The sequence below is a fragment of the Ooceraea biroi genome, chromosome 3 (assembly GCF_003672135.1).
Source record: "Ooceraea biroi isolate clonal line C1 chromosome 3, Obir_v5.4, whole genome shotgun sequence".
In the NCBI taxonomy this organism is placed as follows: Eukaryota; Metazoa; Arthropoda; class Insecta; order Hymenoptera; family Formicidae; genus Ooceraea; species Ooceraea biroi.
In genome coordinates this window covers 7,758,545-7,830,080 of record NC_039508.1, presented here as the reverse complement: position 1 = coordinate 7,830,080, position 71,536 = coordinate 7,758,545, and the positions used below count along the sequence as shown (strand labels likewise).

General features: G+C 40.0%; 7 protein-coding genes, 1 non-coding gene and 1 pseudogene across 14 annotated transcripts in view; 6 read left to right on the top strand and 3 right to left on the bottom strand.

The window, feature by feature from the left end:
* Window positions 1–11,494: 11,494 nt before the first annotated feature.
* Window positions 11,495–12,961, top strand: LOC113561700 (nascent polypeptide-associated complex subunit alpha, muscle-specific form-like). The gene has a single exon (XM_026968532.1). The coding sequence runs from the start codon at window positions 11,495–11,497 to the stop codon at window positions 12,959–12,961; it is 1,467 nt and encodes a 488-aa protein (XP_026824333.1).
* A 205-nt stretch (window positions 12,962–13,166) lies between these two features.
* On the top strand, window positions 13,167–13,835 carry LOC113561699. Its single transcript, XM_026968524.1, has one exon. The coding sequence runs from the start codon at window positions 13,167–13,169 to the stop codon at window positions 13,833–13,835; it is 669 nt and encodes a 222-aa protein (XP_026824325.1).
* A 14,557-nt stretch (window positions 13,836–28,392) lies between these two features.
* LOC105278606 (putative nuclease HARBI1) lies at window positions 28,393–31,042 on the top strand. Its single transcript, XM_020031389.2, has 5 exons — window positions 28,393–28,566; window positions 28,847–29,102; window positions 29,332–29,525; window positions 29,776–29,908; window positions 30,197–31,042. Exons 2-5 carry the CDS (start codon window positions 29,001–29,003, stop codon window positions 30,308–30,310), a joined length of 543 nt encoding a protein of 180 aa, XP_019886948.1. The 5' UTR covers window positions 28,393–28,566; window positions 28,847–29,000; the 3' UTR covers window positions 30,311–31,042.
* LOC105278607 lies at window positions 29,546–33,952 on the bottom strand. Its single transcript, XM_020031390.2, has 5 exons — window positions 33,535–33,952; window positions 32,827–33,018; window positions 32,471–32,650; window positions 31,262–31,377; window positions 29,546–29,721 (listed from the first exon to the last, which is right to left on the bottom strand). Exons 1-4 carry the CDS (start codon window positions 33,544–33,546, stop codon window positions 31,348–31,350), a joined length of 414 nt encoding a protein of 137 aa, XP_019886949.1. The 5' UTR covers window positions 33,547–33,952; the 3' UTR covers window positions 29,546–29,721; window positions 31,262–31,347.
* A 1,767-nt stretch (window positions 33,953–35,719) lies between these two features.
* LOC113561697 lies at window positions 35,720–36,332 on the top strand. The gene is made up of 2 exons (XM_026968523.1): window positions 35,720–36,162; window positions 36,223–36,332. Exons 1-2 carry the CDS (start codon window positions 35,913–35,915, stop codon window positions 36,330–36,332), a joined length of 360 nt encoding a protein of 119 aa, XP_026824324.1. The 5' UTR covers window positions 35,720–35,912.
* A 4,665-nt stretch (window positions 36,333–40,997) lies between these two features.
* Window positions 40,998–41,071, top strand: Trnat-ggu. The gene has a single exon. It is a non-coding gene; the product is annotated as a tRNA-Thr (tRNA).
* Window positions 41,072–57,087: 16,016 nt separating this feature from the next.
* Window positions 57,088–57,603, top strand: LOC105278605 (GIGYF family protein CG11148-like). The gene is made up of 2 exons (XM_011337812.2): window positions 57,088–57,299; window positions 57,373–57,603. The coding sequence occupies exons 1-2, from the start codon at window positions 57,227–57,229 to the stop codon at window positions 57,495–57,497; spliced, it is 198 nt and encodes a 65-aa protein (XP_011336114.2). The 5' UTR covers window positions 57,088–57,226; the 3' UTR covers window positions 57,498–57,603.
* A 1,872-nt stretch (window positions 57,604–59,475) lies between these two features.
* On the bottom strand, window positions 59,476–62,379 carry LOC113561696 (annotated as a pseudogene).
* Window positions 62,057–71,536, bottom strand: part of LOC105281885 — an 11,649-nt gene continuing 2,169 nt past the window's right edge. For 2 of the 7 annotated variants that reach the window (XM_026968651.1, XM_026968652.1), the window contains 5 exons: window positions 69,889–70,260; window positions 68,431–69,745; window positions 62,667–66,436; window positions 62,371–62,576; window positions 62,057–62,168 (listed from right to left, as the gene is read on the bottom strand). In XM_026968651.1, coding sequence (XP_026824452.1) covers window positions 62,414–62,576; window positions 62,667–66,436; window positions 68,431–69,339 — 4,842 coding nt within the window. In that variant the 5' untranslated portion in view covers window positions 69,340–69,745; window positions 69,889–70,260 and the 3' untranslated portion in view covers window positions 62,057–62,168; window positions 62,371–62,413. Of the gene's footprint in view, window positions 62,169–62,370; window positions 62,577–62,666; window positions 66,437–68,430; window positions 69,746–69,888; window positions 70,261–70,435 lie in introns of all 7 variants that reach the window. The other 5 variants (XM_026968653.1, XM_026968654.1, XM_026968656.1 and 2 more) reach the window with 4 other exon arrangements.

Sequence of the window (71,536 nt, the reverse complement as noted above, 5' to 3'; positions counted from 1 at the left end):
CAACTTGATATTGATGGAAAGAACGCACAACGTTTCGACCCCAATTTGGATCCTTATCAAGTGCACCAATAGTTAATTTTCTGTAAAAACATTAAAAACAATTAGAATCAAATAATGCAGAGAAAAATTATACAAATGACACTTACTGGCTGAAAAATAACTAAATGCAATACATGGACGAGTCGCGTAGAGATACATCTCTCGTCAGGAACACAGGACGACTGACACGCACGACAAACATCTAGATTCTGTTCAAAACAGATTCGTAGACAACAGGAAAGCTATCAGTATCCCTTTGTATTTTTAATCGTATTCGAATGTGTTTTAATAAAAAACATTTCTGCAATCTCCCTTTTTCTCCGATGACTTTCGTGATGCAGAACGTAATGCATCGTGTTTTGCCAACCAAAATTGTGATTATTGCAGATTCTGTGTTGACTAACTACCGAGTGACAACTTTCATGTTTTCACAGGTCTAGTTTATGTTCGTTTATGTTTATGTTCGTTTACGCTTTTCTAGATGCCTTTTAGTCTGACCAATATAACAGACATTACAATTCGCGCAGTTGATTCTATAAACTACACCCTGTGACGTGATGTTTTGGCGTCCGTCACAAGGGCGTTGCTCGACCGAGGGGGAACTTTATCGGAGTCGCTCCATCCTCCCGAGGGGGAGCGATCCGCCGCGTTTTGCGTTATAATTTGAGTTTACAGGAAAAAGTTCACAAGCGGAATCGTGTGTGATAAATCCGAGTGAGGTTCCACAGCAGGAAGAGCGTCAGCCACGGAGGAGCGAAGGACGGGGCGAAGAGAAGTCCTGCGAGATGACCGGAGGCGAGCATCGGGAGCCCGGGAGGAGCCGAGTTCTGGCGGACTTTCAGCGACACTGGAGCACCGCTCTAACCTACCGCACCTTCGGCCTACCGAGCAGAGGATCTGCTCGCCAGCTTTATCACTGTCTGCACGCGCTACCCCCGAGTACCGAGGCGGGCCCGCTGGCCAGAGCGGGTGGAGGATCTTTCCGCCTCGTCCCTGTCGGAGTCTGGCCGCTCTGGCAGGGAACTACTGGTAGTAGCAACGGGAATGAGCGGCGCAAGAAGAAGTACGAGAATGGTCACCCGAGGGACTGCGGATGAGCCGAAATAGCGGCAGGATCACCGATCTATCGCCGCCGAATTGCGCAGATCAATGCGCGGACTGATAAGGCTCTCCCGGCACGCTCCGCGATCCGCACTGCAAGCCCGGCTAGCGAATAGTAAGGAACGACTCCGAGGCCCTTTCCAAGATTCGAGGTTGCGACTGGGAAGATCTGGACGACGCGGGACGAGCGCCGAACTGTAAGAGCCTTACTCGGCGACTTCATAATTTCCGTTCCCGGCCAAGACGGCACCTCGAGCCTCAGTAATAATTAAAATATCGAGATAACCTGTCGGAGGCGTGTTATCGAGGCCCGTCGGCTCCGGAAAGAGTATCGCGAAAATAGTATACTCCCGAATGTACCGAGCCACCGCAAGGTGTTGAGTACCGGAGTGATTATATCCTCCCCCTCGGGGTTCGCCGGCTCCAGTCATTTTGTATCGTATCATATTGTATCGCGTATGTTGTATGGCGTATCGTCGTATCGCGTATTTTCCGTATCGTATCGTTTCGTTTATTTGATTGCGAGATCGTCTCGTCATTGACGGTAATTGAATTACGGTAATTATCGTTTGTGTGGAGTGACGCTCCAGTATTATTTTGTATCGCTGGCGTGAAATAGCGCTCTTGTATCGTTGCGTGGAGTAACGCTCGCGTGTCGTGCAAGATTATCGTTTTCGTCTATTTTGAATTATTCTCGTAACGCGAAGTAACTCTCTCGCCAAGACTATCGCGTACCTATCACTGTGTTTCGAGTGTGCTTTCCGGGTATTGTTCATCCTGTCGATATCGTTCGGGATTTAGTGTCACGACCGATCCGCGAGATCTCGACACCGACGCGCTCGTGTCTCCAAAATCGGCGTCGTGTGCGTAATAATTACCGCGATATAAACGGCCTCCTGCGTGGCCACATTCCTTAATATTTGGTTGTCTATTATTTTGCGTTGATCGCATTAATTATACTGGTTACCCTTTACCAAATATATTACTTGTTAATGTTAAATGACTCGTTACTGACTCGCTCCTCTCCAGACTCTCATTATATCCGATCCTCGCCCATATCGTCTCGCGATATCATTTGTGTCGATTTTCCGAGTGGTGCGTTCACGCACCTGGCGCCCAATATTCTAAGTCCCGAGTTGTACCGTGGATCGGTCCTTGCCGGCCGTCCAGTTCGATTCTAATTCACCCGTGACTCCCCACGATCACGGCGGAGCGTGGGCTAGTTACGCGGTTGCGCACGTCGCTCATTTTCGGCGTCGCAGATTTTTGGCGCCCAACGTGGGGCCGCCGCCGAAACAGATCTTAATTTTGGAGCGTAATCTGGAGAGAGAGCAGTCTTGTATGTTTGTGTTATATTGTGTGATCTTATTTGTCTGTATGTTCAAATTTCCTTTCAGCCTGATTTGAATTATTCTATTACGTTGTCTATTACGTGCCTTGGAATTTCGATGCCTCGCGTGTACCGTCTTGTTAACCTTTCGCGCGCGCGACGCGCCGAGTGTCGTGCTGTTATTCGGAGCAGTTCTTGCGTATTTTGGAGTAATATTCGCGCGGTAGGCAGGGAATTAGAGATCGAAATTATATTTGAAGTAGCCGGAATCAGCTGTGTACGTTTCGTGGTCCCACGCTATATCTTACCGCTCCGAACTGTTTACCTAGTGTAAGCGTCCTTGAGACCGATCGACTCGGCAAGTTACTAGCAAAATGAAGGGTAACGGTTCGGACTTAGCGTGGATCGACGAGCTCACGGAAGAGCAGACCCGGCGACATTTAGAGGACCGTGGACTCTCGCTACTAGGGATACTTCCAGTCTTGCGGACGCGGTTACGCCACGAGTTTCATAGTTTCCGCGAACTAGAAGACATCGCTTCCCGGGTGGAACGTAGTTATCTCGCAGAGAAAAACTATCGACCACCATTACCGCCGAAACAGTCCATTTTTCCGGACTTAGCGTATCGTGCGCCGAAGGGAAAGGCGAAGGGTCCCGCGACCGTCGCCGCCGTTAACGCGGCTCCGAAACGGGAGAACGGAAAGAAGGAGCGCGCTCAGCCCGCGGAATCGGTGAACGCCGCCGCTAATAACGCGACCGCTCCGAGTCCCGTGACGTCAGTAACTCCGAATCATAGTAGCACCGTAGCCAGTACCGTTCCCGCCAACATCAAATGTTGGAATTGCGAAAAGACCGGCTATCGAGCTAGGGAATGTACCGAAGCGAAACAGACGTACTGTTATCGCTGTGGCAAACGGGGCTATACGACGAAAAGCTGCCCTACGTGTTCGGGAAACGCGGATCGGAGCCAGTAAGACGGGTTGTTGCGACTCCGAATCCGACAGCAGAGACCCCCACCAATCCCGGAGACCCCTCGAGTACCGCGCATTCGTATGTCACTCTCGAGCCCGAGACCCCACCGTTATTTTACCTTAATATTACGATCCATGGGCATTCCATAGCCGCGTTAGTGGACTCGGGGTCTAATCGAACGTTCCTCAGAAAGGAGGGGGTGAAGATCGTTCGCGCGTTACAAACACCGACTCAGAGGGGGGGACGTCAAATTCGTAACGCTAACGAACAGATTGCTACCATCCGTGAGGAGGTAGTACTTCCGTTACAAGTAGAAGATAGGGTCGAAAATGTGCATGTCGGATTATTCCCGGCTCTCGCTGTCCCGTGTATTCTCGGCATCGATTTCTTGTCGAAATTCGGAATCGGTATAAACTTTGCGAAGGCGGAATGGTATTTTGAGAAAGCGCCGGAAAATCGTAATCGGTTCGTGACTGAGAAGGCTTTTCGCGTGTGCTGCGGTCTTGTCGAATTAACCCGGGAGCAGCAAAAACGTTTAGAAAAATTTTTACGGAAATTACCGAAGCCATCCGACAAATCGGGTGTCACCACGCTTACCGAGCACAAGATAGACGTAGGGTCCCACCCGCCTATAAAACAACGGTGCTATCTCGTTTCCCCGAAAGTGCAGGAAGCTATTCGGGAGGAGGTAGACAAGATGTTACTAACCGGTATAATAGAGCCGTCACATAGCGAATGGTCGAGCCCAATCGTGAGGGTTAAGAAACCGAACGGCAAATACCGATTTTGCATCGATTTCCGGAAAGTTAACAAAATATCCAAAAAGGACGCGTACCCGTTACCGAATATGCACGGTATTCTAGATAAATTGCGTTCCGCACGCTATATTTCCACCATCGATTTGAGTCAGGCGTATTTTCAAATTCCATTAGAAAAACGAAGTCGCAATATTACCGCGTTTAGTATTCCCGGCAAAGGCCTGTACCATTTTATACGAATGCCTTACGGATTGACAGGAGCTCCCGTTATCTTCCAACGGTTGTTAGATAAACTCATAGGGTCGGAAATGGAGCCGTACGTATTCGTATATCTAGACGATATTGTAATCGTAGCGCCAACCTTCGAAGAACATATGAAGTGGCTGAAGATCGTGCTAGATAAAATCGCGGCAGCGGGGCTTACGATCAATCCCGAAAAATGCGAATTCTGTCGGTCTCAGGTTCGGTATTTAGGATTCGTGGTGCAACGCGACGGGTTATCGGTAGCTCCAGAGAAAACGCGACCGGTACTGAAATACCCGGCTCCGAATAATCTGAAACAACTACGCCGATTGTTAGGAATGGCATCGTGGTACCGACGCTTTATACCGGACTTCGCGACTCTTACCGAACCCTGGACCCGCCTTTTAAAGAAAGGCAGGCGCTGGGAATGGGGAGATGATCAGGATCGCGCCCTCCAACAAATTAAAGAGCACCTCACGACCGCACCTACACTCGCGTTCCTGGATTTCAAGCAATCTTTCGTCCTGCAGACCGACGCGAGTTCAGTCGGATTAGGCGCGATGCTCACGCAAAACCTCGAAGGGGAGGAAAGAGTTATTGCGTTCGCCAGTCGTGCACTATCCGACCCCGAGACAAAGTATTCCGTCACTGAGCAAGAGTGTTTAGCGGTCATTTGGGCGATTCAGAAGTTTCGGCCGTACTTAGAGGGGTACCAATTTACCGTCATTACCGATCATAGCAGCCTCCGTTGGTTGCATAATTTGAAGAACCCCACATGTCGACTCGCGAGGTGGGCCTTAGAATTACTCGAATACGACTACACAGTAGAACATTGTAAGGGGGCTCTCCATCACGTACCGGATGCCTTGTCGAGAATATACGAAAGCGAGACCGAACTCGTTACGAACGCCGTGTTGAATTCCGTAGAATGCGATAATACGAAAGACGAGTGGTACCGACGGCGAGTCCGAGAGGTCACGGCCGATCCGAAAAGATTCGCCCATTGGAAAATAGTAGATAGGCAGTTGTATTACCTTCGACCAAAATTGATCGTTTCCGAGATAGTCGACGACCTAAACCGGTGGAAATTAGTACTCCCGTTAGAATCCCGGAAGGACGCGTTGCGCGAATCGCACGACATTCCGCAGGCCGGCCACTTCGGTATCGAGAAGACTTTTCAGCGTCTCGCGGTCTCGTATTTTTGGCCGAACATGTTCCGCGACGTGGCCGGGTATATTAGGACGTGCGACACTTGCCAGCGAACGAAGGTGGAACAAACGAGTCCTGCGGGCCTGATGGGACGTAGAGTAGTCGAGGGGACGTGGACCGCGATAGCCGCCGATATTATGGGCCCGTTGCCCAGGAGTAAAGCCGGATTTCAATATCTATTAGTAATCCAAGACCTTTTTACGAAATGGATAGAGTGCAGGGCTCTCCGGGCAGCAAATGGTCCGAAAATTGCCGACGCTCTACGCGATCTAGTTTTGTCCCGATGGGGCACCCCGAAGGTGTTACTCACGGATAACGGTACTGAATTTATAAATAAGGTTATGCAGAATTTTACGGAGGAAAACGGAATCACGCACACCACCGTACCGCCTTATCACCCGCAGGCTAATCCCGTCGAATGGGTAAATCGAGTCTTAAAAACTATGATTACCGCATTCATAGAAAAGGATCAGAGGGAATGGGATATACATCTCGCAGATTTCCGTTTCGCCTACAATACAGCGTATCACACATCGCTAGGCACCTCTCCCGCGTTTTTGAACTTAGGCCGCGAGCCAGAATCGCCGAATACATTGCGAGCGCGTGCGAAGGACAGTACCGAGGTCGAGCCTGGAAATCCCTCCGAGTGGACTCAGAGGATGAGAGACTTACAATCCATCCGTCTGTGGGTCACCGATAACTTAGATCAGGCTAACCAGGAACAGGCTCACCGATATAATTTGCGGCGACGCGCGCGTAGGTTCCAGATAGGCGATCTCGTATTGAAACGGCAACATGTGTTATCGTCGGCCGCGCAGCATTTCGCAGCGAAATTAGCACCGAAGTTCCAAGGACCCTTCCGAATAAAGCGAGTACTCTTGCCCGTGGTTTACGAGTTGGAGTCATTGGGGGGACCTCCCGCGGGAAAGGTTCATGTGCACGAACTGAAACCATATCATGCTCCTGTTCCCGATTCCTAGATTATTACCGAAGTACCTCGACGCATCTCGACGCATCTCGACGAGGTCCCGTCGAGGATGGGGGAACGAGCGGCGCGGCGGCTGTGGGAGGCTTTTTGGTCCCGCCACCGGCCGATCTGGGATCACCTCTGGGCCTGCATTGAAGAGGAGGACGACGGCTTCTGGCCGGACTTGGAGGACGTCACCCGTCAGATGCGCGAGACGGCCTACCGCCACCCCCGCATACTGGTGCAGGATTGGACCGCGCTCCGCACGGTACAAACCCAGACCGACCGCCGGATAACAGGCGGAACGGAGGATGTCGGAGTCCAGGCGAGCGAGCCCCCGCCTGCTCGGAACCCGCTACCGGCGCCGAAGGAACCACCAACGGGACCCGTCCGGAGGTCGCGGTCGAGGACACGGACGCCCACTCGATCGGGAAATCGTAGATGTTGGAACTGCGACGGTCCGCACCGATATGGCGAGTGCACTCAGGCCCGCGACCGCCAATTTTGTTATGGGTGCGGGGAACAGGGGGTCACCCTGCGTGATTGCTCGCACTGTGGGACCGTGTATAGGAGCGGTGACCCCTACAGCGAGCCCAGGGGCCCACGCACCGGGAGGCGCGGAGCCACCGCGGGACGAGAGGAGTGGTTGAGTCCCCCTCGCTCCCGCTCCGGGGCTCGATAGCTGTCCCGTTTAGTGACCCTCTAATAAGAGTCTGGCCATAAGAGCGATTGGATCAAAATCGTGCGAGAGAGAAAGATGAATTATACTCATCTTTCTATAAGATGAGTTATACTACAAGATGAGTTATACTCAAAATGAGTTATACTCATTGAAATGTAGCGTGGACTATCTGTAGCGCATGCGTGAGCACATGCGTAGCGAATATATATATATATCTTTCTCTCTCGCACGATTTTGACCAAATCGCTTATGGCCAGACTCTTATTAGAGGGTCTCTAGTCTCGTTCCTCTTTTCTTTTCTTTCCTTAGTCCCGCTCCGTTTCGTCTGCACATACCTCCGGGGACCTAACCCGACGAGGGTAATTCAGGACACGCTTTGTTTTTCCCGTTTTCATCGTCTTTTGTTCTCATTGTACGAGTGATGGAATAAAGAGTGAGTGGACCGCCAACTTGTCATTAATTCCTCCTGCCACCGTCGAGATAGCGCGATCGGAGATCCGTTAGCGACTGACCAAGGCAAGCCGCAGAGGGCAATCGCGTATCACGTTCTGTTTTTTTTTCCTCGTCGGTTTTTCTTTCCTCTTTGGTGAATTGTGAAGTCTGGCTATACCAGAGTCGCTAGAGTGAGGGTCGTGAACGCTCGTCCGGGCCCGTGCCTCCTCGGTCCTCCCCTAGGAAGGGGGAGTTGTGACGTGACGTTTTGGCGTCCGTCACAAGGGCGTTGCTCGACCGAGGGGGGACTTTATCGGAGAAAAACTAGACGGGTGTATAGAGAGTTTTGTGCTGAGTTCGTATCTTTATTGTAAATTACTGAGGTAATTTTGTGAAATGTAAGAGCTTGTTTCCGAATAAATTTTGAGTGCTTTATTTCGAAATTTTAGATGTCCGCTACCGCCTGACTGTACTGATCGGTTGCTCGCTACGAAGTGAGAACAATATTTTCCGGGTTCTTGATCATTGTCTTGACGAGATCGCGGACAAGCAATTCGTGGGTTTTCGTGATTGGAGCAAGTTGAGCAAACACCGAGAGCGCGACAATAACACGTCGATATTGCAGATCGAACGGCTGCTTTAAAGAGCGATAGTTTCTTATAGATCTATCGACCTATCGCTAGAAAAACAGAGCGAATATTGAAGCGCGATAGCTTACGACGAATTGTCGGAACAACGGGTAACCATTGTTTGAAAGAATAGACTTTACAGTATTTATATTACCAACATGGAAACTAAGGTCCGATAGTAAAACAGCGCAGTCAACTAAACACGAGATGACACTTATTTTATGATTTATCAGATGGTTAGAAAAATAATTGATGTACCGGCCTGAAAATGTACACGGAAAGAAAAAAGTAGCTGCCATAGCTAAAAACTGCGTGTGATAACTAAATTCAGTCGTAATATATGGACAGCTAAATTTTAGCTGTGACACCTATTTTATTAGATAAGGTTCCTAATTTATTAGCTGCAAGAGCAAACATTTTGCTGTAGTTTAGAAATTTATAGCTACGGCAGCAAACATCTTTTAGCAAATCATGATTAGTTACGGTAGCAAAAATTTTTCTTTCTGTGTAGGTTTGCGAAACCAATTCGTAATTTGTCATTTTCTCTAAAAATAGTGACGTCAAGAAAATTTATGGATTGATTCGATTCAAGCTAGACTTTAATATTCGTATTTTTTTATAGATACGTAGATGACATTTTCACCATTTTACCTTTTGACAAAATTGATTATGTACTTGACTTGTTTAATATTTATCATCCAAGACTTAAATGTACTTGCGAACTTGAATCGAATCAATCCATAAATTTTCTCGACGTCACTATTTTTAGGGAAAATGACAAACTTATTACGAATTGGTTTCGCAAACCTAGATTTTCAGGGCGGTACATCAACTACTTTTCTAACCATCCAATAAATCATAAGATAAGTGTCATTTCGGGTTTAGTTGACCGCGCTATTTTACTATCGGACCCTAGTTTCTATGTTAGTAATATAAATACTGTAAAGTCTATTCTTTCAAACAATGGTTACCCGTCTAGTTTTATTAACAAAGTTATAGACCTAAGGCTCAAAAAACTTTATCAAGGGAGTATTGATGTTAATTTAACAGATGACAAGCAAATAAACAACAATCGTCTAATGATACCATATATAAAAAATCTTAATGTGAATCTAAGGCGAATTTTTAAAAATAGTAATATCGATTGCGTTTACTCTGTTCCGAATAAACTAAACTGCATCATCAGACTTGGAAAAGATGTTCTGACGAAAAATTTAAATATGGGTGTAGTTTATAGAATCAACTGCGCGAATTGTAATGTCTGTTATATTGGTCAGACTAAAAGGCATCTAGAAAAGCGTAAACGAACATAAACATAAACGAACATAAACTAGACCTGTGAAAACATGAAAGTTGTCACTCGGTAGTTAGTCAACACAGAATCTGCAATAATCACAATTTTGGTTGGCAAAACACGATGCATTACGTTCTGCATCACGAAAGTCATCGGAGAAAAAGGGAGATTGCAGAAATGTTTTTTATTAAAACACATTCGAATACGATTAAAAATACAAAGGGATACTGATAGCTTTCCTGTTGTCTACGAATCTGTTTTGAACAGAATCTAGATGTTTGTCGTGCGTGTCAGTCGTCCTGTGTTCCTGACGAGAGATGTATCTCTACGCGACTCGTCCATGTATTGCATTTAGTTATTTTTCAGCCAGTAAGTGTCATTTGTATAATTTTTCTCTGCATTATTTGATTCTAATTGTTTTTAATGTTTTTACAGAAAATTAACTATTGGTGCACTTGATAAGGATCCAAATTGGGGTCGAAACGTTGTGCGTTCTTTCCATCAATATCAAGTTGCCAGTGTTGGTCGCTTATTTATCTGCGTTATTTATTAATAATTTTCTGGCGTCACAAAGTGATTTTTCTATATTAATGAAAAAAATTCATTGTTGATTTGCATTTGATCATGTATCCACTGACAGAATGTAACACGGTTTTCAAAATCCGTATCGTCTAATTCTTGGTGAAGGCAAACATGATACGAATGGAATTTATAATTTCGAAGAATTCGTAATACACTTCTTTGACTAATCCTTCACGTTCACGTTCTATCTGTCGTGAACTAATCTGAGGATTCCTATACACTCTTGCAAGCACATTAATTTCGTTGTTTTCATGACGCACTTTTTTTCGACTTACGTGTAGTAAGGCTGCCGGTTTCTCTTAACTTTTCACACAATCGTTGAAACTTACGGTGTGAAGGATGCGTACGATTTGGATAACGTTCAGCATACAATATTTGTGCTGTTATTGTATTTTGATGAGCTTCTCCATAATAAGGATCATATCTACTTGCTCAGGAAATGAAAATTTCATTTTCACCCTTGTTACCAAACTTATCACCAAAATCACAGAGGTCTAAACTAAATGAACTCTTCGCCGGTAATTATTTAGTTTAACGGAGCAACCTCGGATGACCTTAACCTTGATATATATTATAGAGGTCACCCTCCTGAGTGACCTTCAAAATGTTTTAGCCGTCGCTCATTGTTTATTAAAAAGTTATTAACAAAAGAAGTTTAATGATTTTGCACGAATTTTCAGCTGCCCACGCGAAGCAAGGACTTGAGTTTGACATATATTACAAAAGTCACCTTCCCGATTAACCGGCACTAGGTTTCACTCGTCGCTCGTTGTTTGTTAAATAGTTATTAACAAAAAAGTTTAATGAATAGAGCATAATTTTATGATATCATATACGTTTACGAAGGAGTATATTTGATGGAATTTTACCTTTAAATCAGAAATAGGTTTGGGGTAGGTTATATTTTCCGAAACTGGAGCCCCGGACACATACGTTCGTTTTCAGCCCGCTTCGCGGGAGGGCGGGGGGAGGGGCGAAGCCCCTCCCCCCCGCCGGGGCCGGTGTTACAGATTTCATCGTACAGATTTTGATCACCTGGTGCACGGCACGGATTCCGGCGGGGGAAGGGACGAAGGCCCTCCCCCGCCCTCCCGCGAAGCGGACTGAAAAACGAGCGTATATGTGTCCGGAGCTCCAGTTTCGGAAAGTATAACCTAACCTAACCTAACTAGGTTAGGTTAGGTTAGGTTAGGTTAGGTTAATTCACTTTGGGTCCCGCCTCACAAGGGGGTGGAACACCCAGCCCCCCCAAAACGATGGCGCCCTATCGCCCCCTACCGCCTATAGCCACCGTGGTGGCCGGCGGCAGCGGAACGCGAGCAAACCCCCCCAAGAAGGGGAAGGGAACGTTGGCGAAGGGCAAGCGGGCGGGGACGACCATCCCCCTGCCCCGCACCCCCTCCCCCTCCCCTCGACGACCTGCGCAGCCGGCACTGCCGGACGAGGCTCCTCCCCCGGTAGGGAGGGGAGAGACGTGGTCGCAGGTCGTCGGACGCAAGGTGGCGCAGGTGGCCCGGAAGAAGGCGCGCGCAGCGCCCCAACCGACCTCCACAGGCGGCGGGTCCCAAACACGCCCAAAGGGCACAGGGACCCAGCCGCAGGGGAAAGGGGGCAGAAAAGGGGGAACCCCTCCCCCCTCCCAACCCCCAGCGAAGGCGCCCGCAAAGGCGCCCGCAAAGGCGCCCGCAAGGGCGCCTGCACGGGCGTCCGCAAAGGCGCCCGCGAAGGCGCGGAAGCCTCCGGGGTCGGCAGCCATCGTGCTGAACGGCCCCAAGGAGGAGATGACGGCGGCGCTCTCGAGGATGAAGTCCGCAATTAAATTGGCGGACCTCGGAATCGAGAGCGTCCGCATCAAAAGGGCCATCACGGGGGCCACCATCATCGAGGTCCCGGGCCCGGAGGCGCAAACGAAGGCGGATGCCCTGTCGGGCCGTATCACAACGGCCCTACAGGGCATGAAGGTCACCGTAGCCCGCCCCATAAAAAAGGCGGAGCTGCGCGTGAAGGGTTTGGAGGACTCCCTTACCCTTACGGAGGTAAGGGAGTCCTTGGCGCGAGTAGGCGGCTGCCCCCCGGAAGCGATCGACCTGGGCCCCATTAAAACGGGCCCAGATGGCATGGGGGTGGTCTGGGCCCGTTGCCCTGCGGCCGCTGCAAACAAAGCGGCGGCTCTAGACAGGGTCCAGATAGGCTGGACACGCGTGGGGGTGGCGCTGTTGGAGCCACGCCCCCTCCAATGCTACAAATGCCTGGAGGTGGGTCATGTCCGGCAGCGCTGCCCCAACGAGGCAGATCGCGGTGACCGGTGCTACAGATGTGCCGAACCCGGTCACCGCGCTCGCGATTGCCCCGCCAAGGCCCCCAAATGTCCGCTATGTGCGGACTTGGGGCGGCCGGCGGCGCACCGCCTAGGAGGCCCCTCCTGTACCCGAAGCAAAAAGCGGGCCAAGAGGGGCGGACGGGCGGCGGTGGGAAAGGAGGTGGCGCATGACACAGCGCCGCCTCCTCCACGACCACCCGCCCCTGCCGAGGCAGGAGAGGCGGTCACGGAGGAGGCAGGGGGGCATTCAGCCCCCACCAACGAGGACAGTGGTCACGGGGGGAGTGCCGGGGAGGAGCGCCCGGCACCCCCCCCCACCGATGGAAACGGAGAAGGGGCGGGAGTAAACCCGCCCCCACCGAGGGAGGTGGAGACCCTGGAGGAGGTCGAGATGGCCGAATAACACAACGACCCAGAACCTCCTCCAGGCCAACCTGAACCACGTCCGACAAGCACAAGATTTATTTGTCCACAGCCTGTCGGAGCGTGGTTCTGGGTTGGGGATCGCGGCGGAGCCCTATCGAGTGCCCAGGGAAAATCCCAACTGGGCAGGCGATAGAGGGGGCTCCGTCGCGATCCACAGGTCTCCGGGTGGCGGGTCCCCTTCCATGACTCCGCTGGAGTCTGGAAGGGGATACGTTGCTGTCGAGTTCGCTGGCATCGCCGTGGTTGGCTGTTATGTCTCGCCGAACTGGGATCTCGCCCACTTTGGCGGATTCCTGGCGGAGGTGGGGGGCTGCGTTGAACGATGCGCCCCCCGCCCCGTCTTGGTCGCGGGGGACTTCAACGCAAAGTCACGCGTTTGGGGTTCCCCGCGATCGGATGCCATGGGCGAGACTCTGGTAGACTGGGTGGCCTCTCTGGGCCTGTGTATACTGAACATAGGCTCAGAGGGTACCTGCGTGCGGCGAGGGGGGGAGTCAATTGTGGACTTGACTCTCGCTTCCCCCCAAGCTGCGCGCATGGTATCGGGGTGGAGAGTGGAGACGGGGTCGGAGACGTTGTCTGACCATGCGTACGTCTCCATGACCCTGTCTCCGCCCCAAGGGACGGCACCCACCCAGGGCCGCCCAGGCAGCCGATCACGGCGATGGCAGCGAAGGAAGTTGGACGGGGACAGGCTGATCGCCAGTCTCCTCGCGGCAACGTGGGCCGAACATGGGCCCACGGATGATGTGGAGGAGGAGGCCGTCTGGCTGCGGGACATAATGACGGACGCGTGTGACGCGTCCATGCCCCGAGCCGGAGGGCCTCCTAACCGGCGGGCGGCGTACTAGTGGACGGAGGAGATCGCCGAGTTACGGCGAGCCTCCGTCCACGCCAGAAGGCGCTTCCTGCGCGCCCGCCGGTCAGGGAATGCCGCGAGGATAGACGACGCCTATGGAGTCTACCGCCAAAAGCGGGACTCCATGAGGCGGGCGATCGCCACCTCCAAGGAGAAGGCCTGGGAGGAACTCCTCCGGGGAGTAGACGGGGACCCCTGGGGGCGCCCATACAAGATGGTCACGGGCAAACTCCGCCCGTGGGCGCCCCCCATTACGGAGTCCCTGGCTCCCCAAGAGCGGGAGAGGGTCATCGGTGCCCTCTTTCCGCCAGGAGAGGGCATCGGCCCTCGGGCACCTCGGCAGTTTGTTGATGTCGAGGTGCCCGAAGTCTCCCTGGAGGAGATTGCCCGGGCCCGGAAGCGCCTAGGGGGCAACAAGGCCCCCGGCCCTGACGGGATTCCGGGCAATGCGTGGGCCCAGGCCTTGGAGGTCCTGTCCCCGTACCTGAGGCAGCTCTTCACGAGCTGCCTCAGGCAGGGTAGGTTCCCCCCATCCTGGAAGAGGGCCAAGCTGGTCCTTCTTCCAAAAACGGGGAAGTCCGCAGGATCGCCTTCGGCGTTCCGATCGGTGTGCCTGCTGGACGAGGTGGGGAAAATGTTCGAGAGAGTGGTGGTTTCCCGCCTCGTCCAGCACATGTCCCGGAAGTGTCCGGGACTTTGTGAGGGGCAGTACGGGTTCCGTGAGGGTCGTTCGACGGTGGACGCCATCAAGGACGTCCGGGCCCTCACGGTGGCCGTTACCGCGGCCGGGGGGGGAGTGGCGGTGGCGGTGTCATTAGACATCGCCAACGCCTTTAACTCCCTCAGTTGGCCGGCCGTGGTGGAGGCGCTGGAGTATCAGCGCCTCCCTGCCTACCTCGAGGCGACGGTCCTGGACTACTTCCGGGACCGTTGGCTGGTGTACGCCGGTCGGAGCGGCGAAGAGATCACGAGATCTCAGTCGCGCGGTGTCCCGCAGGGGTCGGTAGTTGGGCCGACCGTGTGGGACATCACATTCGACAAGATCCTGCGGGCTCCCCTGCCCCCACGCTGCTAATGCTTTGCGTACGCCGATGACGTGCTGTTGGTGGCGTGGGGGCCAGGATGGGGGGATGCGGTGAGAGCCGCGGAGGATGGTGTGGCCTGCGTGGCCCGAGCTGTGCGTGCCCTAGGGCTGGAGGTGGCGCCCCACAAGTCCGAGGCCGTCTTTTTCCACGACGGCCTCCGTGGGGCCCCACCTCCAGCACAAGTGATGGTGGGGAACGTGCTCGTCCCAGTGGGGCCCAAGATAAGGTACCTGGGCCTCACACTGGATGGCCAATGGTCGTTCGAGGACCACTTTGTGGAGTTGGCCCCCAGATTGGAGCGTGGGGCGGCAGCCATAAGCCGTCTCATGCCCAATCTCGGGGGCCCACAAGTGATGGCTCGTCGCCTCTATGCGGGGGCGGTCCGATCGGTGGCCCTCTACGAGGCACCGGTGTAAGCGTGCGACCTGGAGGCCACCCGACGCGCCAAGTTAGTGGTGCGCCGCTTCGAGCGGAGGGTGGCAACCAGAGTCGCGCGCCTTTACCGGACCGCCTCCCATAGGGCGGCGACGGCTCTCGCGGGGCTAACCCCCATTGCCCTTCTGGCGCCCGCGTATGCAGATGCGTACGAGCGGGCGCGGAGGGCGAAGGATCAGGGGGTCCGGCTGACCGCGAGAGCCAAGGAGGTCCTCGGGCGACAGGCTCGGCAAACGGCGCTGCAGGCATGGCAGCGCCAACTCTCCGATCCGAATGACACATCGGGTCGGAGAGTAGCCGAGGCCATCCACCCCTGTCTGACGAAGTAGCTGGACAGGGGATGGGGCAGAGTCACGTTCCGGATGGGCTAGGTACTCACCGGACGTGGATGTTTCGGTGAGTACCTGTGCAGGATAGGGCGCGAGCTCGGGCCACGCTGCCACCACTGTGGCGCGGACCAGGACACGGCGCAGCACACGCTGGAGCATTGTCCAGCGTGGGCGGATGAGCGCCGTGTCCTGGTCCAACACATTGGTCGGGACCTCTCGCTGCCGGTGGTCATGAGTTCGATCACCGAGAGCGAGAGGTCATGGAGGGAGTTCGCCTCCTTCTGCGAAAGCACGCTTTCGCAGAAGGAGGCGGCCGAACGCCTCCGGGAACCCGAGCGTCCCGGAGGATTGCGGCGTCGCGGGGGAAGGGGGTGACCGTTGTGTCTCGGGCAACGGCCCCCCGGGGAGGGGACCTGGTCGGGCGACAGGGTGCCTTTATCGAAGCACCCTAGGGGGTGAGACTGCGGGAACCACAGTCGAACCCCTACCTCGTGTCGGCGGGGCACTTACCCGGACGCGGGGAGTCGTTCACCCAGGTCGGCGCGTCCGGATGCGTTCGCGTACAGCGGGTCATGGGCGGAGGCAGAGTGCCGGCGGGGTATATGCCCGGGCACTCGGGTGGTGGACCGGCGGGGCAGTTGCCCGGGTCTCCATCGTCGCGGGGCCCCTCTCCGAGGGTCCCTGCGTCCTCCGCACATGACGTTGGGAAGGAAGGGCGGGTGTTTGAGTTGGGATCCTCATCACCCGTCCACAAAAAACCACCCCACTATGGTGGGTGGTCTCCTTGGAGCGATGGTATGCCTCGCTCCTCGGAGGGGGACGGGCCTGCTAAAAGCGGGCAGCGCTGGCTGTGGCGCTGAGGCCGTCATAACAGGTGGTTGTGGGGCCCGGAAGAATGCTGGCGGCGTGCCCGGGTCCCACGTTTGACACCAGGGCTGGCATACGGAGGGTGGTTTAGTGAGTAAGAGTCTCACACTCCCCTCGCACCCCGCCCAAGGGGAGCGAGGGGGCCCATGACGGGTTCCCCCTCCTTAAAAAAAAAAAAAAAAGGTTAATTCACTTTCCTTCCTTCGTTCATATTCGTCATTTATGTCTTTCAATATTCAAAATAACTACTATATTTTCGAAACTTCTTTTGTTAATAACTTTTTAATAAACAATGAGCGACGGCTAAAACCTTTTGAAGGTCACTCAGGAGGGTGACCTTGACAACATATGTCAAGGTCAAGGTCATTCGAGGTTGCTCCGTTAATCTACATAATTACCCTCTTCTTGAAACTAATTCTATTGCATAGAACTCTTGCAGAACTGTCGAGAACTATCGTTAGAACTGCTGAAAATCATCAGCACGACGCATTTTCACTAAGTGTCATGCTGAACGCAGATGTAACAAATTATTCAAAAATTGTTAATTGGTGGAATATCGATCTGAAATTGTATATATACATATGTGAATCTCGATTAGAACTATCGGGAACTATAGTCAAAAATAATTTTCCACGCGTTTTAGTACTTTAGAGAAGGGAATGTCGTGCTAGATTCGCGAAGTTAGCACGACATTTTTTCAATTTCGATTTTTCAATAGAAGGAATGTAGAACTCTTTTTAATTTTTATCAGGAACTGTAGAACTATGAAAAGTGCTATTAGAACTTTTAATATTTTTTCGATATTCGTAAAACGTCGTGCCAGCTTTAAAGACGTATACAACTGTCTAATCGCGCTTTTTCACAAATTAGTGTATAAAATTATTATATGGACATAAGAGATATTCCCGATCTGAAAAGAAATTTGAGTTATATATTGTAATCCGATAAGTATTCAGTTTAGCGGCCTCATTAAGCTCTTTCGAGACGTTTTGCGCGAAACGAAAGAATTAGGCAGAAAAAAGCGTCAATTTGCCCCGCGAAGCACGATATCACTTATTAAAGTAGACCACTTTTTAAGTTAGGAAACCTGTCATTATATTTAGTAATATATTCGACAGATTTCCTAACCTGAAAAGTGATCAACTTTAACGATTAATATCCCGCTTTGCGGGGCAGGGCGACGCTTTTTTCTACCAGATTCTTTCGTGATCTCGTTTCGTTCAAAACGAAGATTTCGTTTCGTGTAAAACGAAAGAGCTTAATGAGGCCGCTAAACTGAATACTTACCGGATTACAGTACGTAACTCTCACGAGACGAGGGTTCGAGACCCACTGATGTCTCGCTCTCAGATCGCTATGCGCTGCACGTCAAGCATCGCTGCTGCCGCCTGGTGTCATAAAATGGAGAGTGACACCGCCGTGATGTTTGTCCGACGACGACATTTCTTATATGAAATTTTCACATTTCGTACGTTGCATCGTAATATCTCCGCTCGTAAAGCACGTAGAGAGAAAATAAAGACACTTTTATAATATAATTTAAACCCAAGCTATCGATTGAACCTACTTAGAAATTGATCGGTTCAATCGTTATTGCCATCCAAAAATCCCAGTTACTCGCAACTCGTTGACTCACGTAAATGATTCACGTCCGGTCTCGCGCTGCGCTTATACTTAGCGCGAGACACTACCGTGTCTCTTAATGAACACTGTAATGTTAAAACATGTATTAATAAACTTGTGTAAGAAATAAAATAAGTACTGATTTAATAATCAAGAGGCACGGTAGTGTCTCGCGCCAAGTATACGCGCAGCGCGAGAAGCAGAGTGCCTCTTTACTCGAGACGACGTTTCGAGAGAGCCTTCGATTATCACATCTCAATAACGGCTGATCCGATTTTCTCCTACGTGTTCTACGAGCGGAGATATTGCGATGCAAAGTTTGAAATCTGACGATTTTACGTAAGATACTCCGTTTTCTCCTCCTCTGTCAAGTGAGGGCAAGGGGGGCTCGCGGAAAGACGAATGAAAAAATGTGAAGTTCGCTAATTTCGACGCTAGATGGCTCGAAATGACACGTAAATGTAGAGTCGATAATGCTAAATGCAGTATCAATCAATATCGTCGCATTTCGAATTTTGCATAACTTTTTAAATATTTCTTTAATTTTAATCATCTCTTAATACATTTTATATGGCACGGTAGTTAAGAGTTGATTAAAATCAAAGAAACGTTTATAAAGTTATGGAAAATTCAAAATATGATGATTTTGAGACACACACACACACGCGCGCCACACACGCACGCACACACACACACACACACACGCCACACACGCACGCACGCACGCACGTCTAGCCACACTGCTACAAAGTCGGGTAGCTGCGCGCCCACAAAGACGGGTCGCTGTGCGCCTACAAAGACATTACAAACTGTGTGAAATTACAACAAAATTACCTTTTTAAAAAAAGGTACAAAAAAGCGCCAAGCATACGCGCCCGAAGAACGCGTTCAAATATGACCTCTATAAAACTATGATGATATCAACAAATTGCGCCAATTATAAAAATGAGTATTTATGCAAACCAAACAATCTATTACATTTATTCTATTTATTACATCTATTATATTTTTATACAACTAAATATTTTAATACATATAAATCCCTCTAAAAAACCTTACAAAGGTAAAAAAATACGCCAAGTACATAAAAAAGCAAAACTAAATATGATGAAATCCATAGTTAACTAGCCAAGTATTTAGAAGCAATTCAGTTTGAGGATTTGTAATTTGAAATAATACTTGGCGTGCCCGGGTTTTGCATTGGACATGCATTCTTCTAAATTTGTACTGCCTTGAGTATTTTCACTCTTGACTCGTAAATCTTTGTATTTGGTAATATTAAAAAAAATACGTTTACAGTTTTGCACATTAGCGGAGTGATTATAAATATCCCTTTTCATTACTCACTCAATACAAGTAATTTACACATACAGTTTACACAAATTATAGGTAGGACGTACGTTTTAATGCGACCCGGGCACGCCAAGTATTATTTCAAATTAAAAATCCTCAAACTGAATTGCTTCTAAGTACTTGGCTAGTTAACTATGGATTTCATCATATTTAGTTTTGCTTTTTTATGTACTTGGCGTATTTTTTTACCTTTGTAAGGTTTTTTAGAGGGATTTATATGTATTAAAATATTTAGTTGTATAAAAATATAATAAATATAAGGAGGTTGCGCGATCGGATTTTGCACATCATTTCTTGGCCCTAAAAAGGGCCGATTGATTTGCATTTTTGACGTTTGTCTTTAGCAGGTGACCAATCCAGTCATAAAACATTTCTGTAACCGAAATGAGAAGTATCACTCAATATGCATCTAAACGTCAATTACTTCTGGTACAATATTCCGTTGTTGCTGTCTATTTGCTGCGTCATGTATGGATTCGATTAGTTTTATTGAAGGGTAGCGAATGTTTGCTTGATGTCGTGCCTACTCCATAAACCATATGACACTGGCAATGTGTGCACAAGTACCGAGGGTTCGAGCGCCGGACTTACACGTGCAATAGTAACATTGTATGGGAGTATGTTCGTCATTATCCATCCCATCGTCCACTTCATTATCACCAGTAGGTCGGTATGAAATCCATAGCTGATATTTTGTTGCGTTGCGAAATCGTGAGAAAATTCTAACTCTCATCAATCCTGGCTGTGGTAATCTGTTTACATCTCTTAACATTTCAAGTTGGAACTCTTCTTCCTCGTCTCTTTGTAACTTGTCTTGCACATAAGATGCTGCTAATTTAATTTGATATACACCAACTGTGAGATTTTTTAGAAAATCCAATGTCAAGACTGGGAAATCAAGCAATTGTTCAGCATCCAAACGTATCCACCTTTGAGCATTCTTGGTGTTGAGATTTTCAATCTCAACTAGTGCTTGGATGACATTTGGTTCCCAAGTAATTGTTGGACTATCTCAGCATTGACTCCTTCCATGAGAATGGGGGGATGGTACTTATTAATAATAGCTCCAGCTATCCGGTAAAAATCTCTTAGATTTGGAAGATGCTGGATTTGTATCATTTCCCGAAGGAATTTGAAAATAGATTTAATGTGCCCGTTTCTAGCTTCTACTATCCACCTTGACTTTGTAACTAGACGCGAATCATTAGCATCTTCTGTGGATAGTTGACGTTCGTTTGCTTCAAGAAGCGCCGGCATTTCCATACAATACCTAAGCGAGCCAGCAGCTCAGTGGCATCCCGGTATCCCCTATCCACTATGACGATATCATTTTTCTGGAACCATCTTGTCATTCTCTCGGTATCTCTTACAAATTCATTTCGCAGAATAGCAGCGTTATTATTCCGACTATCAGAGAAGTACGGCCCTTGAATGTCAAGTATGTAACCGTCAGGTGCAACTATCAGAACAGGTTTGACTAAGTGTCGCCCCTTGTGAACGCAGTATGATTGCCGGAGAGCTCAAAAATTACTACATTTTGGAATATAGCTGTAAGTACCGTCAATGCATGCGATTACTCGGGGAATATGTGGTTCTGGATTATACAGTTCGTTGGCAAACTCCGTCACGTGTCTTTCGATATAATTTTCTCTTGTAATTGCGTCAAATCCAATATTGCTAGGAACAAAACGTTGCATTAAAGATTGTCTGACGGTAGCAATGGCCATACTTGTTGCTTGTCTACTTGGATATTGGAACATAACTTTGAGAAAATCATCAGAAAGTCCCTGACGCATTTTGCATAAAAACGTCAACAGGTCCTTTTTACTAACATATCTGTAGCCTCCTTGACAAGGTACTCTATCACAATAAGCAAATAGTTCTCTAAACTGTACTTTCGTTATAGGGCAAAAACATTCAAATTCATCATCATCCAAACTATTCTCATCGTCAGTTCTCGTCAGATTTCTTGCTACATTACAAAGTCCTTGCAAGAATATTTGGAGTTGTGGTCCCCTAATTACGTATGGCCTGTTAACGAAACGCAAACCAAGTAACAAAGGTTGGAGAATAAAACCTCGATCATCTAAATGACGTCTACATGATTTAACGTTTTCAGGAATGTAAATATTTTGTACAATAAAAACGTTAGCTTTGCATTCGACTGAGATCCTGTGTATATCATTAGTGGCATTACAAATCAGACAAGTACTGTTTCTAGTTTGCGTCAATACATTCAGTTGCAAGCAAGTAGGATCTTGTTCAATTGCAGCTATTTCGTTACGAATAGATTGATTATAGTTACTGCATATTCTCGTGAGATGTGTAACATCGAGGGGTGGTCTATGAAAACCGTCTCGTCTCCGAATAGCTATTTCACATTTGTCGGCATTCTCATCTCCATCTATTCGAGTCATTAGCCGAGGTGCAAATCTTTTATCATAAACGTAACAACGTAAGAGGTTTCTGAATGCCATATTATTTTAAATGATTTTAAGTCAGATTATTAATATCAACAACGTTATTATCAGAGTTCAGATTTCGATGCCGCTATTTTCACTCCAGCCGTCCGTCCAACCGCCGCGAGAGACAAGTGCCAACTATGCTGGTGGAACGGCCTATCGGCAGAGGGGGAGAGGGGGAGGGGGAGGAGGAAGGGGCGAGGGAGGGGAAGGGCAGGGGGAGAGGAGAGATGGAGGGGAGGTGAGAGAGGGGAGAGAGGGAGGGGGTGGAAGAGAGAGAGAGGCAGGCACATATTATCATGACCATATACACGGTCTACAGTTACGACTGTCATGAGTCAATGAACCTATTTTTCAGCTGTTTGACGCTCTATAACTCGGAAACTGTCCATTTTTGGACTTTATGTCTATGGACACTTTTCATCAGGACATCATGAACTACGTTATATTAAATTTTCAGCCGATTCGACTGGGATCCATTTTCCATATAATTTGTGCGGGGTCCTTTGTTATTATAATATTATTTTAAATTTATGTTTTCATTTTTAACAAAAGAAAAAGAACTTTTTAAAATATTAATAGTTTCCATTTTTACAAAAAATTGAATATATCTGGTTTAATAAGGAAAAGCGTTTGTTTCGTATTACAAGAAAGTATCGCAATTAACTCCTTATTATTGAAGCTTATTAATCTAATCATTCTGTTTGAAATTCCACCGGTCCGATCGAGTCGACTTATTTTCGTCTCGAGACAAATAAGGTGTTTGCGCGATTATACAATGGACTTCGATTCCCATATTTGTCGCAACCGTCTGAATTTCTAGAAATTAAACTAATTTGTCTCAAGACTCGACAATCACTCTCTTCCAGCCGATGTTTGTCAGATGATCTGACTCAGATCATAGTCGACTATCAGCTCCGTTTTCCGTGGAAGAGAGCGGAGTCGAATTTCGACATTGCTAGCGTCACGATCACTCAAAATTTTATAGCCTCGCGACATCGAAGTCTTGGTCAACGATCAACTATCTCTCGCTGTTGAACCGCTCTCTCATTGAAGTCCGTTGCGAGTGCGAATTCTCAACCGTATGGATACGAGTTTCTTTCTCGGATTTGTGAACCGCTTGTCTGACCGCTCACGAAGAAATTTGCTATTGTCCATTCAGTTCTGCTAATACAATTTGTTAACTGGTCTAATGACTGTTCTACTGACGATCGAAAGTATATTCGGTGTGCTACAAGATTCTCTCATAATTTACTTCGCGCCAAGATTTCCGCGAACAAGATCTCTGCCGCGTTATCTCTCAAGCGCCGCGTAGACGAAGATATCCGTCTTCCAGCTGCGAACTAATACTGCGAGTTTTTACCAGAGAATCTTTCGCCGAACTGTAAATCGTGAACTTACAGAATAAATCTTTGTTACTGTTTACATCAGTGAAATGACTATTTCAAAGCACCCTCTCCATTCCTATTGATCGGACCTATTCAGAAGTTTGATTGCACAATCTCGCGCCCAGCACTGGGTGGTTCCAGTGATCTCTCGAAACAGCGTTTTTTTCTTGAAACGTTTACCAATAAGTAAACCTACTTACACTCCAATTTTTTCAAATTTGGCACTGTTCGGTCTCGGAAGGGACTTCGAGGTTCAAGATTGGATTTAACAGCACACTATATGTTTATTGTTCTTTCACTATGTACAGTATTTACAGACTATACAGCAACGCGGAGTCAGGAGCAAGCAACTCCGAAAGCACCGATCGAGCAAGTATCTCGAATAACGCAAAGTCTCTGCAACCGAAGACAGTGTCTCGACTATACAATAAGTATCGACTGTGTCGTGTCGGGGGGTCCTGTTCCTTTTATAGGTCCGGAGTTCCAGAAAGATCGAGACCTTCCTCCGTTTAGACAACTAAGTCAGCTGTTCAGTGCCGACTTTGCTGTACAGAAAAACGCCCGCGACCCCGCTTAGTCATTAGAGTAGGCACTCGTGCTGTACACAGTGTCTCGGGTGTTTGTGTCTCAGGACTTCGCCTATGCGAAAGAAACGGTAGACAAAGCTAACGTTCAATAATAGCGACTTTCAAGTGATCTGACGGTTGATTCGCCGAAGGGAAATCGAGAGAATATAATTGAGGACGAAAATTTAATAATTAAAAAAAGGTAGCGCGGAGCGTGCAATATCCATGTTCTTCCGAAAAAGGCACAAATGTAGAATTTTGAAAAATATTTGACTCATGTCTTTTCATTTATGTTCATAAGCGATTTTAAAAGTAATTAATACCCTTCCAAATCACCCTCCTATCATCAATAAGTACAATAAAAATACAAACCTTCGGTGCACCTATGGGTTCACCTCTGTCTCAGGTGATAGCGGACATAGTGCTACAGGATTTGGAGGCAAAAGCATTGTCCTTATTAAGTTTTACACCGCCACTATACTACAGATATGTAGATGACATCGCTATGGCGGTTCCTCCTTCCTTATATAAAGATACCTTAGATCTTTTTAATTCATTCCATCAAAGGCTGCAATTTACCATGGAAATTGGCGAGAATAATAGACTAAATTTCCTAGACGTTACCTTAATAATTAAAAACAATTCTGTAATCTTTGACTGGTTTCACAAACCAACCTTTTCGGGAAGATACCTGAATTTTTTCTCGCAACATCCTTTTTGCCAAAAAAGGGCACGATTATAAGTCTGATCGACAGAGCCCTATTGTTGTCCCATCCTTCTTTTCACCTAAAGAATCTGGAATTTGCAGTGAATATTTTGCTTGGAAACTGTTATCCATTAGATCTAATTTTTAAAGTTATTCATGAGAGGTTGAAAAGGATTTGTAATAAACATAGGTTCGACAGAGTCGATACAGAGAGTGTGGACAAAGAATCTGTTCCGTTTTTCGTTCTTCCATATATCCCAGGAATATCTGAACGGTTTGAAAAGATAGTTAGGAATTTGAATATGAGAATGGCTTATTTCAACCTTAATAAAATGCATAAATACATTAGAGTTCATAAGGATAAGCTTCCCCGGTCTTCTTGTAGTGAAGTTGTGTATAAAGTCAGTTGTAATGACTGTGAAGCCTCTTATGTGGGTCAGACTGGTCGACAAGTACATACGAGAATAGCCGAACACCGTAATAATTTTAAAAAGACTTCTACCGAACTATCGGTTTTATCTGAACATAGGCTCCAGTTTAACCATGACTTCGATTGGGAAAATATTAAAATCTTGGATCATGAATCATTTTTGAATAAGCGATTAATCTCCGAAATGATTTTTATTAAAAGACAGAAAGAAAGTTTGAATTTGCAGACAGATACCGAACGTTTACCCATGTACTATGTTAATGTCATCGACAGGCTTAAGAAGATTTGAATTGAGTGTACGAAGTATATGTAGTTGTTTTGATGTTCTCGCTGTGTTATTATGTTTATGAGATCATGTAGGAATAAGCCAACGTACCATTTTCGTCTGACTAGTTAATCAGATCAGAACAACTTGGTTCTTGACAAGAGCAACGCTGATTTTAATTTAATATTGACGTAACAAGAGCGGGAGCATCATTACAAGATGGAGTTTCGAATCTCTATATAGTTTGACATTTGTAAGTTGTTTGATTTCTCTGTCGTTTTTTATTTACCTTCATATGTTAACCTCACCGATACCATATGTACAGGGTGTCCCATGGGAAGTTGCTGAAAGTAAACGATTGGTTCTCCCCTCCATGACTTCAGAAAGGGTCTTACAGTTAACGGTCGTTCATCTGAGTGTCCGCAGTTTTATTCTGGTTGTGGTAGATGCAAGTCCGTGCGCGTCAAAATGAGTAATCTGACGACGGAAGAAAAGATTTATCTTGTCGAGTGCTTCTTTTCCAGAGGAAAAGTTTATAGCAATGCTTACAGGGGGTTTCGTACTAAATACGGAACACATAAAGTTAAGAGCGAAAACACGCTGAAAAGGTTAGAATTTATTATTTCTTTAAACGTATGCGTTATGTCACTCCATTTTTTGACAATAAATCTGCATTAAAATAATGGTTTGCGTTATTTTTATCAGAATTATCGATAATTTTATGCAGTATGGGACTATCCAAGACCGTAGACATGATCTGCCAGGTCCTTCTGTGTCTGTAGCTGCAGAAGAAAACATTGAAGATATTAAGAAGTATTTTGAAGAGAATCCAAATTCTTCCATTCGGAAAGCTGCCCAAGCTCTTGAAATATCCAAAACAACGTTACACAGGATTTTAAAACATTTCCTGAAAATGCATCCCTATAAAATAACATCGCATCAATTGCTAACCAAACGCGTTATGACGAAACGTGTGGAATTCTGCAAGACGATAAATGGAATGTTTGAAGATGGAGAACTTGATGCAAAATTGATAATTTACACGGACGAAGCACATTTCTGGCTAAATGGTTATGTTAATAAACAAAATTATAGATTTTGGGAGTCGGAAAATCCCAACGTTTCCCTGACTAAACCTTTACATCCACAAACAATAACAGCATGGGCTGTGATCTCGGTAAAAGGAATTTATCTGCAATTCTTCGAATCAACAGTCACTGGTGAAAGTTACAAGCAGCTTCTCGAAACACAACTCTTCCCTCATGCAAAAAAGAGGCCTGGTCAGAGGATTTCATTTCATGCAGGATGGAGCGACACCACATCGAACCCAGGAGGTCTTCGAAACAATCCATAAAGTTTATGGCAATCGAGTCATCGGTCTGGGATACCCCAAATTTGCCCAGAGGGGGCTAAAATGGCCACCGTACTCACCGGATTTAAATCCATGTGACTTCTTTCTTTGGGGATACATTAAGGACCATTGTTATGCCGGAAATCCAGAAACAGTGTCAGATTTAGTAGTAGCTATTAAAAAGGTCGTCAGCAACATTAAAGACGACATGTTAGAAAAAGTTTTCACAAGTTTTCGTAAAAGAATTGATTTTTGTACAAATTCAGATGGTGCACACTTTGAAAATATTTATCATTAGCTTACTTGATTATTAGCATATTTTTCATTAATAAAATAAACTGATATACAAACATTTTGCTAAATTTTATTTATACCCATTAAAAACTGCAGACTTTTCCTCTTTCCAACGCAATTTTTGTTTTTTCAGTAACTGCATACGTTTAAAAATGACAGCTGATTAGTTTCAGCAACTTCCCATAGGACACCCTGTATATTAGTTTTGTCTACTAAATTGAAGTTTCGATTTCATAATTGCTGCATGATTGCAGCAATTATGAAATCGCAATTGGATTGCCATTGCGATGGTTTAGAATAACTACCTAACAGGATTTACTGAAGATGTGACTGAGTTTTTTACGTTTTTACTTGTATTCTATTTTATATCCGACATTATATATTTGCGCTGAAGATGGCCCAAAGAAGGGGACCGAAACGTTCGTTAGGTTTTTATATGTATTGAGATACTGCATTAAAATATAATTTCTTTTGCACATCTATAACTGTGCTGGTTCTCGAAGCCTTGTTTTAACTCCTGAATATATTATAAGTTTGTTATAAGAGTTAATATAGTATAAGAGTAAGTGATATTTAACTATAACATACTTATATATAGCATAAAATTTGTAAAATGCATTGTTTTAAGTTATTCGAACAATAAACGGTTCAAACAAATCCGTAAGAAGATTAAAAAACATTGAAGTGTGTAATGGCTTAAATTATAGAGAATTTTTGAGTTACTCATTACATATGTTGTTGACGTAAACATTCTCTTTTAATATTGTTATATAAAATCTATTTATTACAGTAGTAAGGAAACAAAATATTAGGTAAATTATTACCAGATTTTTAATAACTTTATTTCCAAATAAAATTGTCACATTCGGTAATAAAAACTCCCTTCCTGCCGAAGCAGAAAATAATCAAGAATGAGGTGGTGAGTGTCTATACTATGTTTTTCTTTTAGTGCTATTTTGTTGAAACATGTTATTATTTAAACAAATAATTTTGCACATCTGATTTCATATTCACAATTAGCAATCCAAAAAATTATATTTTGCATTAAAGTTTCTTATGTATTTTTATTGTATTTATTGATGATAGGAGGATAAACATTGTAGAGGTATTAACTATTAAGGGGTATAACCCTTTAAATCACTTATGAGCATAAATGAAAAGACGTGAGTGAAATATTTTTTGTAGTTCTACATTTGTACCAAATTTGAAAAACCTCCAAATGTATTATTTGGGTAGGTTTACTTGTAAGTAAAACTAAATTATTATATTTACAGTTTGGAACTTCTTTTGATCTGGGCACGTATTATGATATTGTCGGAAACGAATTCCGATCGGAATGATTCCGTTTTCCCTAAATTTTTCCCTAGTGTCTTATTACAGACGATAGGAATGAATCCGAATCGATCGGAAGGTTTCCGACACCTCGCGAGCAAATGAAAAGTCGATTCCGATCGGAATAGTAAACCAACTCGCGTGAAATATTAACCAACACTGAATTCGTTGAACCTATTGAAGAATTGTTTAAAAAGAAGAAACTGGTGCCTTATTAAATTTTAAGTTACAGCAATGGTAAGTATTGAATATTTATAATATTAATCAATATTTATGATATGATATGATGTTTGATATTATGTATATTTGATCTATTGATTTATATATTGATATCCGCTACGCTATTATATCGCTTAATGAAACCCAAAGAAAGAATAGACATACAGCTCTAATTATATATAATTATGCATTGTAAAGAATAACATTAATTATCATATACGTGTATGTACTGTGCAGCCATATGTATAAATATATATGTATTGAATTATTTTTAAATATTTTCTTTTTATAAATATAGTTAGTTGCACTCCGTCGAGAGAGAGAGAGAGAGAGAGAGAGAGAGAGAGAGAGAGAGGCAACGTCGCGCAGCAATTAATGCCAGTAAAATTGTAAGGAAAACAATTAGAGATATATGGAATCCTTTTGCTATTCCCGAAAAAGAATTCATTGGCATGTATCAACTAACACAACATATGGTACAGGCACTTATAGAACAATTGGAGCCTTATCTTCCTCAATGTGTGAGAGCTGAAGTGATCCCTAATCACATTAAGGTATAGCAACAAACAGTAATTAAAGAAGCAGTTGAGCAACGACATAGTGAAAAAATTAATGTAAAATACTTTGCGATAAATGTGAAGAAGTATATTTTAAAAGAATATACTTAAACTTGCATTTTCAATTTTCTAAAACAAAAGAAATACATTATTTTCTTAATAAAATTGTATTTGCTATGAAATGTTATGTATGGTAATATTATATAAATGTGAATAATTTTTTCAGGTACTGTGTGCTTTAAACTTTTACGGTCAAGGAAGTTATCAAAAAGGTGTTGGAGTGGACAGTAAATTGAGTATTGCTCAACCTACCGTTAGTATTATTCTTAAAGAAGTCACAATAGCAATTAATGAACGACTGCTTAGACAGTGGATACGCTTCCCAACAATTCCACAGGAGATACAAGAGATTATGCAAAGGTATAAACAAACAATTTGAATTATCCTTTCTCTAAAACAGTATATTTAAAAAATAAATATGCATACATATTAGATATTATAAGTAGAAAAGTAGATATTATAAGTAGAAAAGAATATCATGAACAACATTTATATATTCATGTTGTTATTGATCTTCCGTAGAATACATTTCCATATCTTCGTTTGTATCTGCCACCTGTAACATTTTGCAACGGGAATAATATGAGTAAATACCATATAATTGTTGCAGAAATTATAATAAAACTAAAATTCCCGGATTAGTAGGATTTGTTGACGGTACGAATGTGGCCATAAAAGTACCAGCAATAAACGAAAGACTATACGTAAATAGAAAAGGATATCATGCACAACATGTACAAATTGTAAGTAAAATTGTACTTTTCTATATGACTTATATTTATATTGCTAGTACTTCATGCATGCCCTCATAACATTAAATATTGCAATGTCATACAGTGTCTCATCATGAACACGACACCTCTTGTTTGGTATAGATTATTCACTATAACATTTTATAGTATATTCTGTACAATATAATAATTTAAGAATATAACATAATTTTATAATTCAAGGAAACAGTAATATGCAGATATTAAACTTTAATATCAATTGCCTTGTTTTATATTTTAATATGAATTGCCTTTTTTTAGATATGCGATTCCAATCTGAACATATTAAACATTATAGCAAGATATCCAGGTTCCAGCCATGACTCCTTTGTATGGAGGACTTCTTATGTAAGACATCTTCTTCGAACACAGTAGGAAACTGGAAATCACTGTTGGATCTTTGGTAATAGTTACTAATTATAATAAGTATACTATTTCGTCAAAGTGTGCTTTCGTTTACAAATAATTAATTGAAATATCTGTTACATGTTATATTGTGACATTATTTATCAGTTCTATTTCCCAATTTAACAATTTAGTAAGAAAGCAAAATCTTCACTACATTAACGTGATAAGGACTTAGTTCTTGTTTCACTATGTTGTATACTTTGATTGTACTGTATTCATTATTTTTAATGTATTCATTAAATAAATACATAGTGATATCCTTTGGAGCCATGGCTTTTAACACCCTTTCCGGAACCACAGCCCGATACAAAAGAGGCGTATTTCAATGAATGTCACAGTAGTACACGAAATGCAGTGGAACGCTGCATAGGAGTATTAAAAAACGATTCCGATGCCTTCTTCGGTATCGTACTTTAGAATATACACCCCAAAAAGCAGGTGAAATCATTAATGCTTGTGCAACATTGCACAATATGTGTATGCTGACTAATTTGGCTGATCCTCCGGACCTTGAAGAAGCTATTGCAGCATTAGAAAATGATATGGATAATATAGAGGTTGTACCAGTACCGGAGAGTCGAGCTTTATTCAATGAAGGCCAACGTACACGCGATAGACTTGCTGCCCGAATATTATAAAATTCAATAAAATAGGACAGTTTCTACTATGTTTTACTAATTTTTAATAATTGAAAAATAATAGGATTAAAATTTATGCATTAATATAAATATTAATATAAGTATTAATGACAATAAAAAATAAATTGAAATATTATGGCAAATGTTTTTTATTTTGTAATTATGCAAAGAAAATATATTTCAAGAATAATGGAATAATGAAATTATGCTGCATATGTAACATGAAGAGTTATCTTCATTGTAACCATAATATTATTTATGACAAAAATGCCATACTTACGGAAGTTAGATTTGTAAAGTTCCTTATAGAAGTAGCAATATCAGATATTGCCTCGCTTATTTTATTTAGTACGGTTGTCTGGGTCTTCATTTCATGGAGAATTTGAACGTCAATATCTGAAAAAGAGAAGACATAATAAGAATTGATCATCATTGTTTAAATAGAAAGTTTTTTACATTTATCGTTTATATAACATTGACCACAATAATGTTACACTTCTTATAGTAGTTTAGAAATAGGCCCAAATAATGAGGCAATTTAGTTATTATTCCGATAGCTGTATTTCGATAATTAGGTTTATTCCGAGACTAATTCAATATAGACAAATAGATTAACGGAGCGTTTTGAAGTCAACTAATATTATTTCTTAATGGAAGCACTTGGTATGCTGTAGATACAGTTGTGCATTTATATGCATTTGTCTATTTACTTACGCGATTATGTTCATATCTTTATCTTGCAGTATTCGAAACTGATATAAAAAGAAATGTAAAACTTTTAAAACATGGACTTGATTGTCTTTGAAAGTACATCCCTCATATATTTGTTACTTTTAATCTCTTACCACGGACTTCTATCATTTCTTCCTTTTTCAACCGTTTTGCTTTAAATTCGGAATTACGTGTCCTTTTTTGCATTATAATATCAGAAAGTGTGTCTTTGATATTAATGGATGAATGAGTAGATGCAGATGTATTTAATGAAATTGGAGAAGATTGACAAGAAAGTATAGCGGTGTCTTTCTGAGCAAAAGAAGTAGATGGAGATATAGACGATACAGGCTGACAAGATGAAACATGCACGGAATCAGGAAGTTGAGTGTCATGATGGCTGAATAGGTAATTGTACATGAGCGGATGAGGATATAGATGAAACAGAATGAGAAGGCAAAGTATGTGAAGTGTTAGATAGTGTAGCAGTTGCATGGTGAGGTGAATGAATAGATAGGCGTGAAGAAGCTGGAACTCTTGGGAATGCAACGGGAACAGAGTTATCTGAATTGTCGACTGGTAGGGAATGTTCTGTCCAATTTGGTGGCTGCATACAATAAAGATATTAATAATAAAAATAGCATAATTCAAGATAGAAATGAAATGACAATAGACTATATATAAAAAAGTAATGTCATATGAAATGTCATATAAAAGAATCAACTGCTTACATAAACGCGAAATGCACGTGAAATTGATAGCTTATAATAGTACCAACCTCTGCAGGATCTATTACATTAGAGTGTCCAGTAACTGATTCCACGCCTATTAAAGAAATTAATCTTTCTTCTATTTCAAGAAGAGGAGTAGGACTAGGACCGCCTCCTCCAGTGCCTCGACAATAATTTCTATTTTTTGCTGCTTTTGCCTTTGTATCCGTGCGCCAATCTCTCCATGACTGCAATATGTAACATATTTATCTTATAAATCTAGAAATCATTTTTTATAGGATAATTATGAGTTTTATTCTCGCTTATCACTCCTTTCGTTTCTATAATTGGAGAAAATAATAAAGCGAACCACATGCAATACTGATATTATAATTATAATACACATTATATTATCACAACATACTTTTATCCACTTATCGATAGATTTAGTGGTTCCACTACCACAGCTATTTAACTTTGTTGCAAGCTGTTCCCATAAAAGAGCTGCTTGTTTCTTTCCGTTTGGGCCTTGTATACGATTTTGAGCTAGGTCTCGATGCTCTTCCATAAAATGTAACATAATAAGTCGCTGTTCCGTTGTGGTCTTCTTTCTTATCTGTTCATGAAAGAATGTAATAATATATATATATATATATATATATATATATATATTGCAACTACATAGTAATGTTAATTAACAATCATACATGTCATCTGCATTGTGTATATGATTATATCATGCGTATCGTTTTCATTCTATATAAACTGCCCCCAGGGAGGAATGACTCATTGATTGTCGATGGACAAGTCATTTCTCGCTGGATAGTAGCACATATGTGTACAAATGCAAATAACAAATTACTTCGTTAAAAAAATATATCCTATATATATAAATATATATATCCTATAAATATATTCTTTATATATAAATATATAAAGAATATGTAAAATAATACATCATATATCAAAATTAAGGTTATCTTTGTCACTGTGCTGTGTTATGCTCATTATAATTACATTATATCTTACTTTCAACTTTAATATGGACTGTTACTTTACATAAATCCAAAAGTTTAACATAAAAATGTTATGTTAAAAGTTTTAACATAACATTAATATATTTTATACTTACGCTGTCTCCCATTGTGCCGGTATATGCATTTCAAATCTAGATTCTTTTCTTGTACTGTGATTCGTTCAAATAGTCCAATTCGTCCGTTCCTCTCGTCTCACTTATTTTCAAATAGTATCTAGTGAAACATACGGAAAGCCAATTCCGTTCCGATTTCGACGAGATGTGTAATAGTTCTATGACAGAAACGAAATCGGAATCGGAAACTCAGTTGTCGGAAACGCACGTTTTCGAACGGAATCGTTGATACTTGATAATAGGTGCCCTGGTAGATAATATACAGTTATTACAAGTTATATTCTTTTTTATATTAGTAATTATACAGGGTGTCCGGTAGGGAAGTATCGACCGAAAAGGTGGAGATAGATTAAGTGAAGCTGAAAAGAAAGTCCTATATCATTTTGCGATTTGCGTAATAATAATCGAGTTATTAACGATTAATTGATATCAACGTATGAGAGTACGGTCGTGCAGCGAGGCCGTAGGTCGGCGAGCCGCGCGCTCGTAGTTGGTTACGGCGCAGTGAGAGAGCGGTGCCAGAAAGCGTGCTTTGTAGCATGCAGTGGAGATGGAGTGGGAATGGTCTCGCGAATCGTTGCACGCTTTCTGACATCACTAAATGGAGAGAGTATGGCGCGCCTCAGTTTTCTTTCTCATATCTCGCTCGAACAGTTTCCACCACTTTTACCTACGCGCTCAACGCGCTTGTTGTGTGTCTTTGCGGTGTGCTTGCGTGTACGTCTCTCTCTCTCGCTCTCTCCCCCCTTCCTCCCACACACACACACACACACACGCACGCACGCACGCACGCACGCACGCACAAGAGGTATAAATCCGATCAGCAACCTCCACGTGGTGCACACTGGGCAACGCTAATGCCGACGGTAAACAGTAAAATACTAAAGAAAAAACTTCAATGTTTATTATAAAGTGAGTTATTATCATTGGTCCGCCAAAGGTTGAACCTGAGTTTTCGGGATAAGGAGGGTTTTATAAAAAAATGTTTCGAACAAAAGTTACTTACTTTTCGATGGAAAATCAGAATCTGCAATAAAAAGTTGGGGTTTCAATTTAAAAAATTAGAAGTGCCCTTTACGTGACCTTCAAACGACTATACAAGATCAAACCAATTGCACCATCTTATGTCCCCCTTCGAACCAAACAACTTTTGTCTGAAACATTGTTCGATTTAACGCAGTGTTTCTGAGAAATTTGAGTAGATCCTTTAAAATGGGACACCCTATATACAGGGTGAGCCATTTTAAGTAACGCATTGATTTTTCTCGAAAAACAAATCTTGTATCGAAAAATGTTTCAGACAAAAGTCGTTTGGTTCGAAGGGGGCAAGATGATAGCATTATCAATGTAATTGTAGATGGCGTCACTTTAGAGATTTCATCATGGCGGCCATTTTTTTAAATGGAAGTTGATTTTTCTCTCTAAGTGAAAGTTGTAGCTGATAATGAAACGAATACAACAGTTTTTTGCAATTGGACCATTTTTCAGTACGTTACAGCGTTCCAAAGTATACTGTTTTATAATTTAAGTATACACATAAACCAAATTTTGTATTGAAAAATGTTTCTTACAAAAGTTTTATGACTTCAAGGGGGACATAAGATGCTGCCACTGATTTGACCTTGGGTACACCTGTCAAGGTTATGTGCAGGTTAACTGTTTTTTTTAATGGATCTCTTTATTTCTCATTATACAGTCTTGTAGCTTACCTCGAGAGCTTTTCAAAACGCTATAATAAAGTATTATATCGTTAAATATTATTCGAGTTATGAGAACTAAAAGCGTTTCTCGAAAGTAAAATTCCACAAAGATTGTATATAAGTCGCTAAGCCAAACCGCGAATTAAGTCTGTCGTATTGCGACATACTGAGAGGAAGCTCTGCTACTCTATGGCGTGATAAGTTAGATATACGTTAAAGTTTCTTCTCTGTTCATATTTTCATTTCTTAACTATAATATTATCAGTAACATATTTTTTACGATAGTAGACATAGGTGATTATACTCCTAAAGAAATCATCGATATGTTAGTAGTTTTCGGAGAATGTTTTGGCAATTACCGTGAAGCTGCGAGACTTTACCGAAATCGGTATCCAAACAGACGACATCAAAATAATACCGTCATTCGGAGGCTTAAGATAAGAGCCGAACAGGGTCAGTTGTCACGCTAAACGTGATTATGATGTTGATGATGTACGTGTTCTGGCTGTCTTAGCGGCTGTTCACATTGACCCTCATATTAGTACGCGCCAAATAGCTAGACAAACAGGTATACCTCAGAGAACGATTGTGAGAATTTTGAGGAAAAAGAAGCATCATCCATACCATATCACATTAACGCAGGTTCTAACTCCAAATGACATGCGACAACGTGTACTGTTTTGTCAATGGGCTAGACAAATGATTGCGCATGATGCAGATTTCTTTAAATACGTTCTATTCTCTGATGAATCGACATTTAAAAATACCGGAGAATTAAATACACATAATTGTCATTACTGGTCGGATGTCAATCCTTATTGGCATAGGCAAGTTAATAATCAACATCGTTGGAGTGTAGTAGTTTGGTGTGGAATTGTCAACGGTTATCTAATTGGTCCTTATTTTTTTCATTAGAATGTGACCGGACATAGCTTTCTAGAGTTATTAAGAGACCATTTACTCACTTTACTTGAAGAAGTCGATTTGGAGACAAGGCGAAGAATGTGGATTCAGATAGATGGTGCGCCACCACATTTCGCACGAAACAAGACATTTTCTGGATCAAAACTTCAACGGTAGGTGGATCGGACGGGGTGGTCCAATTGCATGGCCTCCTCGGTCACCAGATTTGACTTTACCTGATTTTTACTTGTGGGGGTATGTGAAAAATTTGGTGTTCGAACGGGAACCGACGACAAGGGAAGACATGATCGAACGAATTCGAATGGCTTATAGAGCAATACCAAGGGCTGTCTTACTTCGAACGGTCGAACACTTCGCAAAGAGAATCAGGTTATGCATTCGAGCCAACGGGGATAACTTTGAATAGCTTTTTCGATAGATGCTGAGAAACAGTTAATCAAGCACCCAGAATCGCGAGAGGCTAGGGGACTCGCGTAACTCAAGCACCCCGAATCGCGAGAGGCTAAGGGACTCGCGTAAATCAAGCACCCCGAATCACAAGAGGCTAGGGGACTCGCGTTAATCAAGCACCCCGAAGGGAACAGAAACCTATTACATCCACGCCGTTGTTCCTGGGTAGCGCTAAAAGTAGGATAGTTGATAGAACGGTACACTTTGGGTAATGCAAATGCCGGCAGTACTGTAAACTGTAGTTCGCATAACTCGATTAATATTTATTAAAAAAATACTTTATTATAGCGTTTTGAAAAGCTCTCGAGATAAGCTACAAGACTGTATAATGAGAAATAAAGAGATCCATTAAAAAAAAAGTTAACCTTCACATAACCTTGACAGGTGTACCCAAGGTCAAATCAGTGGCAGCATCTTATGTCCCCCTTGAAGTCTTAAAACTTTTGTAACAAACATTTTTCGATACAAAATTTGGTTTATGTGTATACTTAAATTATAAAACAGTATACTTTGGAACGCTGTAACGTACTGAAAAATGGTCCAATTGCAAAAAACTGTTGTATTCGTTTCATTATCAGCTACAACTTTCACTTAGAGAGAAAAATCAACTTCCATTTAAAAAAATGGCCGCCATGATGAAATCTCTAAAGTGACGCCATCTACAATTACATTGATAATGCTATCATCTTGCCCCCTTCGAACCAAACGACTTTTGTCTGAAACATTTTTCGATATAAGATTTGGTTTTCGAGAAAAATCAATGCGTTACTTAAAATGGCTCACCTTGTATACAGGGTGTTCCAAAAACATACCGACAAACTTCAGGGGGTTATAGAGGACACCAAAACAAGCAACTTTTATTAATATACCGATACCCGAAAATGAGCCGTTTTTGCAGGAGAGTAAATTATGTGGATTTATAACAAATGCTCAAAATGTTGGCCATTTTCTTCTATGCACAGATGACGATGAATAGAAGCAAATGTGCTATGATGATGTTGACGACGATTTGGATTTCTCTCTTTCAAAGAAAGATATAAGAATGTTTATCATTGATAGTAAACGCAACTATTCCCAAAATCGCTCGGTCGAACGATTTCATTAAAAAGCGACGTGCATCGAACTGTCAAAGCTATCACATGTCACCCGAGTGACATTACTTATACATTACAGATTTCTGTTTCACGCACATCGTAAGATATTATTTTTGTCTTTTCTAAAATAAATAAGTTGATCTAATAATTGTACAAAATGTAGAAACAGAACTTTTTATTATAAATATACATTTTTAAGATTATTACATGATATGCGTGATACAGAATCTGTAATCTATAAGCAACGTCACTCGGCTGACATGTGTGATAGCTTCATGTGATAGCTTTGACAGTTCGATGCACGTTGCTTTTTATTGACAGATTAAAGTTTTAAGATCTTATTATGAAATGTTTGAATGTGGAATGAATAGAATGTTCAATACATTCATTATCGGCGTATAAATGAATGAAAAAAAGTATCAAAAATTGATATTGTAATATCGCATATGATCCAAACTCAGGGTACATAGAGCCTGTCACTACTGTGCAATGTACCGTGCCTGAGCGCGCGAATTTTAGACGATACGATTAGTCAACTTTAAACGCTTCTCATTTAAAAACTATTGTAGTCTCAACATTTTGGTATTAGAAAATTCGTCTCCAAATACTCTCAAGAATCTCTCATTAACGGCTATCGCACTTGCTCTGGGACACCCTGTATATACTATATACACACATACAGGGTGTATCTGAAATGATGCACTAAACTTTAGGAGCGTATTCTAGAGGTCAAAATAAGACTTTTTTTTCCTATGAACATGGGTCCGCAAATGAATCCCCTCCGAGCTAATTATGAAGTAAAGTTAGCCACTAAAATGAAAAAATAAAAACGTACCTCATGAAAACATTAATTTGCCAAGCTGGCAATTTCGAAGACTTTTTCAGTTTTTAAATGATTTTACTGTTATCTACAAAAAATGCTCGAAATGGGCGCCATTGGCTGCGATGCAAGCTTCCATCCTGCGCCTCATGGATTGCCGTACCCTTCCAAAAATGCCTTGCGTGTTCCGGATTGTCGCGAATGCGTTCAGAATTTATTCACGCAGATTGTTAATGTTCGGAATGGGTCGATCGTAAACTAAAGATTTTACGTGCCTCTACAAATAAAAATCACATGGATTACAGTCCGGGGATCTGGCAGGCCATGGCATTGAGCCACCTCTGCTGATCCAGCGATTTGGAAAAGTTTCATTCAAAACCTCACGCACTGTGACCCTGTAATGGGCCGGGGCACCATCGTGCATAAAGTACAGATGTTGCCTAATGTCTAAGGGCAAATCATCACGTAAAAAGTTTAAATAATTATCTCCGTTTAAGATATTGGGTAAAAACACAGGGCTGAGTAATCGATCGCCAATTATTCCTGCGCAAACGTTCAAAGAGAAAGTCTGTTGATGTCTACGTTCGATTATGGCATGAGGATTCACATCAGTCCATATGTGGTTGTTATGGAAATTTGTTATGGCTTCTCGCGAAAATTTTGCCTCGTCTGTAAAAAGCACAACACTCGTAAATTCGGGGTTCTCAATGCACGTATCTAAAAACCACTGACAAAAGCGTATCCTGGGTTCAAAATCCGTCGGCAGAAGAGCCTGCACTCTTTGAATATGATAAGGAGATAATAACTGTTCTCGCAAAACACGCCAAACTGCCATATGGCTCACTTGTAAATCACGCGATATCACTCGCGTACTAGTTGAAGGAGTTTCTTCAATTCGATGAAGAATTTCCTCTTCTAAAACTGGGACTCTTACATCTCTGTTCCTTTCGGCATCATGATTTGCAACATAACAAGCCCCATTTTCGCGCAACCTTTGATGAATGCGTGTGAATGTGTGAGAATCTGGGATCCTTCGATCAGGAAATCGTTCTTGATAGAGTCGCACAGCCGCGTAAGCATTACCGTCCGCGAGTCCATAAATGAAGTGGATGTCGGTTAATTCCACAGAACTAAATCTTTCACCTGGCATTTTTATCGCCGAATAACCGCAGTCAAATTGAAAGCAGAAAATGTCCGTACTTCAGCCGTCAGTTCTTCACAATGAATGCTTCTCGTCCGTACTTATACTTGAACTTGTTATTTATGGATTGCCTTATTATTTGATTTTGGTTTTTGTTGAGATTTTATGTTTTTTTTATTTTATATTCAGCGTATTTTTTTGATGCATGCCTTATTATAGTTTATGGCATTATCTGCTTATATTGTTTTATGCGCACGGGCAACCGTTTACGCTCGCGCGCATCTTGATAGCGGTTCGCTTACTACTAGCGATCTTTTCTTTGTAACGAGTACCTCACACAGTGTATTTTTCTTTTGCTCGTTATAACGTATTCGTTCATTGTACATATTGAAATATAACGTGTGTGTTATCTCAAGTAACATTATTGTGTACTGCTTTCACACATCACCGTCCACGTTGCCGAACGATCTTCGAAAACATCCTATCTTAATAGTTTTAATGTTACCTATCACCCTATCTTGAGAGATAAATAAATTTGCGTTGCGGGTGTTTGGTCAATTTCACACATTTTCGAATTTTAGCTCGGAGGGGGTTTATTTGCGGACCCATGTTCATAGGAAAAAAAGTCTTATTTTGACCTCTAGAACACGCTCCTAAAGTTTAGTGCATCATTTCAGATACACCCTGTATGTGTGTATATAGTATATACAGGGTGTCCCAGAGCAAGTGCGACAGCCGTTAATGAGAGATTCTTGAGAGTATTTGGAGACGAATTTTCTAATACCAAAATGTTGAGACTACAATAGTTTTTAAATGAGAAGCGTTTAAAGTTGACTAATCGTATCGTCTAAAATTCGCGCGCTCAGGCACGGTACATTGCACAGTAGTGACAGGCTCTAAGTACCCTGAGTTTGGATCATATGCGATATTACAATATCAATTTTTGATACTTTTTTTCATTCATTTATACGCCGATAATGAATGTATTGAACATTCTATTCAGTCCAACATTCAAACATTTTATAAGTTCTTAAAAATTTAATCTGTCATTAAAAAGCGACGTGCATCGAACTGTCAAAGCTATCACATGTCACCCGAGTTTGTGTTAAATGTGTACATCTTACACTTGAAAATTTAATCTAAACAACATCTAGATGAATGCCAGTTATGATTGAATAAATAAAGTCCTCAATTAATTACATTTAATAATAATTTACTGGCGAAGTTAAGAATATAACATCTCTATATCAATTGTTACTACACCTCGGATCGAATAGTAAGGTGTTTACTGTTTACTATGAGAAGTATCACCACATGCCTCAGTGGTCGAGTTGGCTAAGACACCCGCACGGTATGAGGGAGGTCCCAGGTTCGAACCCTGGCTGAGGTGATATTTTTTACAGTACATATTATTTATTTAAATTACTCCTTATTAGGTAGGATTGCTTTCTACCATAGGAAAAATGGCTGCGTTGTAAGACTGACAAATCCCGTTGGCGCGCAGTTACTTGTGTTAAATGTGTACATCTTACACTTGAAAATTTGGTAAACCTGAAGAAAAGGGGAGCAGTCTCCGATGACCTTGACCTTGGCATATATTATAGAGAACACATTCCTGAGTGACCTTCAAAAGGTTTTAGCCGTCGCTCGTTGTTTATTAAAAAGTTATTAACAAAAAAGTTTAATGATGTTTCACCCGTCGCTCGTTGTTTGTTAAAAAGTTATTAACAAAAGAAGTTTCGAAAATGTAGTAGTTATTTTGAATATTCAAAGACATAAACGACGAATATGTATATAAACGAAGGAAGAAAAGTCATTTAAAGCAGTGAATCGTTAATATTTAGAATAGTTTGTTTTACTATAAGTATTAGGTTGTTCATTAAGTTTTGCGGTTTTCTCGATAGATAGCGTTTGTCCATTGAAAAAGATAGCATGCATCGCCTGAACCGCGGATTGCCGCATACTCCGTGACAGGTTAGACAACGCTTGACATTTCGCCAGAGTCTTTGTTGTGTTTTGACGTGTTGTGTGTACGCGCTATTCATTGAAATTGGAGGATCAAAAGGTGCATTTTCGGCACATTTTGCTATTTTTCTTCCGCAAAGGAGTAAAAGCGACGAACGCACAACGTGAGATATGTGGCGTGTACGGGGACTCGGCCATAAGCGCTGACACTTGTCAGCGTTGGTTTGCGCGCTTTCGTTCCGGAGATGTGAACGTCTCCGATGCTGCTCGCTCCGGTTGTCCATCCACCACTGACGACGACCAAATCGTGGCCGCAATCAAAGCAGACCGACACCTGACGACGAGGGAGATCGCGGAGCGCTTCGACATCGCCCATACAACGGTTGCGCAGCGATTAAAACGGCTTGGGATGTCGAAAAAAGCAGATGTTTGGGTCCCTCACGAGCTCACCGAAAAGAACATTTTGGACCGCGTCATGATCTGTGAATCCCTGCTGAAATGGAACTCGCTGGAGGCCTTTCTCAAACGGGTGGTCACGGGAGATGAAAAATGGGTGGTATACAACAACATTCGACGCAAGCGGTCATGGTGCGGTCCGGGTGAGTCGTCACAATCGGTTGCCAAAGCGGATTTGCATCCGAAAAAAGTGATGCTGAGTGTGTGGTGGGATTGGTGAGGCGTCCTGTACTTCGAGCTGCTTCCGCGCGGTCAGACCATTGACGCCGAGAAGTATTGCGCTCAGTTAGAAAAATTGAAGCAGGCAGTGGCGGAGAAGCGGCCGGAATTGGCGAACAGGAAGGGCGTTGTCTTCCACCACGACAACGCCAAACCACACACTGCTTTGGTGACCAAGAAGAAGTTGAAGTGCTTTGGCTGGGAAGTCATGCAGCACCCACCGTACTCCCCAGACCCTGCGCCGTCGAATTACCATCTGTTCCGGTCACCCCAAAACAATCTCGACGGGCAGCGCTTTAATTCAGTGGACGATATTCAAACGTACTTGGAGGACTTTTTCGCGCAGAAGTCGCGCGATTTCTACAAACGCGGCATTATGTCCCTTCCAGAACGTTGGCAGAAGGTGGTCGATCAAGATGGACAATACATTCTAGATTGAATAAATGTGTAAGTACAATAGATTTATGTTTTAATTTAGGGCAAAAAAACCGCAGAACTTAATGAACAACCTAATATTTACAAAGTATTCTCTGATTTAACCTAAAGTTTGGTAATTATTTACAATAAGGCCTTTTCCGAATTTCGATTTTTTTTGGCTTTTTTGATAAAAATTTTCGTTGTGACTCTAACATTGATAATCAATCGGGGGAGCCCGCAAAATATACACCCTTCATATTTTTTTACAATACCTATTTTTTTCAACATAGGTTTCCGATCTTCGACAAGATTATAATTTTCATGGTCCCAAAGTTTGACAGTGGATTCTTATAGGATTTTGGATGGGAAAAAAGAATCTGAAAGTTTTAAATCGATATCTCTATTGATTTCGAGATATCGATTTTTTCGTGTAATTATACACTACTCACAAAAATTAGAGGAACACCAAACTTTTCTTAAAAAATAGGCAAACTTCAAGCAGCTGTAACTTTGTTAAAAATGAACGAAATTTAAATTTAAAACAAGGATTTCAAAGCTTCAAACTTCTACTTTCGAACGGTTGCCATGAGTTTAAATTTCTGTGACGTTTGGTAATTTCTACATAGAAAAAACTGCGAAGTGGACAAAATAAGAAATTTTTTTCACTTTGAAGGTCTGTCACGTATCAAAAAAAATTCTGCGAAAATTATCGACTTTTTATTGTAAAAGATTGAAGTTTTCCCTACAAAACGCTTTTTTAACAATTTTTCTACGAGTTTTTGTTACCGAGTTATCGCCGATTAAATAAAACTTGGCATTGTTTACTTTGATTGCTCATAACTCTGGTAAAAATCATCGCACAGCAATTTAAAAAACGGATTCTTAAAGCTGAAACTTTGCTCTATTGAACGGTATACTTGCCCAAATTTTTTCGAAAACATGTAACCATGCTGAAAATGGATGAATATAACGTAAAAATGAATGATTTTTCACTTTGTCATTTTGACCTTAAAAACAATCGTACAGAATGACAAAAAAAATTTGTTCTTCGCATTTTTTTATATTTTTCAATACCATGAATTTGACAAAAATTTGCCGAATAGCTATAAGATTTTTTTCATGGTGGCCACTGTGGTTTTATGGGACAAAACTAAGAAATTGCTACATTTCAGTAAGATAAAATGGAAAATAATGTTAATTAATGTTAAAAAATTGATTTTTAGCGCACTACATTAATCTTTATTAAGTCAGCAATAACAAAGTACATATTTTTCTACCAACAGTTGAAAAAATTTGTGAACCGCCGGCGTTAGTTTTATCCGAAACGCACCACGTGGAGGTCGCACGGTCGGATTTACGCTTCGTTTTGTGTGTGTGTGCGCGCGTGTATGTGAGCGCTCACGGATTGCACGCAATTAGTGGAACGTCTTGCCGCTAGGCGGCGACAAGACTTAAGACGTTTCTCGTAAGTGAAAGAGTTCAGCTACATTACTTAAGATCGCGCATTCGTACTCACATGTGCTTATGCTTACATATACATACGTATACTGAGCTGTTCGGAGTTATTCTATTGGCGATTTTTGATACTGTCTGATATATCACTAGTTAAGGTTTTTACTTATTCCTTTACTTATTTTTACATTTCTTCTTTTCTTTTATCTATTCTGTTTTCTCCTACTTCCGTTTTCTGCTCATTGTTCTTTTACGATGCCTATGCGTCATTTATCTGAGACAGATTGTGCTCGTATTGTGACTCTCCTACAGGAGAATCACAGTCAACGGTACGTTGCCAACCAGTTTGGAGTAAGTCCGTCCGTCATTAATCGTATTTATTCCCGGTTTCGAGAGACTGGCTTATACCACAGACGGCCGGGTCAGGGCCGTTCTCGTGAAACAAACGCTCGGGAAGATCGAATGATCCGGCAAGTTACACAGAATCGCTTTGTATGCGCACGTAGAATTGCCGGCAATATTAATTATAGTCGACAGCATCCGATCTCGGCTTCAACGATAAGAAATCGTTTGAGAGAAGCGGGATTGCACGCTCGTCGACCAGTGCAAGTTCCATACCTTACCCATCGTCATTGTCGCCTACGATTACATTATGCTCATTCTTTGTCAGGCGACCTAGGCAATGGAATTCTGTACTGTTTACGGATGAGTCTAGATTTTGCCTTTTTGGCAATGACAGACGAGCCCGAGTTTGGCGACGTCAAGGAGAACGCTATTCCGAAAACTGCAACGGACTGGTTCGAGCTTTTCATGATGGTTCTGTAATGGTATGGGCAGGAATATCTCGATTTTCACGAACACCTCTTGTAATTATCCCTCCACCAGGATTAACTTTTAGACGATATGTTCATGAAATACTAGAGCCATATGTTCTACCAATTAGAAATCGAATTGGTGAACGGTTTCGCCTAGTGCATGACAACGCACGACCGCACACTGCTCGTTACACCCAACAGTTTCTGAGAAATCATCAAATCGATACATTATTGCATCCGCCAATGAGTCCCGATTTGAATCCAATCGAGCATGTTTGGGATATGTTAGAGCGCCAAGTACGCGAAAACTATCCCAACATCGTCGATTTGGCTTCGCTTGTCACAGTTCTTTGCCGAACTTGGCAGCGAATCCCTCAAAGAGCAATACGTCGTTGCATCAATATGCGAAATCGATTGCGAGCAGTCATTTTGAATAGAGGCGGAAATACACGTTATTAAATTCTTTTTAGCGTTAATCACTCCATCTTGCATTAATCACTGATACACTCCACATAATACATAAGCGCACACACACACAAAACGAAGCGTAAATCCGACCGTGCGACCTCCACGTGGTGCGTTTCGGATAAAACTAACGCCGGCGGTTCACAAATTTTTTCAACTGTTGGTAGAAAAGTGTGTACTTTGTTATTGCTGACTTAATAAAGATTAATGTAGTGCGCTAGAAATCAATTTTTTAACATTAATTAACATTATTTTCCATTTTATCTTACTGAAATGTAGCAATTTCTTAGTTTTGTCCCATAAAACCACAGTGGCCACCATGAAAAAAATCTTATAGCTATTCGGCAAATTTTTGTCAAATTCATGGTATTGAAAAATATAAAAAAATGCGAAGAACAAATTTTTTTTGTCATTCTGTACGATTGTTTTTAAGGTCAAAATGACAAAGTGAAAAATCATTCATTTTTACGTTATATTCATCCATTTTCAGCATGGTTACATGTTTTCGAAAAAATTTGGGCAATTATACCGTTCAATAGAGCAAAGTTTCAGCTTTAAGAATCCGTTTTTTAAATTGCTGTGCGATGATTTTTACCAGAGTTATGAGCAATCAAAGTAAACAATGCCAAGTTTTATTTAATCGGCGATAACTCGGTAACAAAAACTCGTAGAAAAATTGTTAAAAAAGCGTTTTGTAGGGAAAACTTCAATCTTTTACAATAAAAAGTCGATAATTTTCGCAGAATTTTTTTTGATACGTGACAGACCTTCAAAGTGAAAAAAATTTCTTATTTTGTCCACTTCGCAGTTTTTTCTATGTAGAAATTACCAAACGTCACAGAAATTTAAACTCATGGCAACCGTTCGAAAGTAGAAGTTTGAAGCTTTGAAATCCTTGTTTTAAATTTAAATTTCGTTCATTTTTAACAAAGTTACAGCTGCTTGAAGTTTGCCTATTTTTTAAGAAAAGTTTGGTGTTCCTCTAATTTTTGTGAGTAGTGTATATATTAGGAGAAGCAGCTCCGATCATGTTCACTTTAACATATGTTATGAGGACCCTAAGTAACGTACAGAAGGTTTTACTCGTCTGTCATTGTTTATTAAAAAAGTTATTAACAAAAGAAGTTTAATAATTTTACACAAATTTTACACACAAATGGAGATCCACGCGAGAGGGTGAGAATCCCTCAAGGAGCCCCGGACACATACTCATCGTTTTCAGCCCGCTTCGCGGGAGGGCGGAGGGCAGGGTCTTCGCCCCTCCCCCCGCCGGGTTCCGTCACGTGTACTAGGTGATCAAAATAGGTCTGTTCTTTTTAGCTGCACTGTTGAACTAGTGCAGTTAGAGTGAAAGAAAGTATATTCGTCTCATTCTAACTAACTGCACTAGTTCAGTATTGCAGCTAAAAAGAACAGATCTATTGTGATCGCGTAGTACACGGAACGGAATCCGGCAGGGGGGAGGGGCGAAGCCCCTGCCTCCCGCCCTCCCGCGAAGCGGGCTGAAAATGATGCGTCTCTGTCCGGGGCTCCAGAGTCGGAAAATATAACCTAACCCAACCCAACCCCGTTTTTGATTCCCACTTTTGAACCCTGCAAAAACGGTGAGGAGGAGACTCTCCTTCAGTATTACCTATTTCGAAACTTCTTTTGTTAATAACTTTTTAATAAACAACGAGCGCCGGCTAAAATCTTTTGAAGGTCACTCGGGAGGGTCACCGTTATAACATATGTCAAGATCAAGGTCACCGGAGACTGCTCCCCTTTTCTTCAGGTTTACCGAAAATTTAATCTAAACAACATCTAGATGAATGCCAGTTATGATCGAATAAATAAAGTCATCAATTAATTACATTTATTATTATTGTGCAGAGTAAGTGCAAATTCCGTGACAGAATTAACCATTGTTTTAAGTGATTCTTCTATTTGAAAGTCAGGAATTGTATTATTCTTTACTTCAATAATTTCTGATCGCGTTTCATCAATATTATCGTATGATGGGACAAACGGGATAATTAGAAATTAAGATGTAGTAGAATGACTAGCACTTGCACCAAATTCCGTGTTATTTTGCATATCATTGAAGTTATGACAATCTTGAAGTTCACAATTATTAGTATCTTTATCATTAACATATTTACGTGTCATGTGCTTCTTAAAGCTACTTAAATTTTTTTAAATTTGATGACAATTGGGTTCACAACATCTAAATATTGAATGTGTTTTCAAATCATGAGTGTGTTTAAAATGAAAAACCAGTAAATGTAGAGACTCAAAGTCTTTTTTAAAAATATAACATAACATTTTAAAAGAATATATTATATTTTAAATTATTAAATCTCTAACTTTAAACTCGTATTTCAATATAAAGCAGCCTTGACTTAGAGAAATTTTGACATGAAGTTTAGGGGCTCAACTCGTTTCACAAATTTTCCTACACTCGTAACCTATATTACCATTTATTTTAATTAATTAAACAGCACAGTATATGTAGTATAGTTATCCGTGGATGTTACTTACCTCAACTTTCCGTTGAAGCTGAATCTTCACAATTGTTCACACAATAAAAGTAAAACAATAGTATGCAGCAAAGCACAACTACATTCTACAGGTTATAACACGTATCTGACTCGTACCACAAGTCTCGTAGTCGTGGATGCGAAAAACATTTGAAACTCGGCCACGACCACGCAACGCAAATATAAGACAATCGGTATAAATTGATGAAGTAAATACGTTGCCTCAACAAATATTTTATTCAGCTAATGTCCACTTTTATTATATAATAAAAAACATTTATTAATATCACGTGATAGATTTGGTTAACCAAGAAAACAGCAACTAATCACTTATATGTATAACACGTTTCTTTAATTTAAATAAAACAACTTATACATGAGAAAACCGAAGTTAAGAAGAGCGCGCACGCTAACACAACAGAAGTCTGTACTTGTACTAATCGAGTCAAATTTTACTTTTCTTAACACTTCCTCTTAAAATTGACTCATAAACGAACAAAAAACATATTCATTAAACTCAATACAATATTACTTACAAGTAACACTACCCAACTGTCAGAAACCGATTCGCCTGAAACTGTACAGAGAGTCAGTGTTGGCCAAAACATGCAACTTATGACTGTTTATAGCGGCCCAAATTCATTTGAACAATTATTTATAACAATTAATAAATAATTACATAGCCATGTGAGACTTTGGCTTTTTCGCATTTGGAGTGAGCGCAGTTGTCAGGGTAATTTTGCTCGCTGAAACCAAATTCTATCTCAAAATTCACATTGCATGTCAGAATTCCTAGATATCCTAACCTCAAAATGCTAGAAACCGTATTATTGCCTCTGCTAAAGGTTGTGCAATAAGGTGATCTTATAAGACCATAAATCATGAATCATAGAGCTATAAACCATGAACCTATTAACCCACAAACTCAACTAACGAACCCTAAGCCTATGGACCCATAAACCATGGACCCATAAACCTTGGACCCATGTACCGTACACCCATAAATAATGAGCAGGGATGCCAGTTTCGAACCGCTTACAGCACGCTACAGCATGTGGAGGGGATACGCACACAAGCGAGCAGCCGTGTACGTGAGTGCTCGACTGTCCGGCTGCCTTCGGACAGTAGAAGAACGCAGATAGCTATAGCGCTCGAGAAAAAAACAGCAGATTACATGTCTGCGTTCTTCTACTGTCCGAAGGCAGCCGAACAGTCGAGCATTCACGTACACGGCTGCTCGCTTGTTGCGTATCCCCTCCACATGCTGTAGCATGCTGTAAGCGGTTCGAAACTGGCATCCCTGCTCATTATTTATGGGTGTACGGTACATGGGTCCAAGGTTTATGGGTTCATAGGCTTAGGGTTCGTTAATTGAGTTTGTAGGTTAATAAAGGGTGGCGCAACAAGAACTGCAATTTTTAATTTGCCGCCATTTTTCAGCTATCAAACGTATAATATTTATAATGGACATACGCCATCTACATAACCCATAAATTAATCATGCAGCGGTACACGATTGCAGAACGCTTAGAAATTATTTCTTCGAAGATGAACATGGTCAAGCAGTTTCATTCAATGGAAATCGATATCGTGGCATGATTCAAACTTTTTTTTGGCATCAATTGAACGATTTGGATTTGGAAAACATGTGGTTCCAGTAGGATGGGGCTACTTGTCATACTGCTGATGAAACAATAACTTTATTGCAGGAAAAGTTCTCCGACCATGTAATTTCTCGTCGAGGAAATGTGAATTGGCCGCCACGATCGTGTGATTTAATCCCTTTAGATTTTTTCTCTGGGGTTATGTTAAATCTCAAGTGTACGCCAAGAATCCAAAAACCATCGATGACCTTAAATCCAACATCACTCGTGTCATTGCAGATATACGTATCCATTTATGTGAATCCGTTATTGAAAATTTTGCTGAAAGAGTCGTCATCTGTAACAGGAGCCGAGGTGGCCATTTCGCCGATATCATTTTCCACACATAATTCCCATGTGCACTAATTATATTGATACCACTAAACATAACATTAAAAAAACGTGTTTTTTTCATTAATTTAAAATTGCAGTTCTTGTTGCGCTACCCTTTAGATTCATGGTTTATAGCTCTATGATTCATGATTTATGGTCTTATAAGATCACCTTATTGCACAACCTTTAGCAGAGGCAATAATACGGTTTCTAGCATTTTGAGGTTAGGATATCTAGGAATTCTGACATGCAATGTGAATTTTGAGATAGAATTTGGTTTCAGCGAGCAAAATTACCCTGACAACTGCGCTCACTCCAAATGCGAAAAAGCCAAAGTCTCACATGGCTATGTAATTATTTATTAATTGTTATAAATAATTGTTCAAATGAATTTGGACCGCTATAAACAGTCATAAGTTGCATGTTTTGGCCAACACTGACTCTCTGCACAGTTTCAGGCGAATCGGTTTCTGACAGTTGGGTAGTGTTACTTGTTAGTTAAACAATCCTAACATCTCTACTAATTTCCAATGGTAAGGTTTAACTAAAGGTTTAGTCATAATATCTGCAATCTGATTTGCACTCTCAACATGTTCTACATTAATTGTACCTTCCTGGTATTTTTCTCTCACAAAATAATAACGCACTTCTATATGTTTCGACCGTTTGTGAAATTCTGGGTTCTTAACCAGTTTTATAGCACTAGCATTGTCAATCATCAAAGTGGGAACTTCTTTAAGTACTGTCACTTCCTGAAGCAGTCGTTTCAACCAGATGACTTTCTTTGCTCCCTCACTTGCAGCTACAAACTCCGCTTCAGTTGTAGAAAGTACAACCGATCTTTGTTTTTGACTCATCTAGGAAATAGCTCCACCAGAATATTTGCAGACAATCCCTGATGTTGAACGTCTGGTTTGGATGTTTCCGGCATAGTCTGCGTCACTGAATGCTTCTAATATTCCGGATTTATAGTCAGCTTTGTACACTAATTTTGTTGACAGCGGACCTCGCAAATATTTAAAGATGCGCTTTACTGCTTGCCAGTCCGATTGTTTTGGAGACTCTAGTGATTGTGATACTAGACTGACAGAGAAGGCAATGTCTGGTCTCGTAGCTGTAGCCAGATACATTAGACTTCCGACCGCCTCTCTGTAGGGTGTGTCTTCTAATTCTCTGTCATCCTGTGAAGATCCTCGTTTTTCGCATGGAGTTGAAACCGGGTTTGACTCTTCCATGTTAAATCGTTTCAGAACCTTACGTGTGTAGGTTTCTTGATTAATTGAAATCGATCCATCGTTCTTTTGTTTTATTTGCATTCCAAGAAAACAGTCGATTGAACCTCTGATTATTTTAAACTCTCGTTGTAACTCTTCCAAAAACTCATTGATATTATTAACATCTATTGCAGCCATGTAACCATCATCCACGTAAATGACAAGGATCAATTTCTTGCCATTTTTCATCCTGTAAAACAGAGCTCGGCAAGATTTGCACGCGGCAGCCGATTTTCAGCTAGCGCCGCCTCCCGCTATTTCCCTTACCTCGAGCTCCCGCGCGCAGCCTACAAGCTGCTCAAGGCTCAGGACCGTATGACACGCGTGTATCTACATATATTTGCAATAGCTTTCCACATCACCCGTGAGGTACTATTATTGACGCGTTTTTTTAGTGGTATCCCCAGTAGGCCTAATCCACTGATGATCCTGAAACAATCCTTTAAGTAATAAAATAGAAGAATGAAATAACTAATTAAATGGAAACTATTCGGACAATTCAGATTGTGCAGGCAATTTTCGAGATCTTTTAGAGACGAGAGTAGAAACATCGATTTCCATATTGTATGTAGCAAGTCGTATAAGACGCGGTAAAGAATCATCACTTAAAGAAGAACGTTTTACGTTTTTTATCAATTTCATTTTCGAAAATAAAGTTTCACATAAATATGTGAAACCAAACATGGAATAAATTCGAAGTTCAAAATTTCGCAGTTTGGGATATGATGATTCTGATAAAATTTTATAAAAATCAGCACCGGTTTCTTTAATCGTTTTCAGGGAAATATCAGTGTGTAAATCACACAATTCATCCTCCAAATCAAAATGTTATTCAGTGCAAGGAGCATTCCTCTCAATACAAAAATCAGTTTTTTCACTGAAGGGAATGCTCCTTGCTTCGTCAAGAGTTAAAGAATTATCGAAAGCTTTCACTGCTTCGATGATGCAATTTTTTACGAAAGTACCTTCGGTAAATGGTTTCGAATTTTGTGCTATAAGCAAAGAAATAGCATAAGAAGCTAATAGGGATTTTTCAGAAGAAGAAGAAGATTTAGGAGAAGATATTATACCTTCTTGATATATTATTTTAGTCCTTCGAGGATATTTAATTTCTCTGTGTCCGAATAATTGGAATATTGGACCGAATGATGACATCTGAAATGCCTCTCTATTGAAAACTTTTTTATTACGGCAGGTTCAAATCCACAAAGTAAACATATCGTTCGATTAGAAATGCGATCGCTATATCAATGTCTCTGCGACAGTCTCTCTCGCCAGCGTAACAGTCGTTGCCGACAATTGTTTTTAACGTTTTCCAACGGATATCATTTATAAAGCAGTCAGAGTAGCGGATAGCAGCGAATAGCAGCGGATAACAGCGGATAGCATTGAATAGTAGCGAATAACAGCAAGTATTAGCAGTAAATAATTTTTGCATTTTCTGAATTTCATGATGGATCATCAAAAGTATGCTCAAGAATTTAACAAATCCTGGGAAACTAATTATTTCTTTAGCTACATTTCTAATCGAACGATATGTTTGCTCTGTGGATTTAAACCTGCCGTAATAAAAAAGTTTTCAATAGAGAGGCATTTCAGATGTCATCATTCGGTCCAATATTCCAATTATTCGAACACAGAGAAATTAAATATCCTCGAAGGACTAAAATTAGTATATCAAGAAGGTGCAATATCTTTTTCTTCTGAATCTTCTTCTTCTTCTAAAAAATCCCTATTAGCTTCTTATGCTATTTCTTTGCTTATAGCACAAAATTCGAAACCGTTTACCGAAGGTACTTTCATAAAAAATTGTATCATCGAAGCAGTGAAAGCTTTCGATAATTCTTTAACTCTTGACGAAGCAAGGAGCATTCCCCTCAGTGCAAAAACTGTAACATCCAGAATTACTGATATCAGTAATTCTATAAAAGAAAAATTACAAAATCTTTTGCTGTCATGTAGATATTTTTCTTTATGTCTCGATGAAAGCACCGATATTCGGCATAAGAGTCAACTGAGTATTTTTACTCGAATCGTGCAAAACGATTTCTCTTATGTCGAGGAGCTTTTAGATTTCGTCCCTTTACATGGCACAACAACGGGTCTCGATAGTTTTTTAGCCGTTGAAGATTCACTTAAAAAATTTGGAATTGATTTTAAGAAATGTTCTTCGATTACGAATGATGGTGCAAAAGCGATGACAGGTTCAAAAATTTGTTTTGCTGGCCAATTAAAGCAGCAAAATATTAATATCCCAATTATACATTGTATAATACATCAGGAAGCATTAAGTGGCAAAGTAGTAAAATTATCAACAGCTATGGAGACCGTAACTAAAATAATTAATTTAATTAAAGGTAGACAGAAATTCCTTAATCATAGAAAATTTCAGTTATTTCTTCATGAACATAATGCTGTTCACACAGACATCCCTCTTCATTACCCAGTACGTTGGCTTAGTGCTACAAAATTTTTGGAAATATTTTTTGCGATAAAAAAAGAGATCTTCCTTTTCTTGCAAGAAATGAACAATTCCAAATTTCAGGAATATATATCGCTTTTGGAAGATATTACATTTCTTTCTGAACTTGCCTTCATTACTGATATAACTAATCAACTTAGGCTTCTCAATCTAAAACTTCAAAAACCGAATCAAAATATTTCCCAATTAGTTAGTCACGTTGATTCATTCGGAAGAAAATTACAATTATTTAAATCTCATTTAAATAATATCTTTCATTTTTTTTCCTTCTTGCCAGATTCTTTTCGAAGAACACGGCAGTAATTGTAATTTTAAGGAACATATTTCTTTCACTAATTGTCTTATAGAAGAATTCGATACACGTTTTACTTGCTTTGAAAAACTTCGAACCGAATTAAGTCTTTTTGAGAATCCCCTTACAGCGCCAATCGAAGAACAACACCTTGATTTGCAGAATGAATTATGTGATTTACACACTGATATTTCCCTGAAAACGATTAAAGAAACCGGGGCTGATTTTTATAAAATTTTATCAGAATCATCATATCCCAAACTGCGAAATTTTGGTCTTCGAATTTATTCCATGTTTGGTTCCACATATTTATGTGAAATTTCATTTTCGAAAATGAAATTGATAAAAAACGAAAAACGGTCTTCTTTAAGTGATGATTCTTTACCGCGTCTTATGCGACTTGCCACATGCAATATGGAAATCGATGTTTCTACTCTCGTCTCTAAAAGATCTCGAAAATTGCTTGCACAATCTGAATTGCCCGAATAGTTTCCATTTAATTCATTCTTCTAGTTTCCAGTTATTTCATTCTTCTATTTTATTACTTAGAGGGTTGTTTTAGTCATTAGTGGATTAGGCCTACTGAGATACCACTTAAAAAAAACGCGTCAATAATAGTACCTCACGGGTGATGTGGAAAGCTATTGCAAATATATGTAGATACACGCGTGTCATACGGTCCTGAGCCTCGAGCAGCTTGTAGGCTGCGCGCGGGAGCTCGAGGTAAGAGGAATAGCGGGAGGCGGCGCTAGCTGAAAATCGGCTGCCGCGTGCAAATCTTGCCGAGCTCTGCTGTAAAACATGCAGGGATCTGCATCACTTTGAATTAAATCTTGAGTTTTGATGAATTTGCGGAACCGCCTGTTCCAACATCGAGGTGCCTGTTTCAGTCCATATAGGCTTCTTACAAGCCGACACACTCGACCAGTTCCGTCATCGTAGCCGTCTGGTTGTTTCATAAAAACTTCCTTTTCAAGCTCACCGTATAAGAAGGCTGTTTTTACGTCGAACTGAGCTAGGTGCATCCTTTCATTTGCAACACTTGTGATAGCACGAACAGTGTCGAACCTCGCTACGGGACTGAAAAGTTTCATCATAATCTGTACTAGGTTTTTGCGCGTAGCCCTTAGCAACAAGCCTCGCCTTAAACCTGTCAACGGAACCATCCGCTTTGGTTTTAACTCGTAAGACCCAGCGATTATTAATTACTCTCTTACCGGGCGGCAATGATACTAGCTTCCATGTTTGATTTTCCCATAGTGACTGCATCTCGTCATCCATAGCTGCTTTCCATTGTAGCCTCTCAGCAGAACTCATAGCGTCTTCAAACGAACTCGGACAGCTGTCAGCCATCATTGCATACTCATCATATTTCTTCGGACACTTCAATAGTCGTCGGTCCCGCAGTTTGCGTTGTAATTCCTCAGGTTGACTAGTACTCGAACACAAAGACTCTTTCAATTTTTCGCCTTTTTCAGTGTCTTCTTCTACAGATGATTCTTCATCGGCATCATTCTGAGGACTACCGTCATACCTTTGAGCCTCTGCAGGGTCAACTGAGGTTGTCTTCAGTCTCAATTCAGGAACTGACTGTAAAGGGATTTCAGAGTTAAAGATAACGTCGCGACTCCTTATGACTGTATCCTTATCTTGTATCCAGATTCGATAGCCGTCTTTCATCGCAATATCCAACAAAAATGCCTTTAGTTCCTTTCTTGTCCCATTTTTGACGACGTTGTTTTGGCACATGGACATAACATTCTGTTCCAAAAACCTTGAAGTGTTCAACTGACGGTATTTCCTTTCCAAACCAGAGTTCAAAAGGAGTTTTTTCCTCTACACTAGTTGGACCAGTTCTATTTAGAATGTGCGTCGCAGTATTGACTGCTTCAGCCCAAAGTTTTAGTGAGAGATTCTTCGCATGAAGCATTGAACGTCCACTCTCGACCAGTATCCTGTTTTCTCGCTCCGCTGCTCCGTTTTGCTCCGGGGTGTATGGCATAGTCATTCTTATTTTGATTCCTCTTTGTTGCAAAATCAATTTAACTTCAGCATTGTCGAATTCCAGACCACCATCCGACTGCAGTTGTTTGATTACATGACCGGCCACCTCAGCTTTGGCAAGAAATATTTTTAAATTCTGAGCAACTTCAGACTTTTGTTTAAGGAAAAAAACTCGCCTAAACTTAGAGAAATCATCCTTAAAGCAAACATAGTAATTTGCACCAGCAATTGACTTATTCTGCATAGGCCTACAGACATCAACATGAATAACGTCACCTGGTTTGCTGGATCTATTCTTTCGAGTTCCGAAGCTTCTTCGATGTTGCTTCCCGTAGATACAGCCTTCGCAAAGTTCTTCATTGACCTCAACTTCAATCCCACGTTGCTTCAGGAAACAACGAACATGTGTTTTTCTTTGGTGCCCGAGGCGTTCGTGCCATAACTGCAATGTTTCTGTAGAAGATGTCACATACGCTCCTGCAGATTGCTGAGGCATTACCACTCGCATCAATAACCCGTATAACTTATTGACAGCCGTATAGTTAGCAGACAAATATGATAAATCTTATTTTTTTTAATTGCAATCGTTTGGGAATCGTTTGGGAAAGTTTAGGAAACCACTTTTAGAGTTTGGGAAATAATAGTTTTTTAATAATTAATGAAAATTAGTTGAGCGTATAGTTAGTAGACATCATTCCAAATAATTTTCTTTTTCGCTTATTTCAACGCCAAATAATTTGGAAAATACGCCTATAATGTTTTCAGAGTTTGGGAAATAATGATTTCTCCTCAAAATCCAATTTAAAGTCATAAACCAGACCTGCAGTCAGAATCTAGGGACTTTTTGACTATAGGCTATATAATGGAAAAACGTTTATAATCTTTGATATTTATCATTGTTTTCCATTTCAATAATTTGGGAATCGTTTGGGAAAGTTTAGGAAACCACTTTTAGAGTTTGGGAAGTAATGGTTTTTTAATAATTAATGAAAATTAGTTGAGCGTATAGTTAGCAGACATCATTCCAAATAATGTTCTTTTTCGCTTCTCTCAACGCCAAATCATTTGGGAAATACGCCTGTAATGTTTTTAGAGTTTGGGAAATAATAATTGCATCTCAAAATAAAGTTTCATCAACCAGACGTGAAGCCAAAAATCTAGGGATTTTTTGACCATAGCCTATATAATGGAAAATGTTTATAATCTTCGATGACAGTCAAGATCGACGAGTTTACACAATGGTGCAATAAAGCGTTGAGTAGCATACAGGCGTCTGTGGATAGTAAGTCTTGTGCTACAACTACGATTCTCTTATGTATTTTTGAATTTTTGTACACGTACATATGTATTCGTAGTCCCTACATTTGTTGGATTTGTGTGGGACGTTGAATCGGCGTATGAGGTTAAAAATTACGTTCGCCTGTATCTTGGTGACACTAAGCAGAGCACGGAATTTGATAAGCAATTCCTGGAGAAATGAAGCAAGTGGCGATCAGCGCAACGTTCTCAGGCACAACCGGATGATCTGTGTAAGCCAGCGCTAGCAGTTAATTCAAATGCACCTGCACAATTTCAGGAAGTAAAGGTATATTATATTCGCAAAGTAGAAAGTAAATTAGACATTAATATTAATATTTTTTAAATATTAAGTAAGAATAAAATCATAATGTCACACTGGCAGATGTGTGCACAACGTTCAATATTAAGTATCTCTTTTCTTATTCAGGGAAAATCCAAGAAACCAAAGAAGGGATAGATATTCAAAGTAGATAACAGAATTCTTGGCTTCAGTGTAACCGCGGCACCCGATCGTATTAATGTAGGTGACCGCGATTACGGCGAAGGAGCCTGAGCTGTTTCGTCAGTTTACTTCATGGAAATGATGCGTCGCTCGATTCATCAAACAGTTCGTTATTTATTTATTGTAATCAATACATGCTAAACGGATGCTGAGAGTTCCACCATGGGTATTTCTTAAGATATATAAAGACTTTTTATGATCCACACACGTGAAGAACTTATCCCCCCAAAGGCGATCATTGATGATTGTCTTCAATCAGGATCGACCGAGCATGGTGTTATTTTCTTACATTATACACAAGAACTCCATTGTACATATTACTCAAAGAAGAATATTTCAAGAAAGAAGGCGAATTTACTTTTTCTTACGTACACGACAATTAGGGTTGGAAACTGTTATAACATTTCATCGTCATTGCGTCATTTAAAGTGCGACAGATAAAAAGGAAGATAAAATATGCCTATCGATAAATTGTGCATGTGTGGAAACATGGTAGTCAATAGCAATATGTGTATGTAAAGGTTTTCAATGAAAATGATGATTAAAACATACTCGTGAAGACGGCGGAAATGACCGTAAATTGTAAGCATAATATTGAATGTACAGTGCGTCAGATGTTTTTACTAAACGTATTTAATACAACGTAAATCCTATGGATTTCATCCAGAAGAAAGAGATTTTCCTTGTTTTCTTGTATTACTCTTAACAAGTTCTACTTTAATGTACATTTTAAGCACGAAGAATCTTTCACTTTTTAACATTTTTTCGTCGTCATACAAATACTTATAGTGATAAAATATTCTACGCAGAATTTTAAGCACACGTGATGTTAATATATCTGATTAGAATCCCGATTAAGTTATGTATATGTCAGAAATTTTAATCTTATATCGAAAGCAGGAAGTTGCGATATTATAATAAACAAAGAGATATGATGGGCGAGAAAAAATAGTGATTCGACATACTTTACTGATATTATGAAAACCTTTAGAAAATAAAACTAGCAATTCAGCATATAGTATTCCTCAGAATTTTTGATTTTGCAATAACAGCAATAGCAATTAAAAATAATATTCATAATGTGCATTACTACTTCTCACCTTGGCAGCATGAAAAATCCTGATATCTTCTGATTGCTGCGTAAACCTATGTGTGGATCTCACTGTTGTCGGCATAGTCTTCTTGTACACATTGTGATCGATCTAATGCTAAATTCGAGATATAAAAATTTCTGAAAGATTTAAATAATACATGTGTACAAGTGTGTATTATAAACTTTTACTCGGTAAACTCTTTAAATCATAGCTAGCTCTATTAATACCTTGTTAGGACTTAACATTTATTTTAATTTTCTAATTGGACTAGACGTTGAAAAAACGTGGAATGTTGTGACAGATCTGACTACTGGTAATAATATGATGGTTGTTATTAATTAAGATTCATTGATCTTCTCTTAGGATTAAAAGTAGGAGAAAACCATGGATCCTTACAAGAGACAAATATATGTATAAATAGATTAATGTACCGAATACACAGTGATGATTAAACAAGCTGGTTTAAACTAAGATAATTAAAATGCAGGTAACTGATATTGTATCAATATTCTATTATATAATAGTATCTAATGTATATATAACGTAATAAAATGAATATTATTATATTTTCAATTTGGTATTTTTATTGTTTCAAAAAATAAATTTATTATCGAAATTGAAACGTCTTAATATCAAGAACATCACATAGTACATAGATACAAAGTTTCAGTTTACAATAATGGAAATTAAAATATAATACGCGTTGTTTGTTAATGTTTTTATAAGTTAACATATATCTTAGACTTTTTCCTTCTATATGCTCTGTTATACAGACTGCCTGTGATGTGAAAAATAAAGATATAACAAACTTGTGATGGGAAAAACTATAAACTTACAATAAAATTATTTTATTTTATGCAAAAAACACTTGAAAAAAAAATACTGAGATGATAATACACCATCATCATGGATTACAGGAATACAAATAACTTTTCTACTTCACATATTGCTACAAATAACTGCTTAAAAGATAGTTGTCAATTGCTTTAAGCACAAACGATATCTATTACACACCATAATGTAAAAAGAAAGGTGTCATTTTTATTGTATAATCTTTTTAATTTCACGTCACTTCAAAGCATTTGGACCCAATTCTTATTGGTTGGACTACTGCGCATACGTCATGTTGTTACATCTTTCTTTTTACATCATGCTACACACGACGATATTTTATAATGCCAATGACGCAATAAATATCTTTCTTAAGCATATATATTACATGTATGCGGGGTAAACGGCGTTACGGTTGGATCTCTCGTTACAAATTTTTATACATGTTATGCCTTGATTCATATGATGTCATGTATTATAATAAAACTCATTTAATGGACTAATTACATTATTTTCATAAACGATCTGATGTTAAACGTCGAATGTTAGACATGCGTTATCGTTTATTTCAAAGAAACACAAATTATGAGAACAGAATGATGTAGCAAATAAAATTGTTACATAAACAGTTACGTCAGTTGTAATGATACGAACCAGTATCGTGATATTTGTACTTTGCGCATCTTTTGTTATATTGTAATTGGCCGCATTCAGCAGACAACTCAACAGTTGGACAACATTACTAGATTTTCCGCTAACACTCGATGTTGATTTTTTGGTTCTAAAAGTTAAAACCAATTATGTTCGATTGCTACTAAGCGGTTGAGTCTGCTGAATGCGGCCAATATCTCTCTGTACAATATCTATATACATATATATTTATATTCTTTTAAAACTTTATCGGTAAATATGCAATTCTTATACAGAGGTATACTCTGTATAACAATTATTTTTGCAAAAACCAAGTTTTCTGGAATGTTTCCAAAGTATAGGATAAAATACTTGAACATATAGAGAAGTTAATTTTTGACACAGTTAATTTTCGTTTTCTTTTCCATTGGAAGATACATGGATTTCACTATAGTCCCGGGCAATATCGATAAAGTTTTAATATATAAAAATAATAAATATCATAAAACTTTATAATAAATTATATGCGTAAGTACCACATTATACGATGACTCAGGTATTTTATTACCTTTCTAGGCACGAAAAATTCCAGGATTTGTAGTTAATACTTTTGGCTTTGTGTTTTATTAAATTATACACTATTTCCATACGTTTCGTGATGTTGAACCACTTGTAAAATATCCCTATCCTCCTATGCATCTCAAAAGGGCATCTGACGTTACCTCTTTGTAATCTGCTATAGCCGTTTCTATTCCTTCAATTAATGCAGGTACGGTTGGTTCCACGAGATAAATTAGATCCCGTGGCAAAACTTCTGGAATTCCTCCAACTTTCGTCGAAACTACTTGCAAACTAAAAAACAATATTAATTACACACATTTTCCTTAGTTGAAGCTTTAACGTATTAACAGAATGGAATATAATCGCAGCTTACCCGCAAGAAGCTGCTTCTACGATAGCCATACAGTAAGCCTCCGTTAAGCTCGTATTCAAAAAGATGTGACCCTCATTTAGGATATGCTTGACTTGAGAGTGCTTCAGACTGCCCAGTAAAGTAACTCTGTGTTGCAGCAAATTTCTTTCCCGCACTTTTTCTATAAGCCACCTCTTCGGACCATCTCCGCCAATTAAGAATTGCACATTTTTATGACGCGAACAGATCTCGGGTATTATATGGGCTAAAAGATCGACACCCTTCCTGTACACTAACCACGACACTATTACTATGGTAACTGAAATTGACACAATCACACATTGCAACAATTAAAATAAGACATCTCTAATATAATAACTGCAAATGCATTGGATTCAAACTTACTAAAATCATTGTTCCGTTTACTGATGTCAGGTGTAAATACTGCAGTGTCGACGGCGTTTGGAATAACCAATACCTTTTCCTTTTGCACTTTTGCTCGTAATACTGTATTCTCCTTACCAGTGTGAGACACACATATGCAGTGATCACAGTCGACCAATGATATCTCAAGGAATGTATTTATCAAGATAGCAGATGCATCAGCAAAACCAAAAAGAGAATGATCTGTAAAGACCGTCTACAAACGTAGCGTTAGTTATTTGGCATTATTTAAATTATCGGTAATTGTCACAATTAATACTTACTTACAGATCCAAAAACTTCGTAAAAATGATTGCTTGCCAGTCCACCACCAACTTTTTTATTTGTTCTGTAATTAACATCAAATCGATGTGGGAAAGATTATCGAATTCCTTCTTTGACTATCATATTTCGCACTAGATTAAAAAGATCTAAAGTCTCGTAGGTGATCGTTCATTCCTAATGACAAAATTATATAATATTTTTATATAAATTATGTATATAACATTAAAATAATAAATAAAATTGTATACATTATGTATATGTATAATTCTATCATAAATAAATCTATATATAGAAAATAGTAAATCTTAAATATTCTTTCCTTAAATTCTTAATTATCTTTAAAAATTCTGGTCTTTCATGATTAAATATCAAATACCTGTATCATTGCAAAAAGAAGCATCGAGTGTCAACATGAAGAGTTAATGTGACTCAATATAAATGGTTCCAATCGGTGTAATTACTCTTGTCTCGTCACATCCTTCAACATTTAATTGTATATCATCACATTTTAGCCATCGTCCTGAAGGTTTTCGACAGTAGCCAATAAAGTGACTAGAAATATATTCGATAACACCTATCAAGCTAAAAATAATAAACATTTATTTTTATATTTAATAAATAAATAAAACGATAATAATAATAAGCGATATTTATGCATATTTCTAAACATACCGATACTCTCTTACAAAATTCAGTGTAACTGGAACATCTGCTAACTGGCATTTGAGGCTATATGTTTTTTTGCAGTGTGTTCTCGTGTCCAAATCAATAAAGATGTGAAAATGTAAACGAGTCGTTACAGTAACTCTTCCTGGACAATTTTTTTGTGAGCACTTAACATTGTAACCATGTTCATTGAATAAGACAGCATTTTGTAATGCTTGAATACCTTTGGTATTAATCGTTCGGATATTTACTTCAAAGTATGCGATATCCGTTGGTATTGATGATACACATTCCGGATTATTACATTTAGAGAATCTCATTGCACTTGGCTCAGTCGGTTCAGAACAACAAAAGAGATACTTCCATATTGTAGTAATCGAGTCTTCTGCAATCAACTTATACGGTTTGATAGATGGAGCTTCAGAATCTTTTACAATTGGATAAAATTCATTTAAAAGAACAATGCGTTCACGAAGTATTTCCATCGTTGGGCCCATTTTCATAAATTTGCATACAAATTTTAACGCATGATTATTCGATGACTGTATAGCAAAAGCATATTGAGATTGATAAAGCGCACCAAATTGCAAGATATGGATGATGGCATCAAAGCCACAAGTTTTTTGTAGATCCACAGCGATGTTACTTACTTTTATGATTCCCAATTGTGACCCATTCCTCAAAAGAAAACCTCTTTTTCCTCCATTATCAAGTCTCTCATTGAGAAATCGTATTTGTGGGCATGCTTGAAAATAAAAACCTACTTTCGCAGGTTTGTTCTTCTTACATTTTGGGTTCAAATTTTGCTGGTCACTTTTAGGAGGTTCAATCGATGCTTCATTCTCAGCCTCTGATAATTTCATATAATTATGATCCATTAATAGCGTACTCGAGAAAGTAATTTTTTCTGAAGTTGGCGTTAATAATTCAGCAGTCAAAAAGGATCTTTCCTTTGTAAAAAGTTTCTCCTGCTCACTTGTAGAAAAACCATGAGTATTATTGTTGTTTGACTCAGTAAAAGAAAGATTTTGATCAATGTTTGCTATGTCGTCGCTTTGAAGGTCGAGTAATTCAGAGAGAATTTGTGAAGTATTTTGAGTATTTTTCGATTCTTCTTGATTTTCAGGATTTATTTTATTAACGTCTACAAGAATACTCTTTTCATTAACAAATCCTCTCCACGCTTCACCACTCTTCAAATCAGAGTCATTCACCATGCGAGCCCTCTCGCGTAATAAACTTATTGAATCAAAATCTATATTTATATGTGATTGTTTCGATGAGAATTTTAATCCTTCGTCTATTGAACATGGATCTAATATCGGTTTTTGTACTGAAGATGTTATGGGTTTTTGCGAAGTTTTTATGGATTGGAATTCTTCGTCAGCTGCACATAGAGTTGGAGTGGAATCTTGCAAGGAGATTCCTAATTTATTGTCGAGTAAAGATGAATCTGATATGGGATCTTGCAACGAGAATCCTAATTCTTCATCAAATGAACATGAAGCAGGAGTGACTTTTCGCGGGGATTCTGATTTTTTAACAGATAAACTTGGAACTCGAGCAGGTTTTTGCAAGGCTAATCTTTCTTCTGGTTTATGTGGAGACGATATTGGTTGCCAACGAATGTGATTAAAATGTTTTAATTTTGCTATTACCTCATTAGTGCCAGAATGCAAGTCATCAATATGCTCTTTCAAAAATCGAATTGCGGAACATGGCAAAGGAATGCCTTCAAAAATTTTTGTCTTTACCTCAGTAAAATATTCTTCCTGCCAAACTGTTGGCGCATGCGTTTGTTTACCAGGGAGGGCCGCTGCAGTCCATATAGGAAACTCTTTAGCAATTCGTTCAAGTGGCTGTATGAATTCCGGAAAATAAAAACCGTTTACAGCCTTACACTCCATCTTTTGCTGATCCAGAGGTGTAGACATTGCAATAAGATTTTTAATCCATTGATGAGTGACAGTTAAATTCTTATTATCTTTTTCTTCAGCTGAATTCAAAGTATTTTCAACTTCCTTGTCAATTTCGATATTCTCTCTCGACGTCTCCAGCTTCTCGATGATCTGTCCACGTTCAGCCATGTATTCTTCCAAAACGTATCTAGCTTGAAAAACTGACATTTGTTTCCCTGATATCACTATACTTTCATCTTGGTCGAGATACAGTGCAACGATGCATGTTAGCCGAAATACATGTTCAAACTCTTGTACTGTTTGACAATCAATCATTAAAGTGATTGTACGAAGATAAAAACCTTTGATAACAGGATGATGTAAGTCTTTGATACATTTCCACCTGGCGACAGCAGCCATTTGATGAGCCACATCCGCTCTTATTACAATATTAAAAGGACGAGGATTTTTATGTTTATCTTTCGTTGCCCATTTAAAAAGAACATCGACGTATTCCTTTAATGTCATGCGGTTAAATGCTTCACACATAGCCAATAATAAAGCACGTCCTAAATCAGAAACAGCTTCGTCTGGTATTGTCGCCTCACATGTGCGTATCCATTCTTGAAGCCAAAATGTGATGAAGATTGCGTCATGTTTTTCCGACAACATTTGATATACAGGAAGAGTTTTACTTTCAAAATTGATTGTAATTGTGTATAAAAATACGTGACCAGTTTTTTGTCCTGGGAAAATTTCAAATCTTTTTACTACCTTACCGGTGGCATCCAGACAAATTCGGGAACATCCGTTTTTTATTCGGCAGTATTCTTTTTCTACGAAAATTTGTTCCGGGCTGCAGTAAAAAACATAAAACTTCTTTACTCCAATCTCCCGGATATCATTGCGGTATCGGATGTCTTCTAACATATTGCGGATGCTAGTTATCATGTCCATTTTCACACTTGATTTTATGCCAAGATCTTCCTTGTTACATTCCATTTTTGCTTGTCTATAAACCTGACATTTTTGTATCCATGGAGGTTCGTTCTCTCCAAATTCCATATTCTCCGCAAGTAATTTCTGTCGATATCCTGCAATTCTCCTTCGTTTCAATTTTTGACCAATTAATTTTCTGTTTAAACCATTTAATGGTCTTTTCACATCTTCATGATAATTATTGCGTGTGTCACGCGTTTTGATAATTAATTGTAGCTTTCCATTAACTGGTTCTTTTTCAGCTACGCCAACAATTTTGTTGTTACATTTTTTACTCTTGCATATACCTTTAAATTTCAAGTAAAATCCAGACGATTCAATATTTTCGTTATCCTTGTATGTACGTACGTATGACCATTTGCCTAGAAAGGCGTAAGGAAATTTATACAATTTCCAAAACGCATTTGTAATTACATTGGGCCAAATTCGTGATTTTAATTTCTTTCGTTTATTGTTAGTTTCCTCGGGCTTTATTTTCTCCCATTCCGTTGGTGAAAGAACCAGAGCAAAAGATTCAATATCTGTAGAATCTTTATCATCGCTATCATAATAATCATCTTCATCATCGTTATCATAAGATGATTTCTCTGGTGTATCCGACAGTTCATTAATAGTATCATTGTCAATTATATTGATGATTGGTCTTGCATATTGTAGATTTATACCCAAATTCTTTCGAGCTTTCTCGAGATTCTCATTTTTATTTTCTCTTACATGCGTATACACAGACTGCGGTTTCCACCTCCCATTAAGTTCTTTATTCATTTCCTTCCAAATTTCTGCAGAACGAGCAGGAAAATTGTTCGTCTTAAAATGATGCATATGTTTCTGGATTAACAAAATTGTTTCTGCATTCGAAACGTTACAAGGTCGTCCCATCTAACAAAATAAAGAAAATAAAAAAATTAAGAAAAAAAAATACTTTTAACATTTATTACAGCAATTACAAAAAATACTTAATTTAATTTGCCTACAAAATATATTTAATTTCAAGTATAGAAACTTTTATTCGCCAGGAAGTTTTAAATTTAAATGCAAATTTTAAATCGCGATACTCTGGCAATGTCTGATGGTCGGACAAATTTTTATATAATTAACTGCACGCCAACAAATTCGTTGGACTTAGACCCAATTTCTTCACCTCTCGATAACTTTATCCAAAAGATATCTCGTAGAATCAGTTTTCTTCATCTTTGTAACCTGACAGAATATGGTAATTTATAATAACATTCTAGACACTTTATGTCAAAAGTGAGTAGTATGAAGAATAGCTATCCCTTAAATACGTAATCAGAGGTTTTAATGAAATAAATTTTTAGTTATCTGGAAGATAGCTATTGAGAGGTATGAAGAAACCGGGCATTAAAGATGCAGTAATTTCTCGCTCTAGGAACCAATTCAACCACTACGCGTCAACAAATTTGTTAGACTTAAAACGCAGCGATATTCTATTCTAGAATGAAACTATTAATAAGATGGAATCATTTTATTATATTTAATTTTTTTTAGAGTATGTTATATACAATTATTGTGTTCTATTTATGTATTATAATTATTACGTAATATTTCAAAATTATACTTTCAAAATAATTGCATGTTTTTTAAAGCATTATTATGATATTTTTACTTCACAAAATATTTTCCAAAAATAATAAATGTTAAAAGTAATATTTTTTCTTTATTTTTTATTTTCTTTATTTTGTTAGACGACCTTGTAACGTTTCGAATGCAGAAGCAATTCTGTTAATTCAGAAACATATGCATCATTTTAAGACGAACAATTTTCCTGCACATTCTGCAGAAATTTGGAAGGAAATGAATAAAGAACTTAATTTTGAAATATTACATAATTATAATAAATAGAACACAATAATATATAACACTCTAAAAAATTAAATATATTTTGTAGGCAAATTTTATTTAGAATTAATTTCATCCCGATAAAATCGTAAAATTATTGTGATCTTTCCTTGCCATAACAAAACGATTTTATCGAAATTAATTCTAAATAAAATTTGCCTACAAAATAAACATTTTAAATAAACATGTTAATGAAATGATTGTGATCTTTCTTTCATAAACCTATTATTGCACAATATTTATCAATACATAATATTTAACAACAATATAATATTATATAACAACATAATATTTATCAATATTTATCAACATCGTTTTAAAATTTTATTTATTTTCCTACTGGGATGAATCCAGATTCATGTGACAGATATTACGATTACGGAAAATTGTCAAAAATTGCTATTCCACTATTTCTTTTTATTCGTCTACATAAGACGCAGAACACGAGTCGCAGGTCGCAAAGTATCAAATGAAAATAGTCGATAGTCGTTACCTAATAAGATACGTCTTGATTGCGACCCAATCTTGCGACCTGCGACTCGCGTTCTGCGTCTTATGTAGACGAACCTTTACGAATTGTTACGAAACTTACTCTCACTACGTTATATTCACTATTTGTTACGTTCACTATGTGTTACATTCACTATATCTTCTCTTTTTACGCGTGCCAAATATTCTCTCAATAATGATGCAACAAAGAAAACTAACAAAAGAAGTTACATGACTTCAACAGTTATTTGATTCAATTGTTTTTCTGGTCTAGTGTCGGTAACTCTAGTGTTGGTAACTCTAGTGTCGGTAAATTCCTTAAAATTCAGGTTCAGATTGATAAAATTTAGATACTTTCTTCAATTATTATATTCATTAAAAAATAAAACAAAAGAAATATGCGCGCACAGTTTAGAAACAAAATTTAAAAATGCACGTAATTTTTAACTATTAGACTTTAAATAACTTAATGTTAATTCCTTTTCTAAATAAATGGGAGTAATGCGAATTCTGATTACACTTACCTGGACATAGTTCTGATGCGGCATAATTAACAGGATAGCCGGTACACATACAACGGTTATTAATAATACGATCGTGATAAAGACGAAACTGTCGTACAGCGAATCCTTGGTACGCAAATTAAAGATATTCAACAGTTGTTCATAGTGGCAAGGCTGTCGGCGATGGAAGGCCGACTGCACCAGACCGTGCTCCACCGATAGGCTTACGGCCACACCTTGCTCCTCCATGGAAAACAAAGGTGGTTTCCTTACGCGGAGGTACACGAGTGCCAGTTTGTGCTGGCTGTTGCGTATCAAAGTACGTAGTATTAATCTGTGATGCCAATCCTTGACGTCGAAGTCGGAGATCAGTTGACCAGTCATATCGAGGAAACCCTGATAGTCTTCGTCATTGAGCAACCAAAATGCCTGAGTGAGCTTAATAAGGCTAGGGCTCATCTTGAACGCAAATGGATACTTGAGTTGATCCACCGCGGGATAAGACCGTTGCAGCAGCATAGCCAGATCCATCAGAAGATAAATCCTAATCTGATGTTTACAGGTGGTCTCATTCTTTTCCGTCTGGTGACAATCGATTAAGTAACTTCGTAACAAGGATTGCAACGATGGTGGCAGATAGCAGCTGCCCGTAGTAGTGCCACCCTCTCTCTCCCACTGTGCCTTCAACTTGGAACACTCGCGTGTTATCAGTTCATTGATGAAAAAGTTCTCCCAGTTTTCGTTGCCACCGTTATTATTTCTCGTCTGAACCTGAGCTCGTCTCTCTTTGTAAAGTGCCAAAAGTTTCTCGTACGGATAAGACACTTTCAACACTAAGGAGATAGGCAAAGCGCCCTTATCCAAGTCCTGTTTTGGGCAACAGTTCAACATCATAGAACCAAATGAGCAGTTGGAAGTACGTGAAGACATGTTCCAGCGTCCTTCGTTACTTCATCAAGTCCGGTGTTGCGAACGGTAGCTTACCTACCACGTTAGACAGGCACTCTAATTGCTGCGAGCAAAATCGCAGAGTCTTCACGTCGGCCTTGCCGATACTGCTACCTGACTGGTCAAAGAGAGGAACACAGAGTCGATCCGCGAATATCTTAATTTCAGATGCTCTTTGGACAACTCATTTGAGGAAAGTGGGGTACAAATACGAAGCACTACTGTCAGACCACTCAATAGCACATTTCACTAAAAACGTGGACCATCGCTGCTCCAAACAGAGGGACAACAACATTTCTCGTTACGTGTTCTAATTGCTTCCAAATGAGAATTCGGAATTGAATGGCACTAATCCCATGGGGAGACATCGGTGAAACGTCTCGTAAGGCTGGAACAAGATAAGTTCTTTTAATTACTTTTAATATTTAATATTATTTTTTATTCAATATTATTAATTAAATAACAATTAAGTAATACTTGGATGTGTTTAAATAATGTGTGTAAATATGTAAGCGATGCAAATAAACTTACTTGAATCGCTCTTAAGACATGCGATACAGTATAGTCAAATATACATAATAACCCGAAGAAATCTTTTAATTTTTTCGCGAAATTTTCTACTCCAACCAGCAGCAATGGCAATTTTTCAGGCTGCACAGGAAACTGGGAAACAGACGTTACAACGCCATGAAACCTCCAACTGCTGATATTTTCTGCTAGCTTAACATTAAAGACTACTAAGTGGCAGCCGTAACTGAGCCATGCATATGTTGCATTATGCAAAAATCCTCTGCGATAATTATTAATGTCATTGTGTTCTTTGGAGACTACAGACTGTCCATGTTCCTCCACTTCTGGATACCTTAAGCGATTTGACATGGAAAATTGCACTATCTTGCGAATCTATAAGGGGAAACGAATTATTAAGAAAATTATAAGATACGAGGATATCTTTATCGAATACAAATGACTTTTCGAAATCATTTTTAAAATTGATAATAGAGAATAAATACGAATAACTGCAACCAGTTATATCAATAATGATAACGATATATAATTATCTAAAATAATGTTTTACCTCGCAGTTGACTTCTTCTAGTTCCTTCATGTCTTACGCAAACTACCGAAATATCACACGTGCCGAAAGTTACATTTAAAATCGTTCTCGCAACTCGAAGGTTGTGTTGCTGCCAAATCTCACGATTCTCCTACGCAATCGCTCGAGGAATACATGAGAGATGAAATTGTACGTGCAATCAAGAGAGATTTATGAGACGAACACAATTTGGAATCGTATTACGAAAATTAGTACAGTCCCTCAATTCACTTTGCCACTCATGCGAGCATTTTCAAAACTGCGAACTATTACAACTGCGAAGTATGACGTTAAGCACTGCTGCCAAGTGCAGCAATCAAACACTGCTTGTATCAAATATAAAATAGTATACGATATTGAACATTTTTATACGATACTGTTGGAAAATTGTTCACTGAAATAATATAATAATAATTTAACAAGAAAATGTTGAAATGTTTAGTATCTCATATGTCAGATATGTAATAATTTTGACATAAATATCACTAGATTTGTTGCATGTACATACTTTTTAGCTAGAGTAGCAATCGAACATGATTAGTTCTTTTAGGGCAAACTTCTTGTTTATAATAGAAACATGATAAACGATGCAAATGTCATGTTTCCTTCTTCATTTCATTATGTTTTGCATTTTATGAACGTCTACATTTTACTTAATCTTTCTAGAATTTTCTTTGTTATTAGATCAATGTGAATAACTGACTCAAATTTTCTCGAAAGCTCTACGAAATTTATGAAAAAATTATTATAAATATCCTACTAGAGATTCATGAGGTCCAGTGGATACAACGTAGGTGTAAGGTCAAAGCACAAAGACACATAAAAGACCGTCTACAATGAATTGTAGTCGTAAATGTAGTTGTAGAATTGACCAATCACAGTTTGCTATTTATTTCCTTGCGATCAAAGAATAAGAAATTGGCCCTTAGCATGATGTCTGCTAACTATACGCTTCATTAATCTTCGTTAATTATAAAAATTATTGCTTCCCAAACTGTAAAAGTGCCTTCCTAAACTTGCCTAAACGATTCCCAAATGATTGCAATAGAAAACATTAGAAAACAATGAGATATATCGAAGATT

Excerpts from the sequence above, each read along its gene's own strand:
- LOC105278605 (XM_011337812.2), top strand. The coding sequence starts at position 57,227 with ATGACAGTCAAGATCGACGAGTTTACACAATGGTGCAATAAAGCGTTG. Across the intron at positions 57,300-57,372 it reads CATACAGGCGTCTGTGGATA|TCCCTACATTTGTTGGATTT; the intron begins GTAAGTCTTGTG and ends ATGTATTCGTAG.
- LOC105278607 (XM_020031390.2), bottom strand. Across the intron at positions 32,651-32,826 it reads CTATCGATAAGTGGATAAAA|TCATGGAGAGATTGGCGCAC; the intron begins GTATGTTGTGAT and ends TACATATTGCAG. Across the intron at positions 31,378-32,470 it reads ATGTAATAGATCCTGCAGAG|ATATTGACGTTCAAATTCTC; the intron begins GTTGGTACTATT and ends TCTCTTTTTCAG.
- LOC113561700 (XM_026968532.1), top strand. The coding sequence starts at position 11,495 with ATGGCGCCCTATCGCCCCCTACCGCCTATAGCCACCGTGGTGGCCGGC.
- LOC113561699 (XM_026968524.1), top strand. The coding sequence starts at position 13,167 with ATGACTCCGCTGGAGTCTGGAAGGGGATACGTTGCTGTCGAGTTCGCT.
- LOC105278606 (XM_020031389.2), top strand. The coding sequence starts at position 29,001 with ATGTATCAACTAACACAACATATGGTACAGGCACTTATAGAACAATTG. Across the intron at positions 29,103-29,331 it reads TGATCCCTAATCACATTAAG|GTACTGTGTGCTTTAAACTT; the intron begins GTATAGCAACAA and ends TAATTTTTTCAG. Across the intron at positions 29,909-30,196 it reads ATGCACAACATGTACAAATT|ATATGCGATTCCAATCTGAA; the intron begins GTAAGTAAAATT and ends GCCTTTTTTTAG.
- LOC113561697 (XM_026968523.1), top strand. The coding sequence starts at position 35,913 with ATGCGACAACGTGTACTGTTTTGTCAATGGGCTAGACAAATGATTGCG. Across the intron at positions 36,163-36,222 it reads AATTGGTCCTTATTTTTTTC|TTGAAGAAGTCGATTTGGAG; the intron begins ATTAGAATGTGA and ends TACTCACTTTAC.